Source organism: Cupressus sempervirens, chromosome 11 (assembly GCF_028749045.1).
Source record: "Cupressus sempervirens isolate cs-2001-9-10 chromosome 11, ASM2874904v1, whole genome shotgun sequence".
Taxonomy (NCBI): Eukaryota; Viridiplantae; Streptophyta; class Pinopsida; order Cupressales; family Cupressaceae; genus Cupressus; species Cupressus sempervirens.
The window spans coordinates 584,266,331-584,338,419 of NC_143128.1; the positions used below are offsets into that span (position 1 = coordinate 584,266,331).

The 72,089-nt window shown below is 37.2% G+C and overlaps 1 protein-coding gene across 1 annotated transcript; it reads left to right on the forward strand.

The window, feature by feature from the left end:
* Positions 1-9,469: 9,469 nt before the first annotated feature.
* On the forward strand, positions 9,470-47,046 carry LOC149531002 (uncharacterized). Its single transcript, XM_089808887.1, has 2 exons — positions 9,470-9,902; positions 46,632-47,046. The coding sequence occupies exons 1-2, from the start codon at positions 9,726-9,728 to the stop codon at positions 46,776-46,778; spliced, it is 324 nt and encodes a 107-aa protein (XP_089665013.1). The 5' UTR covers positions 9,470-9,725; the 3' UTR covers positions 46,779-47,046.
* The last annotated feature ends 25,043 nt before the right edge of the window (positions 47,047-72,089 follow it).

Genomic DNA, 72,089 nt, shown 5'->3' on the forward strand with positions numbered 1-72,089 from the left:
CTAACAGTTTCTACACTTGACAACCTATTTCAATCCGATGGGATGGTTTCCAATCAGTCTCCATAGAACAAGAAGACACTGCCACACTTCTATATTCATTAGGGCCAACAAGGAAGAACAAATGAGTGGTTTCTAGTCAAAGAAACCACATTTGAATGGTGCAGAGTTTATGCAGAGGAGTGATCCAGAAAAGGATGTTACTTTGTGCATTGTACCACTATTTCATATCTTTGGATTTTTCTACACGATTCGTGTGGTTGCCAAGTGCACGACTCTAATTATTTTTCATCGCTATATTTATCTTGCATCCCTACGAAATCATAATAAGGAAATTAAAGTGTGAAATATAGTGAGTTAAATTAAGATAAAGTCAAAATTCCACAACCTATACCAACATCCTCCTCCATGTGCCTCATTATGAGGGATAAACCAATAGATTTTATTGTGAAAAATAATATGGTGCTTCCCAATATTAACGAAATGTGTGATGAAAGTAATACTTGAGCATGGTATGTAAGAATTGTATAAATATATGATGATATATACATAAAATATAACTTGTGTGTAATCCATTCAATGCAACATACCTTTTGTCAATTGTTATGAATTGTATATATGTTTACATCAAAGATGATGATAAGTTTATGTTTGCATCTACAAGAATTATTAAATAATGATGTAGTTATTACAATTTTTGGGGAAAAAATTAGAGCATGGTATAAATGCATGAGGTAATATATGACTAAGATAGATAGGAAAACTGTTAACTTTTGTATATGAAAGCATATGTTTGTTCCATCCAATGTAACACATCTTTCATCTAAATTTTTGATACATATATTTTTGTTCACAATGTTTATGATAATATGTGTGAATTTTCATCTTGTAGCATATGTTGAAAAAATTGTAAATAGGTGAACATATTCATTATAGTTTATAGAATTTTAAACATTCTTCTCTTAACATTACAAATTTCCAAACTCTTAAGAACTATTTGTCTTGCACATGTTCATTATTCCTTAAAAGCTTCCCAAATGACGATTTCCAAGGGCACTATGAGGGATACGAAAATGAGCGGGAGAGATAGAGGGAGAGATATAAAGATAGAGAGAGAGGGGGGAGGGAGATGTATAAAATATAAATAAAGAGATCGATATATATATATATATATATATATATATATATATATATATATATATATATATATATATATATATATATATATATATATATATATATATATAGAGAGAGAGAGAGAGAGAGAGAGAGAGAGAGAGAGAGAGAGAGAGAGAAGGGGATATTAATGAAAACAAAGAAATATAGAGGGACACATAATTTAGAGAATTAGGTTGATCGAGCAAGAGATAAAGGAGAGAGAGAAAGAGAAAGTGAGAATATAGATATAGGGAGAAGTAGATATTGGCAAGAGAGAGATTTATATTTAGTTATTTAGTTTTGTCGAGAATCATAGATAACATGTGTCCATGTGAAACAATGACCAATCCAATACATCATTTGCATAAGGACTCAACCATTAACCTTTAAGACCTCTTAATTGTACCTATCACATATAATATTGACATTTTTTATATGATGAAATTCATCCACTCAATAAGAAAAGCAAGTAGGCATTGAAAAATTATGTAGATGCATGATTTTCATATGATAATGAGGATCTAGAATATGGGATTAACAACGCTCAAATATAACCTACCATTTACCACATATTCTTTTAAATTTGCAAAAATTGATAGTATTGAAATGTAAACCATAACATATGGTAATTGATTGATTGTTGGCCTAAATAGAAGGTTCAAGAACATCAACAAGTTCTCCCTAAAGATCATGCATGCTAGCACTAACACCTTATGCACTCTGTAGGGAAAGATTCCTAGTGTTGATGCTACCTAGGAAAAAGAGGCCAAGGAGCTCTTCTTGTTCCTAAATGAAGAATGGGCAAATATTATGATGTCCAAGAGGCTTGGGGTAGCTAGGTTTCTATGCTGGTCCTTTTTTTCTATTATAACCCTTGGGGATTCATTACTTTTATCTTTATGAAGATGTTTAAAAACTCTAGCCCTTTGTAGCTTGACAATTTAGTTTACTTTGCTATGATGAACTCGTGTATTCTTTTTTGTTGTTTAGACGTTAATGGTGCTACTTTGTTTCTTAAATCCTTTCTTAAGTTTGTTTTTTATAGAGGCAAGTTATGTGGGGCTCCTTTTGTCTCTGCTCTCTGGAAGCTATTAATCCTTTGTTAATGTGCTTCCCTAGCGCTGCTTGTACCATGGGTTAGAACCCTCTTCCTATTGCTTTCATAAAAAACATATGGCAATTGACTTCACATGCCTAAAATTTACAATTGTGAGTTGTAGTTGGATCCAATGAATCAAAGGCATATTCTAGCTTACTTGATATATGTAAAGGTTCTTAACATGGCACATGGTTGATTATAACCCATCATCAATATTGTACAATTTTTTTCAAATTGTTGAGAGAGAGAGAGACACAGATTGAGAAGAAGTATATATATATCCCCTTTGTTATCCCTTCTTTTGGAAAAAGACTGGTCAATAACTATCAACAAACTACTTTGGAAGAGGAATGAGCTCTGACTACTAAGAGAGGCATGGGAAGGGGTGTGAGCAATAGAGAGACCATTCCACAGAGGTTTTCTTTTGTGAATTTGGAGACAATGGGAAGGAAATATTGTTGCCTAGATGCAATCACAGTTTTCTTATCGAACACATTTCTATGTAGTTTGGATCAAATTCCTCTTGCCTTTTTTGTCACTTGAATGCCAGGCCTGACCCGTTGATCGAATCCCAGGAAGAATTTACCATTTTTACTAGGGAGACAACCTTCATCAATGCCAAATCTGACATGCAACTCTCATACTCAACAAGTCTACAACATCGCTCAGGGATTCGATTATTTTTCCCAACATCATCTACATAACCACTACTAAGGCCGAGGTTGAGATTCAAGAGTAGGTCATGGATTCAAAGCCCATCCTCGCATACAAAACCCTAGAATTTTCTCACAAAGATCGTACGACGCAATTGTCTATCATTTTCACACAAAAAAGAGCCTGGTCACAAATGACTAGATATGTTTCTACACTTGATGACCTATTTTAGTTCAATGTGGATGGTTTCCAGTCAGTCTCCATAGAATAGGAAGACACTACCACGCTTCTCTATTCACCAAGAACAATAGGGAAGAAAAAATGAGTGGTTTCTAGTCATAGAAACCACATTTCTATTGTGCAGAGTTTATGTACAAGAGTGATCCAGAAAAGGGTGTTACTTTGTACACTGTGCCACTGTTTCATATCTTTGGATTTTTCTATACAGTTCATGTGGTTGCCAAGTGTAGGACTCTGATTATTTTTCATGGCTATATTTATCTTGCATCCTTTCCAAATCATCATAAAGAAAATTAAAATGTGAAATATCATGAGATAAATTCAGATAAAGCCAAAATTCCATAAACTATACCAACATCCTCCTCCATGTGCCTCATTACAAGGGATATACCAATAGACTTTATTGTGAAAAGTAATATCATGCTTCCTAAGATTAAGGAAATGTATGATGAAAGTAATACTTGAGCATGTTATGTAAGAATTGTATAAATATACGATGATAAGCATATGCTTGCATCTACAAGCATTAATAAATAATGATGTAGTTATTACAAAATTTTGTCAAAAAATCATAGCATAGCACATATGCATGAGGTAGTATATGACTAAGATAGACAAGAAAACTACAAACTTTTGCATATGAAAGCATATGTCTATTCCATTCAATGTAACACATCTTTCATCTAAAGTTTTGATACATATATTTTTTGTTCACAATGTTTATGATAATATGTTTGAGTTTTCATCTTTAGCATATATTGAAAATTTGTAAACAAGTAAATGTATTCATTATAGTTTATAGAATTTTAAACATTCTTCTCTTAACATTACAAATTCTAAACGCTTAAGAACAAAGAGGGACAAACAAGGGGATATTAATAAAAACAAAGAAATATACAGGGACACAAAATTTAGATAATTAGGTTGATCGAGCAAGAGAGAAAGGAGAGAGAGAAAGAGATAGTGAGAATATAGATATAGGGAGAAGTAGAAATTGACAAGAGAGCGATTTTTATTTAATGATTTTTTTTTTTCAATAATCATATATAACATGTGTCCATGAGAAACAATGACCAATCCAATACATCATTTGCATAAGGACTCAACCATTAACCTTTGATACCTCTTAGTTGTACCCATCATAGATAATATTGACATTTTTTTTATATGATGAAATTTATCCACTCAATAAGAAAAGTAAGTTGACATTGACAAATCATGTAGATGCATAATTTTTATATAATAATGAGGATCTAGAATATGGGATTGACAATGCTCAAATATAACCTACCTTTGACTACATATTTTTTAAATTTGCAAAAACTGATAGTAATGAAATGTAAACCACAACATATGGCAATTGATTGATTGTTGGCCTGAATAGAAGGTTCAAGGACATCAATAAGTTCTCCTTGAAGATTGTGCATGCTAGTGCTAACACTTGTGAGATTGTGCAGGGAAAGATTCTTGGTGTTGGCGCTACCTAGGAAAAAGAGGCCAAGGAGCTCTTCTAGTTCCTGAATGAAAAATGGGCAAATATTATGCTGTGCAAGAGGCTTGGGGGTAGCTAGGTTTCTATGTTGGTCCTTTTTTGCTATTATAACCCTTGGGGCTTCATTACTTTTATCTTTATGAAGATGTTTAAAAACTCTAGCCCTTTGTGGCTTAATAATTTAGTTTACTTTACTATGATGAACTCTTGTACTATGTTTTATTTTTTAGACGTTAATGGTGCTACTCTATTGCTTAAATCCTTTCTTGAGTTTGTTTTTGATAGAGGCAAGTTTTGTGGGGATCTTTTGTCTCTACTCTCTAGAAGCTATCAATCCTTTGTTAATGTGCTTCCCTAGTGCTGCTTGTACCATGGGTCAAAATCCTCTTCCTGTTGCTTTTATCAAAAACATATGGCAATTGACTTCACATGCCTAAAATTTATTATTGTGAATTGTAGTTAGATTCAATGAATCAAAGACATATTCCAACTTACTTGACATATGGAAAGGTTCTTAACATGGCACATGGTTAATTATAACCCATCATCAATATTGTACATTTTTTTTTCAAACTAGTGAAAGAGAGAGATGGAGATTGAGAATAAGAGGCATATATATATATATATATATATATATATATATATATATAGAGAGAGAGAGAGAGAGAGAGAGAGAGAGAGAGAGAGAGAGAGAGATTCTTAGTTGACCTTTCATATCTATTCAGTGTACCTATTGCATACTAAGGTGCCATTGCTAGTATATGAAATGATAGGACTAATCTTTGAAATCAATAATGGAGAACTTTAAAAGGAAGTACAAGATAATCAAATTGATCTGGACAATTAGATTTTCCTAGTATTTCATTGGTTGAGTGTTGAAGTTTCTACCACTCGTAATTACATTGTCTAATTAGGCAAAAGATTCCAGTCAAAGAATTCATCATGCTATGGGATCATCTCCTATAATTAGACAATGATAGTGTTTTCCATTACTGTCTTTGTATCCTTGCACAAGGATTTGAAAGGCCTTGCAAAGTCATTTAACCACTGCCTCTATTGCACTCTTGCGTGTAATCTCCCCACTCACACCATATGTTGGAGTAATTAGCAACTAATTTTTGTGATCTTCCATTGGATTTTATTTAATTTGTATGGAATAATATTAGACTATTTTTGTAGTCAAGTGCTCTCGAAGGCCTTGATTAGCTACGAAAATCCTCATCATTGATGATTTTGTTGAAGATTGCATCATCCATGATAAACCCTTCCGCCATCAAATCATCTGTAACTATGTTTCTTATGTACTAACACATATATTTATAACATCAACAGAGTGATAAAATAAAACAAATGACTCCTAAACTGTGAATGTCAACCATATCCCCAACCAAGCATAGAACAAGATTTCCAAAGTTTCTTCCCTACTACTTTTTACTTAAATGCTTCAAGGAATAATTATCAAGTATAGGGATAAAGTACAAGAAGATTACTAAAAATAGAAATACAAAAGAATCAATGAAATCAGTTGCATCTCAAAGAGGCTCACACACATGGGAGTGACATTGCCTAGGACATGACTATCCTCCCTACAAATTGCACCATTGACTAAATTTCAAAAAAATGAAAACACAATGATTTTTTTGAATTTTTCTGCATTTGATCTTCATGATATATATATATTTTGTGATCGAAACAACAAAATTTTGCTATGTTTTTGTGAATCTGAAAAAGAATCATGTTTGATTTTTTTTTTGTCTTCGGTGCATTTTGTTTGGAGATTAGCCAATGCCCATTGCCTGAGCATCCTATAAACTCACATCTACTCCCTAACCTACTCTTTTTCCATTCAAATTTCGTAGGGCATAGATGAACGTGGTTCACAAGTATTAGAGGAATTTAAACTAATCCTCATATAAACTAAAGTCTAATTAAGTGATTATTTGCACATAATATATATAACATATTAAATATGGTCTAAAATGAAAGAGGACCCCCTTGTAGTCTACTAGTAGATACCAAAATTTATTGTTAACCTATGGAATGACCTCACCAAATAGAGCTTTTAAAAATCTACTTCAACTAAAATGCAAGCAAATGAAGTATGATGAAAGACATTAGTAATGTAATACACCTTATGGAATCCACCAAAGGTATTACTAAAGCCTCGTAGGCCTCATTAAACTAGAAATGAAGGGGAAGATAAGGAAACTTGATCTTCACACTAGAAATGAAGAGGAGGACCCACCATTAAAAAACCTTCAGTACAAGGGTAAAGCTTCATCTTATCCCCAACTAAAGAGTACCAAACCCTTGAGAGTAATGATACCAATTAGGAAGAGAAGGCTAGAACCAAAAATAATCTATGAATTATGCCTTACTTTTGAAAATAATCTTCACATTCTAGCAGTAGTTTCCCCAAAGGAATCACAATGAACAATAAAATCATAGGGCATTGTTGCCTTGACCAAAAATAGGTAGAGAAAAACCACCACTAGGAGAAGAAAGATCCACTATTAGATCCAACAAAGCAAGACTCACATTAGCAGTAGAGGACTAAGCCACAAGAGTGCGCCAAAATGCAAAATTTGAAAATAGCAATGAATGAGAGTGAGAAAGGGACATCTTTGTAGAACCATCTTAAGAGTTACCTTAATTTTTCAAGCTTTTGTTTCGCACTATGAATAGGTTTTATAACATCAAGAACTCTTCTTAAGGGACTTTCTAAATATCTCTCTCTCTCTCTCTCTCACTCACTCACTCTCACTATATCTAGACACATCTCCCTCTCTATCCATTACTCTCTCTCTTTCTCCTCTTCCTCCCCATTTCTTTACATATCCCTCTTCTTCACCATGATTCAAAGGTTCTATTTTAATTCTTTTTTAATTTATATTTGTAGATTCATAATTCTTTTGAAGCTACAACACTTACAAAATGATCTTTCAAATGACATCATGCATTATACAAATGTTTACAAAAAATAGACAATTACTTTTCTAAATTAAATTTTCATATAGCGTCAGATACCTATTGGACACCAAGGTGCAATTACTAATAAAACAAGAGCTCCTGTGGAGTTGGAGTTCCTGCCTTTTGTTAAAAAAGGAAGATATTTTTATTTAAAGGTCAAAGTGTGATAAATGTTGTTCTTGCAAATTTATAGTGTCTATTTGCAATTCTTTGTGTTATGAAATGTTTTAATCAATTTTTGTGGTTTGGGCATATTTTGGTTTTAGTTGCATAGTTTTTTGGTAAATTTTTGTGGTTTGGGCATATTTTGATTTAGTTGCATAGATTTTTTTAAAACCCTTTTTCCATTGAGTTAAAATATTTTATGAAGTTGACATCGAAGTTTAAGATATTTATATAATGTGTATCACTAAAATTTTTGATTCATAAAACATAAAAGGATAAAATTTAACTAAATTTATATGTACAAATCTTTGAACTAAATTTATATAAATAATTATTTCAACTAAATTTAAATAAATAGTTATAAGTTTAAAAAAAATTGTATTTTATTTTAAATAAAATCATATTAGCTATTATATGTTTTAGATAAAAGACTTTGTAGAATGAATGAATAACATGAATGAAATGACTTATAAACAAGTGTCACATAGTGACTTGTATTTGCCGTCAAGTTATTATTGTTTTAATAGATAATAGATTAATTGGATAGAATAGATTAAACCTAATAATTAATAATTATAAGAATACCAAATTGATAATGACAATGTATAATATAATTTAATTATAATTTAATATTTTCATAATATTTGAGATGTTAAAAATTCTTATATTCAATTTATAATTTTTTAAATTAATCATTCTATTTTTATAAATTGTTAGCATTTCAAGTATTAATATTTTGAAAATGTATTAAAATATGTTTGATCTATTTCATATTTTCATATATTCTTACCGAAAATATCACCTCATAATATGGGCATGCTTCCTGGAAATCCGTCGTATAACACCCTAAAGGTATGAGCCAATAAAATTGAAGTAAAATAATTTTACATATTTTAAAAATTAAAAATCTCTCACATATACATTAGAAAAATAAAAAAAAGAACTTCAAAATAAAAATACTAAAATGTAATTGGACGAAATAAATAAAATTAATCACAACTTAAGTAGAACTGATTGCAATAGTATATTGCCTACGGCAAATAAATAAAGAGTATAAAATTATTTCATGAGAACTCCAATAACTAACTGCCAAATCCCATGAAATTTTGTTGACATCCATCTTTAGAAACAAATTGGATTTTGAGCAATTTTTTAAGCTTGAGATAAACTTGTCATGGGTAATTATTATTGATATTAATTTAGTGTTCCTCAAACAAAACGCTATGCTCTCTAGTAATGTACGAAAATACTCATGCAATCGATTCTTAATTTTCATTGCAGTGGGGCTGTATCAATGAAGCAATTTTTATAATTTATACGCTATATTAATGAAGATTATTGGTATAAGCATAATTTGATATGATTTCAAACATGTGGTCACATGTCAAATCCTTTCATATTTCAATCCGACATAAAGTCATTATAATATGAATAGATTAATTAATTTTTATTTGCTATCGAAATTTGGTTAATTTCAGATTTTTCCACTCACGAAAATAAGAATATAGCCCAGAAATTCCAATCTGACCAATTAAAAAATAGGGATTAGCATAGAATAATTGATTTTTTAAATTGAACGTTACAAAGTTTATAATATAACATCAATTTTATTGGGCATAAAATAATTGAAAGGCGCTAAGAGAACATTAGTTCCCTTATATAAGGCAGGGACTAATAATAAAAAAACTAAAAAGAAACATATATGGGAAAAAATGTGACGACAATTTATTATATTGTATTAAACGGAACAGTATTCCAAGCAATTTGCATTTACAGCAACCACATATGTTGGTACTCTTACCTCTACCTAAATCTCTGCCCATAATTTGGACGTTTGCTTTCTTCAATCTGCCCTTTCTCGTTAACAGATATTCAACTTGAACTACTAAAACGCTATTCAGTTTGATGAATGGTAAGTTTTCATTGGGTGGTTTGGGAATGGAATAGAAGATGTTTGCAACAGCCATCAGATGTCTTTCAAGAAGAGCAAGGCCGAGAAGAAGACCAACTGCGTCTGTGGATCCAAACATTCCTTTACAAGACCGCCGAATTGTATGTCGAGTAATATATGATATAGTGAGAGAGCATGGCCCTCTTCCTGTGGCACAAGTCTGGGATCACGTCGAGGTCAGTCTCTTACTTTCTACATTTTCTTAAACCCTTGTTTAGCTTTCTCCCTTCGACCGGATTAATTTTGGGCGTCAATTAGAAGTTTAGGGTAAGCTTGGACGACATCGTTCTACGAGGTAAGGTTGAACCACAGTTTTTAAGTGTAAAGAGTTAAGCTTGGGACAAGTTTCTTAGGATTCAATGAAAAAGAATCGGTGATGTTGCTCATGTGTTAAAGATCATCGATATATTAGGATTTACGTTACGTCCTGTTCATGTCCGAGTGTACTTCACTGAGCTGCGGTCATTCTTAAGTCTACTCTATGTCTCTTGTGCCACGATCTTGCCACAGACCAACGGAGGTTATGGGCTAGTTTCACTGTTACGAGGTAATTTTAAGTATGGCCCTTGCATGTGTGTTTGCTACAGCCCCTGAGACTATACCATAGGGTTTTTTATTCTGTGTCAGAAATGAAAAATTATGAGGATAGACGATCGTGGGGAGGGTTGGATTTTAGAAATGTTCTTAAACCTAGATACATAAATGGCACATATTTGAGGCTTCAATGACCTGCAAAAATTGGATTTTTCAAAGAAGCTGCTCTCAATTGCTTTAAATTGTCGGCAACCACAGTTGAATGTAGCCGTTGGAACAAGTAAAAAAACATGCGGGGCAGCAGAAAGCCAGCGTTTTGCATTGTAGCGCAGTTGCAGGTTGTTATACATTTTCAGTGAGGACACTTCTTCTGTATCAGTGTTGTGTCTTAATCATCCTGAACGGTCTAGGGATTTGGAGCAGATGGCTGCTCTCCTGCCTCCTCTCATTCCTCCTTTTTTTTGGCTGTTCTTACGAGGGCTTCTTAGCATTCCCTAGCCATCCCCTAATAGTTCTGACATCACACAGCTGTACCCAAATCTGTAGGGCGTTTTTAACATCAAACGCGTAATAACAGCCTTTAAAAAATAAATCTAAATGAATAAAAACCCAAGTCGGGAGGATGCCCACCACCCCAAAAGTAGAGTGCATTTGCATTACTGTCTTACTCTCACCAAATGAGAAGAAGAGTAAGAGAGGCAGAGGATCAGTTTCTGAGATACCAATCCAGTGATTTAAAAAAACCCTACTGTAATTTCACCGAGATCATGTATTTCTTGTCATACACATTTTGTCAAACACTTTGCATACTTCTGAGAAGGGTTCTATTGCAAGTTTTTTTATTCAATTTTGCAGTGAGTTTGTTGGATATGAAACATGGCATATTGAATACAGAGGTATAATGTTTCTTTCGATTGATGGCAAACTATTCATAACAAAATAGTTATACATAAGAATAATTTGAAACAACTTTTTTTTTGATTGGTAAAAAGCCTAAGCTATATTACATTAATTAAAAAACAATGTCTCTGTTCAAGCGGTAATTGGTAGGAAAGAGCAGAGAAGAATACCTCCAGTCTAGCCTGGGACACTTTGTCCTATACAAATATTACACAATTACAAGGGGTATACTCCAAATTTTCAGATTCAAATTAACTCTTTGCATATCTTTTCCAGTTATCTCTAAGTAGCTGTCTTTGTCTCTGTTTGAGACTATGTGATCATTCCATCCTTTTCCTTTACTTGCCTATAGTTCACTCATATAGGAATTAGTCTTGACTTTATCCAGTATTGATGACGCTTTATGAGATATTTCCTGTTATTTTCCTCCTTCCTTTTGCTTTCTGCGTGCTATCAGTCATTCAAAACTCAAAAAAAGTTGTTAGGCAAAGATTAGTATAATAATAACCAAAAAAAATCTCCAGTGTATGCCCTTGTGGAAATTTGAAATTGATCAATTAGGGTCCGTTTGGTTCGTGGAATTTAAGAAACCCGGATTTCTACAAACCTTGGTTTAGCCAAATCAAGGTTTTGTATATCTTCATTCCGATTTTTGAGATTTTACTGAAACCGTTTGTTTCACTCGGAAGATGCGTGTGAAGACACATTTTTATGCGTAAGCTTGGAGTTGAAGGTAAATTTCAAAAAGTAGTCCAATCTATTGTTTTTACACTCCTTCAAAAACAAAACCAGGTTTTGATTTTCAATTCCTACTTTTTTTAAGAAGTTGCAAAACCTGGTTTTGAGGCAAAATTGGAAGTTGCGTATGCTAATTCCATTTTGCAAATTTTGAAACAAACGCACAAATTTTCAAATCCGGGTTTTGAAAAAGCCAATTCCTGTCATCTTCCAGGAACCAAACGGACCCTTAGAGCTCAAGGATAGAGTAATAAGAGGATCCCGTGGGATAAATAGATGTTAATTATATCAATACATTAATTAAATTTTTTCAAGTAATTTTTTTATATCTTTCTCTGTCATAAGCAATATTGAATAATTCTAACAGAGCTTCCCTATACATCATTAGAGGAACTATAGTCTAGAAGGGAAGATTTATATAGTAATGCCCCGCTTGGAGATCCTTGGAACAAGGATGAAATACAAGCCAAGATTATTTTTTGAACAAGTATGAGTGCACAAGACAACATCATACATGGATTACAAGGATCGTAATGAAAGACTTAACTACCATCCCAACAACCAATGAATCTCTAGATGCCACTACTTGAATTGACACACCCACAATAGAAAACGAAAACCCAAAATGACAACAACGCAAAGAATCTAAGATCTGTCAAAGCATGGGAAATTAAGTAAACCCAAAAGGTACTAGAATCACCAAAAATCGATCCCTGAAAATCAGTGGAGATGCCCCTTGTTTTTTGTGCGAGGACCAACAACAGACAGAAATCTCGCACGAGGATGTGCACGAAACGACGTGAGAATGTTCTTGACCAAACAACCAAGTCGCGCAAGAAGACTAACACACCACGTGAGAACTCGCATTCTCACGCGAGAAACTATGAAGTCACGTGAGAGTCCCAAACAACAAACCAAAAAACATTAAGGGAAGAAAGCTAGAAAATGTATTCTTCCACACCGGGGAGTACCGAATCCACAAATCGAGGAAAAGACACTTGAACGAATAGCTACAAGATTGGAAACTGCATCTAACCATCTAACAAAGCAGTGAAGGTAAAGTACAGAAGGAAACATCATAGTGTACTAAAACAACATCGCAATAAATTGAAGTAACATTGCAATGAATAGAACAGCCAAACTAAGTACGTGATTCCTCCCAACCATAATAGCATCATAAGACCATCGTGGGCCCTAGCCATACTTTGCGCGAAACATCCCAAACTACGGACCAGATCGTTGGTGCTATCTTATGAGAACATCACTACTAAAACGTGGTACAACATAAGCACAAGGAAATCTAACATGCTAGAAGTAAAGCATAAGATAATCCTACAAATCAACTCATCATCTACATATGCTAAACATCATATAAGGAAATGTGTCAATACTAACATCATCTAAACATGATATACAAGCATGCCAATGAAAGCATAAATCACAAGATAACGTACTTCGGAACCGGAAGTACCAAGTGAAAACATCCAACAACGGTTGCACTGGGATAATAGATCATTTTTGTACACCGGTCCCCAGTAGTGGTATAGGTAGCTATGCCTCCCAACCACGTGGAACCCGTAGGTCCACTCTCGCCATGCTGATGGAGATAATGATCCAACCATAAACACACCAAAGTAAACAACCATGGCTATCACTCATGCCAAACAGTAATGATGACAAAATCCAAGACCATGCAACAATGCAAGTACAATAGGTACTAGTTTGACAACCTATGGGTAACTATGTAGGGACTCTGGTGGAGAATTGGTAACTCAGAATCAGCCAAGCTGTAGCACACAAACAACCGTTCCCCTCGTACACCCTCGGGAGGTTAACGTGCTGAAATAAATAACCATTCCCCTCGGCACCACCCTCGGGACACTAACCATAATTTCTTATCTTATTTAATTATCTATCAATTAATTAAGTTATCACTTATTAGACACTTCTACACGTACACCACATCGGGGACACCGCATGGGTTACGAGAGAAGCCCCTCTACTACCTTACCCTACATACCCATGCTCATCACACAATGAGTGCCCGTAGGCATGCATACTCCTAACCCAACCCCACATGAACATAACTCTACCGAAATGCAATGAGAGGTCGGGCTTCACAAGTCACTCGACAAATGTACGCGCACATGCTTGTGTGTGGCGCACCACCATCACGAAGATCAAACACAAGGGCTGGATGAGAACACAAGTATAAATGACACTCAATCAAATAACAACTCGGAAGGATGGATGCGACACACATCCCAATGCAGCAAAAAAGTGCAATAGTGGTTTGACTGACATCCAAATGAATCGTCCAGGTCCACAACCAACATCATGCCAAGAAAACCTGAGAAAATAGGGTGACACAAAATGAAGTAAAAACCCCAAAAACTGGAAAACTTCGAAATTAAAACCAATTTGGTCTTGGGGCACAAAACCCTCGAAAATCCAATAATATTTGGGTTTGGACACTGTATGCAAAAATGACCAGCATAACGGTGCGAAACCCCAAATCCCCATCCCAAAAATAGGGAAAATATTCATACTCGACCAATTGAGCAGAACTAGCAAACAAAAATGGAGGGGAACACCAGTTCTCAGCCTCCTAACAAACTGCTATTAGAAACAGAAGCTGAAACGAAGTAGAAACAAGAAAACGAGAAAGCCCTACCTGATAGCAAAAGGGGCAGAAATTGAAATTACTTGATAACATAAATAACCCGCCGGTACTACTGAAAGTGATGGCAAAGCAAGGTCTTCCCAAGCCAGATCCTACGAGACTGACCTCGCCAAAATCCCATATTCGTAGCTCTCACAACGAGCAAAAAACTAATCCTTCAGAAAAAGCTCTCCAATTATTAAATTGCAAAATTGAAAAGTGAGAAAACAAATCCCTTTTTCAATACTTATTCACTTTTTGAGTGAATAATCGATTAGGGCAAATAGCCAGTTAGACTAGCTAGACTTGGATTCGACCCAAACGAAAATAGGTTATTTCTCGTAATAGGAATTCACCTAAGGCAAAGCTGCCAGAAATTAAATCCAATAAAAATTAAAGCCCGAAAATCCAAAATCACAAAAATCTCCTTAACACTTACACGACAATGCAAACCTCTAAATGCACAGACACGCTCACTGGTCTAATCACATAATGCAGATGAGTCTGGATTTAATAATTACTGAAAGGTTTAATTTATACAATTAAAATAAGGATACGTCGACCATACAGGGATGACATTGGTAAACTATGAATAGCTGGATCACTAACTCCATGTGCCACTGTTAGGGATATAAATCCTGCACGCTAAAACACACGATCAAGTGCAATTACATATAATAACATAGCCGAAGCAATAAATGCATTAAATAACTAGTTTAACCATTTATTCAATTATACCTAAATAATCCATTTACATCACTCACGTTCGCGTAAAGCATTAAGCTGCAAGAATGAAGTAAATAACCATAGCATAAAATCTCTCACATAACATAATTAGAAATATATCCAAATACCAGATAATTAGATATCATCATAGACCTATTGTCATCTCAAAATGGCATCAACATGCAAATATGATAAATTAAACAACATAGCAGTAAATCATCTATGGTACTGAAATCAAAGTATAACATCTAACCCTCAGGTTATCTCAAAGTACAAATACCAAGAGCATCAATTTTCTCTCGAATCAAAATAACCAAGGTATAGGCTGCAAACATGAGAGGCACTACATCCTCCCCCACTAGTATAGGCTTACTCCTGGAAGCCGACAAATAGATAGGGATACAATCCCCTCAGTCGTGTAGCATCTTCCCAAGTTGCCGAAGTCTCATCGCTCGAGTCCCATTGGACCCTTGCTTGATGTCTCGACCTCGCAAGGTCAGCCTTCGGTGCTGTAGGATACAAATGGGCTCCAAAGTAAGTTGCCCGTCCGCTACCTGCAAAGCATTCCAATCAAGAACATGGGTCACATCCAGAATATACTGCCTCAAAACAAAAACATGAAAAAATCATGGATGCACAATAGGCTAGGTGGCAATGCTAGTCGATAAGCAATAGGACCAATCCTCACAAGGATCTCAAATGGTCTGACAAATCGTGGCGCTAGCTTAGAGCCTTTCCCATAATGGATGGGGCTCTTCCTCGATCGCACTCTCAAAAACACCCTATCACCAATAGAAAAGTGACGATCCAACCTATGGGCATCTGCATACTTCTATAGCTTGTCTTGAGCAGTAAACAAATGCTCCCTAATACGAACAACCTGCTGCTCCATATCCTGAAGTATCCCTGGACCCAAAAGAACTCGATCCTTTAAACGATGACAACTCAAAGGGCTACGACATGGTCTACCGTACAAGGCTTGAAAAGGTGACATGCCAAGAGAACTATGATACCCGTTGTTGTATGCAAACTCAACAAGGTACAAATAGTCCTCACACTTCACCTGCTTGTCCATAACATATATGCGAAGCATATCCTCCAAAATTTGATTCACTCTTAGTTTGACTAGGTCTCTGGGTGATAAGCCGAACTAAAATTGAGTTGCGCGCCCAAAGCATGCTGGAGAGACGTCCATAGTGCATAAGTAGACACTGGATCTCTATCCGAAATAATCTGACGAGGGATCCCATACAAACAAACAATATTCTCCAAGAAAACATGCGCTATAGAAGAAACTGTGTAGGATGCTCTCATGGGTGAAAAATGTGCTACCTTGGACAACTTGTCCACTGTCACCATAATACAATCATGTCTCCGTGATGACTTAGGCAACCCTGTGATAAAATCAATAGATATCGTATCCCACTTCCACTTTGGAATGGTATGCGGTTGCAATAGACTTGTTGGATGCTGATGCTCTGCGTTCACTCTCTGGCACTCGAGACATCGAGCAACAAAATCAGCAACATTGCGTCTCATCCTTGCCCAGAGGTACAACTATTTAAGATCAGCATGCATCTTCTTGACACCGAGATGTGTGGAATACGGTGCATGATGCGCTTTCGACAAACCCAAGGCACGAAGATCACCCGAAACGGGTACATAGATACGCCCCAAGTGTCGTAGTAGCTCATCAAACTCAAGCATATAACCTGAAAATCTCCCCTCAAGGGTACGTCTAGACTTGATCTCTGTCCTCACCTCCTGATACTGAGTGTCATTGGGCAAAGCCTCCAAGATACGGCCTCGCAAATCCACTCTCAATGACAACACTGATACCCCATGTTGCCTCCTACTTAAGTCATTGACGACGATATTCTCCTTCCCTTTAATGTAATGAACATCAAAGTCATACTCACACAAGAACGACAGGTTTGGCTGAGTAAAGATATATTGCAAGCTCCTATGATCACTATGCAACTCAAACTTGTGTCCCAAAAGAAAATGCCTCCAATGGACAAGGGCATGCACTACGGCCGTGAGTTTCAAATCATGAGTGGAGTAGTTAAGCTCATGGTCCTTGAGTTACCTAGACTCATATGTAATAACTTGACCATTATGCATCAACACTGCACCCACACCTTCTAACGAAGCATCTATGCAAACCATGAGATAACCTATAGGATTAGGCACTACAAGGATTGACGCACTGGTCAAACACTCCTTAAGAGCATTAAAAGTTGCCTCACACTGATCTGACCAAACAAACTTCTTCCCTTTCCGTTGAAGAGAAGTGGTGGGATGCGCTACTTGTGAGAAATCCTTCACGAAGCGACTGTAGTAACTCGCCAATCCTATGAAACTACGAACTTCTGAGACATTAGTGAGAATCGACCAATCCATGATAGGTCAGATTATCTTCGGATCCACCACAATTCCATCACCAGTGATGATATGCCCCGGGTACTTTACCTTTGAGTGGAAGAACCCACATTTACTCAAGTTGTCATACAACTGATGGTCTCTCAAGCACTGCAACACCTGACGTAAATGAACTTCATGCTCCTCCACAATCTTTGAATAAATCAGTATGTCATCCAAGAATACAATGACACACTGATCGAGGTAAGTGCAAAATACACCATTCATCAAACTCATAAACACTAATGGTGCATTGGTTAACCCAAAGGGTACAACAGTGAACTCATAATGCCCATATCGTGGTTCAATGAATGTTAGCCTCCTGAATATGAAGCTGATGGTATCCCGACTTTAGATCAATCTTTGAGAACACTTGTGCTAGCTTCATCTGATTGAACAAGTCATCTATCCTCAGAAAAGGATACCGGTTCTTCACCGTCACCTTTTTCAATTGCTGGTAGTCAATGCACAAACACAAAGAACCATCCTTCTTCACGAAGATGACTGGTGCACTCCATGGGGATACACTAGGACGAATATGGCCCTTAGCCAACAATTCCTCTAACTGCAATTTGAGCTCACTCAACTCCTGAGTAGTCATGCGGTAAGGAGCTCGTGAAACTGGCTCCGCCCCTGATACAAGACCAATCCAAAAATCAATGTCACGCTATGGTGGCATCCTGGAATCTCATTAGGAAACACATCTGCATACTCACGAAGGAGTGGGTGATCATCAAGTGTCACCGCACGACTCTTGGCTTCCTTGAGATCACTCACAGAAACAAGAAACAATTGACAACCCTTTTGCACACTCCGCTTCAGCTAATTAGCTGAGATCATCTGAAGTGAAACTAGTCTCTGGACTCCCAAAAGTTTCACCTACCCACCCGTGTCATCAACAGACTGTACCGTCTTACGATGGCAATTGATATTGGCTTAATGGGCAGCTAACCAATCCATGCCCGACATAGTGTCATACGATCCCAGAGGTAGGATATGAAGATCCACTATAGTGGTGAAGGTACCCAAATTTAGAATACAACCATCAGAATACAACCACTGACTAACAAGTCTTCAAACACTTTGGAACCCGTGGCTAACTCAGCCTGCCACCTATCGACTTGATGCACTGCCACTAGCCCACATCGCTAAATAAGAGATGGTGATATGAAAGAATCAGAAGCACCAAAATCAAACAAAATTGAAGTTGAAATACCATGCAACGTACTTGTAGCCTCGACTACTGTACCTTGATGGTCAACTTGACGGTTGTTAACCGCTGCAAAGACTCAATGATTTCTACCAACATCTCCTTCTGTAGGCTCCGATTTGGCTGCACCCTTACCAGGGCTTGTAGATGGTTTAATGGAGCACTCAAAAGATTTATGGTCAGGCTGACCACAAGAATAATAGTTTCCCCCAAAGTTGGAACTTGTCCATGACCACCCTGAGTAGCACTAGGGTAAGGTGCACTACCCTTGCTAGAGTTTTGTTGACTGCTCTGAGGAGGGCGGTCTTTCTGAAATTTCTGCCCACGACTCTAGTTTCGTCCCTTCCCTCCTGTGGTAACTGAACTCTACCCATCCTTTTGAAGGAAGTGCTGACGTCTCTGCTCACTACGTTTACTACCACCTTGAGACGGTGCTTATTGGGCTTGGCCCTTCCCAAAATACTGAGTAAATTGAGCATGCAGTCTTGAGGTCTGTGCATTTTGGTTTTGAGAACTAGATTTGTCACTGTATCCCCTAGCCACATTGCTCTCTAAGATCCTTGCCTTCTCAACAACAAGCGCAAGTGTCCTTGGTTGGTGAGCTCGGACATCCCCAGTGATAGAGTCCCTAAGGCCCCTAACAAAGTGTTGAGTGATGAGTGGCTCATCATGCCTATAGCTCTGTACTGCTTCAAACCAAGGAACTTCTTATACTGATCTACTGTCATAAAGCCTTGTCTAAGCTCATGAAATTCATCAATGCGAGCCTCACAGTACTGTGGCAATAGGAATTTCTCTTTGAACCTCGCCTTGAAGATCTCCCAGGTGAGATCTGCGACACTGATCTGGAGCCTATCACACTCTAAATCCCACCAAAGGTAACCATGTTCCCTCAGCTGTGATCGCGCAACAAGCCTTCACGTTGCTCCCATAAGGTAGTAAGGAGAAACAACACCCCATGTCAAGCAACCAGGTCTCAGCCTTGAGTCCTGTCCCCTGGCCATGAAACAGTGATAGTTTGGACCTCTAAAGTTCCTGCATCATTTCAACCTAAGTGAAATCCTCATCATCTCGACCACGACCCCTCCATTGGTGCCTTCTTCCATCGGGTGGTGTATGAGAACGTTCTTGTTCATGCTCCTCCTCTCTATGCTTTGATTGATGGGATTCTCCATGATGAGACGCCTCTTCCTGATTATGGTCCTGTTGGTGCTCCTCAACACGAGGGCCCAACCGAGCAAGAATCTCTTGTAGCATTGGCATCAATGCCCCCATAACATTCTGATTATTGTTACCTTGTTCTCCCCCTCCGTCTTGCCTTTCCTCTTCCTGATATTCTTCTTGAACAATTCATCGACTACCACCCTGACTACCAGGTCTTCGTGTAGGAGGCATCACTATGGGACAACAAGATAAGGTCAGACATAAGGATCATAAGCATAAGAGTCGAAAACATGAAGCAACGAGATATCAAATAATCAAACATAATATAACAATACATATCTGAAAACAAAACCACAGTGGAAGCATAACACAGAGATACCGATGTTTCAACATGGGCTCTGATACTAGATGTAATGCCCTGCCCGGAGATCCTTGGAACAAGGATAAAATACAAGCTGAGATAATTTTTTTTGAACAAGTATGAGTGCACAAGACAACATCATACACGGATCACAAGGATCACAATGGAAGACTTAACCACCATCCCAACAACCAACGAATCTCCAAACGCCACTACTCGAACTGACACACACAACAGAAAACGAAAACCCAAAATGACAATAACACAAAGAATCTAATATCTGTCCACGCATGGGAAATTAAGTAAACCCAAAGGGTGCTAGAATCATCAAAAATCAATCCTCGAAAGCCAGTGGAGATGCCCCCTGATCCTTGTGTGAGATTTTTGTTTGATGTTGGTCCTAGTGCAAAAAACAGGGGGCGTCTCCACTACTTTTCGGGGATCGATTTTTGGTGATTCTAGTACCCTTTGGGTTTACTTAATTTACCATGCTTTGACAGATCTTAGATTCTTTGTGCTGTTGTGATTTTGGGTTTTTCGTTTTCTGTTGTGTATGTGTCAGTGCGGGTAGTGGCGTTTGGAGATTTGTTGGTTGTTGGGATGGTGGTTAAGTCTTCCGTTGTGATCCTTGTGATCCGTGTATGATGTTGTCTTGTGCACTCATTCTTATTCAAATTTTTTTTATCTCGGCTTGTATGTCATCCTTGTTCCAAGGATCTCCGGGTGGGGCATTACATATAGAAGGGCAAAGGAAGAGATATAGGGTTCTAAGAAGATCAAAATGAGCTATAGAAGATCAACAGTCTAGGCACCTAAGATATTCCCTAGAGAGTTAGAACAGCCATGTGACCTTACACCTTCCCTCCTCCCAGGAAGACGACCCTTGTTATGAAAGAGGATTATTTAAAGCAGTCCTAATTCAGCTTGAAGTCAGGGCTAACAGTGTTCATAAAGGAGACTTGCTAAAGCTTGGTTAGTTAGCTATTATCAAGAAACTGCATCTCCTTGCTGCAAGACTACTAACATGAATACTGTGATAAAATTGAATGGATTAGTTCCCCAAAGGGCCTTTGATGACCCCATTGCTGGCCAACATCTCTCGGCTGTTCTTTTGAATACCCATTTCCTAATCCTGAGAGTTGTGTACTGGATTTTGGGTAAGGAATTCATTAATAATTATGAATGGTATAGAGTTCCTAGTGATATTCCTTCGATGTTCATAGCCATGAGTTTCCTAGCCGAGTCCAATAAAACCAGCCTCAACACTGTCTGCAAGCGGATGTTTAAGGTAAAGTTTCTGGGAGATATAGATAAAGTATTTGCATATTTTCGGAATGGTATGTATATATGTTGATCTTGTCATTGTGACTCACCCTTTGATAGTCGACAACTCAGTGCACTCTATCATCTAGTATCTATGTTTGATAATGCTTGACTGCTAAAGTGGCTCCCAATAGTAAGGAGGAATGTTGCTTTCTTGCTGGTCTTCTTTCATGGCTGACCCGTGACAAGGCTAAATTGGATGGACAAATACATTAAGGAGACCATTTGGATGCTTGGGAGACAACTCAAATCTTGACCCTTGATTTACTAGAGCTTCCTAATTTGGAATCTGAAGAGACTACAGAAGATGGAGAGCCTCGATCTCCTCTCTTGATGCCTGAAGATGAAGAGGCTCTGTAACTTTCTGATGTTCAAGGAGGACTACGATTTTAATACAAGCCTGCAATAAATAATAGCATGTAGTGATTGATGTAAATGAGTGTGTCTACTAATTCTTGCTGGTTTGCTTTTAAATTTTAAAACTGTGATTGTTGATGCCATTTCATCTTGTTCTAGGGATGTGATCAGAACCTTGAAATGTCTGGAATTTGAACATCTCTTTATAGTTTCCTGTGCTGTAAATGACCAATAATTACTATCCAAAGTTAAATTTTAAACATAATGGTTTCATTCTGGGTTTGATACAATTGATGAGTGTTTGTTAATAGTTGCTAGTTTCTATGCTCCTTTGATTGCAGCTTTGACTATAGGCCTTCCATTTATATGAAAACTATTATTATGATTTGCCATTTATGAAAAATGAAATTGTTTACCCTTCATTTTGATTGCTTAGGGGAGCTAAGATAAAGATTAAGATAAGCAGTGACACGGAAAATAGAAATTTAAAGAGTAGAGAGTATAAAGTTTCGATGTTGAAGGCAAATCCAGTAAAGAGAGGGCAAAATTAAATTCTACTGGATACAACCCGTTCTTATGGCATTAAAGTTACATACTAACAAAGTTTTGTGGGGAATCTGAAAATAAGAATTAAGTTAGAATGAGCTTGCAGATGTTGTTTGATAATTAGTTTGCAAAGATTTTCTTCATCTTTACATAGATTTTCTAATAGATAATTTTACATATCTTCAACTTTTGTCCTTATGATAATGGATTATAACTAGGAGAGCTGTTTATTGTATAGGGTAAAAGGATACTTATCGCATGTAGTATAATAAGATATAACACAAAACAAATACTTATTCATATACGCAATGTGCACTCCAATGCTTACAATATGATTATGATGATGATCCAAAGTCTCTCCGGATGGTGTACATATACTTTCCCGAAGGGGTGACTCAACAGTCACTCGCCCTTTCGGATACACTTCTACCCGTCGGCTACAATATAGAATTTACCGACAACATCATCCCCCCCAAAAAGTCAAGTCGTTTCTGGACGACAAAATAAAGACAACAAAACTCAAATTTCACTAAAACAATTAATTACATCCATGTTTAGATACTAAGAAGAGGGATGCGTCCGTGGTGTAGCAGCTGTTTGTGCCCTAGGCTCGTTCAGCTCAGCTCATAGCTTATACACTTGTTCCTTCCTTCCAATTCTGCTTGAGCCTCCATCTGAAGCTCCAAAGCTGATTGCATCATTTTAGCAATCTCTCTCAGCTCTCTCTCTTTCTCCTCTGCCACCCGCTGCTCCTTTGCTGCTAACTGTTCCTTCTCTGCTACCACCTTCTATAGCTGACTTTGTCTGACTAACAATGCTACCCTCTCGGATTCCCAAGCTAACCTCTCCGTGGCTAGCCTAGTAGTTGACTCCTCCTGAGCCCTTTTTGCTGCTACCTGATCTGCCTGGCTCCTCTGAAGGGTGTAATATGCATCCCTGTGTATCTCGACTATCTCTTGAGTAAAAACCTCTACTTAGCTCTCCATACTTGGATCTCTCGTAGTGGCCCAATCCTGGTGCATCTCTGTAGTCTTCACACTCGACCATCCCCGTTCCTCAAAACAAACTGTAAAGGTCATTGGGCATCCTAATTTCATGAACGATACCACTCTCTCTAGCTCCTTTACTACCGAGTCCAAAGCTTGTATCTCTGCAGAGGCCACTACTTGGTGAGCTCGAGTCGCTAGAGTTGCTATATCAATGAAGAATGCCTCTCTCATCCCTGTTTTTGGCACTACTGGAGGCTGCTACTGAGCACCCATAGCCCTCTCTAATGCTTTCACCATCCGCTCAACAAAACTATGTGGTAGTCCATCAGTTTGTATCGGTTGACACTCCTCCACCCGTGCCTGTAGAGGATCTTCCTTTGGAGCTACTTCTCACATAGGTGTGTGAAGGTATGTTGTTCTTGGTGCTGGTGTACGGTGCAACCTCGTACTCAGGTACGTGCTCAACTTCTGAGTTTTGCTCTCTGTCTAGCTCCTCAGGCGATGCTAACAATGCTGTATCCATTGTAATTACTGCATTTGAATCCACTACGTCTAAATGAACACCTGACGTCCTCAACCCCTCATCTATTGGTATCTCCATCACTCCTTCCTGAGTGTCCATCTTTGGATCAGGTACGAGTACTTCAGCCCCAACCTTTGGCAAAACCTTGCAAGCAGGCTCCATCGTTACCTTTAGAACGACTCTCCGTTGGTGACGGATGTGCCTCTGGAATAGCTAGTGTCTCTGCAGTAGGTTGAATCGCAACTAAAATTTGAGTCATCACCATTGGCTGCTTGAATTGACCAAACCCCGAAATGCCATGTATACCTACGGGAACCAAGTGTGTCATCGCTAAGAGTGCAAGTTGTGGGAATCTCAATGGTGTAGCTGTAATTACTTCTACCTCCTTGTCCTCTTCCTCCTCCCATCAGTCCCATTCTCAGAAGGAGTCTCCTTGTGACTATTGTTAGTATTGCCGCTTTCTGGTCTCGGTTATTTCTGTCCGACTGTGGTCTTGCTGCCCAATGTATCGAGATGCCTCCACTGCATGTCGAGGGTTCGCCTGGCACAAGTGGTCCTGGTTTGGCCTCCAGTGCATTGTTGGGGATCATCCGCATCGTTGCCTCCAAGAATAGCTCGATGGCATAGTGTGGCATGCAGAACGTCTTGTGCTATAGTGTTATAAATTCATACATCCGTTCTTCCAACAATGTAGCCCAGTCATATTCTCTTCCATTCAAAATCCTGTTCATCATTGACACTTGTGGGGAATGAAATGTTTGACGTGCGGCTAGATCCTGAGAGGCGACTTTTTACTACGTCTATAAGACAACGCCAGTGGCCTTTCTGCAAGTTGGATTTCTTCAATCCTCTACCCCTCAACGCATTCGTGAGAGCTTCTTGCTTTGTTTGTGTCAGATCCCTACATACCAGCTATATCAATTATGTCTTTACCTCTCGGCTCAACTTTTTTGGTTTGCTATCTATTTTCCTTCCCCCTTGTGCATGACTAGGTATCTCGAATACCTGTGTGAAGTCTACGGGTCTAAATGATATTACCAAGTTGCAACCAAGGTAGGCAAACATACTAGTTCGAGAGAACCTATCATACGTTTCTATCATGAGGCGCAAAAACCCGTCATAATCTCTGATACAGAATACAAACATTTGTATTAACCACTCAACCTGTGCCTTTCAAATGCTGGCCTTCACCGGATTGTTATCAGGTGTCTCCTGCCACCACTTCTTGCATTCTGCTTCATTCAACCCTTCAAATGAAACATTCTACACAGTGGGATTATCAGTTGCAACCAACTGTGTTGGTTGCTTCCCTTTCTTTTTGCTTGGTCCTGTACTTGTTCCTCCTGCTACATGGACTTTAGATGACAAAGTCTTTACATTCCTGTTCATGGCTGTAGTTGTTTCTGAATCTTCTTCCAATTTCCTTTTACCAGTTGAATGCATAACTGTCACCAATTTGTTGTTTTGCTTGAAAAGGACAAAAAACCATTAGGTTGGTTGCCTCCGTACACACTTATTTCTAAAGTTTTCCTTTACTACCTTTGGTGTTCGTACGGATCCACAACACTCCTGCCTCTTATCAATGGCCGTACGTTGATGCCCTTGGTTTTTAAAAAAATCCTTCCATGTCACTGTACGACGCTCTTCTCTGTAACCCCCAAGCCATATAGTATCAACACTTCTTTGCAATCTCTATGCCTTTACCGTATGATGTATGACACTCCATACTCTTGATGGCATACGGTGTTTTGAATGCTTTCTCCTTGAGCCATACGGTTGTGCAAAAGACCCTCCTTTCTATCTGTACAGTAGACCCTTCTCTTGTGTTGTAATGGCCGTACGTCCGTATGGTCTTGTTTTTGCTCTTGTGTTCTGTATGTTAGTACGGTCTTGCTTCACACCTTTTGTGTTGTAATTGCCGTACATTCAATTATGCTTGTTTTGAATTGCTACTCGTACACTGTACGGTGCTTTCTTCTTCATAGACAGTGCTCTTTTATGTGTGGTCCGTACAGTGGTCGAGCTTGCCTTTACTTTTCCATTTTCTTTGTTCATCTAATTTCCTCGTTGACATGTTATTTACACATTTATTATAATTACTTATCTTACATATATACATTCTTTATCTATTACTATTATTATTTTTTAATATTTTCTCCAAGTTGTTCAGATGCGGAAGCGTGTTATTTCTTTCATGGTAGATTTTCAACTTCGATTCGTTCACTACATCAGGCACTTCCTTTCCATCCAATGTCCATAATTTGATTGCTCCATTATCGCCAACTTCGCGTATTTTGTATGGCCCTACCCACGTCACTTTGAACTTTCCTAGTTTGATCTCGTTCCGCTCATTATACTTCAAAACTAACTGCCTTGGTTGAAATTTATTCAATTTTAAATGTTTGTCATGCCATACCTTACGCCTGTTTTGTGCAACTTCTGTGGCCCATTGTGCCTGCAGTTGTCGCTCATCTAGTTTATTTAAATTGTACAATCTCTCTATCGGACTTTCTAGATCTCCCAATTTGTTCTCAATCACGATCCTTAAACTCGGTACCATGAATTCTGTCGTTACCACGACCTCTTGCCCATACATCAACTAAAACAGAGTGTGTCCTATAGTTACTTATACAAAGTGCGGTACGACCATAATGCTGATGGTAGTTTTGCTTCCCAATCTTCTCCCTCAATTGCACAAGATTTATAAATCACACCGACTAGAATTTTGTTCGTAACTTCTGCTTGTCCATTGGCTCTTGGGTATAACGGGCTCGACAGTGAATGATAAATTTTAAACTCCGTAGTGAGTAGTCGGATGACATGATTGACAAAGTGTCCCTTACGGTCGCTTGTCAATTGTAGTGGAATCCCTTACCATTTGATTATTTGCTCATAGATAAACTTAGCTGTGCTTACCGCAGAGTTGTTCGGTAGTGCTCGTGCCTCCACCCACTTGGGTTAGATATTCTGTCGCCTGCATCTTATAGTTTGACTTACCTTGAGAGGTCCGATAGAGTCCAACATCCATCTTTCAAATATCTCCTGTCCGTGTGAAGGAATCAAGGGTATGAAGTCTCTCTTCGATGGTTTTCCAGCTCTTTGACATGTATTCTAGGCAACGACCTACTCCCTAGCATCGTTGTGCATGGTTGGCCACCATAACCCTACCAACAATATCTTCCACGCAGTTGTATCCGATCCCATTTGTCCTCCTATTGGTCCTTCATGCACTTTTTCAACACCTTCGGTATTTCTTCCTCCAAAATGCATCTCCTTAAAATCTGGTTGGGTCCCATTTTGTACAGTAACTCGTTAATCAACTGAAATGTTCGACTCTTTAGCACTAGTTTCCTCCTTTCGTTCGGCAGCATTTTGCTAGGAAACTGTCTTGTCGATAGATACTCTCCGATACGCATGTACCAGGATGGTAGTACAACAATCTAAAATAGCTGCGTGTTCGGAAAATCATTGTTGACTCCCTTCGGTAGTTCTTTTGATTTTATCCTCGATAAATGATTCGCACTTACATGACTCTTTCCTAGCTGTACCACAATTTTGAAGGTAAATTCCTACAATAGTAATAACCACCTGCTTATTCTTCCCTGGATTATTGGCTTGTTTACAAGGTATAACAATGCTTGACGATCCACATAAAATATGAACGATGTCGCCAGTAATTAATGCCTGAATTTTTGTACTGTGTATACCATTATGAGTGGTTCTTGTTCTGTCATACTGTAATTTTTCTCCACTTTAGATAACAATCTACTCGTAAAATATACTGGATGATCCAGTTCGTGGTCACCTGTCTGTACTCGTGTTGCTCCAATCGTGTAGTTCGATGCATCAACATGAACATGAAACTCCTTATCCCAATTCGGATAAGCTATAATCGATGTTGTGTCCAACCTCGTTTTTAGTCCATCAAAAGCTTCATTCTACTCTGCTTCCCATTTATAAGGTTCACCCTTGTAGGTAAGTTTGTCTAGCGGGTAGGATATTTTTGTAAAGTTACTTGATGAACTTGCGGTAGTATTTAATATGTTTGAGGAATGATTTTAGTTTTGATACATTTGTCGACGGTGGCATATCCAAAAGCACGTGGATTTTGTTAGGCTCCGTCTTCAATCCCGCTTTGCAGACTATGTGTCCTAGTAGCTTCCTCTGTGGCACCATGAAACTGCACTTCTTCGGATTTAGTGCCAGTCTCACCCCTCTGCATCTCTCCATGCATTCTCTGAGTGCTGTTATATGTTTATCCCCTACGCTAAAAATTGACCAATCGTCCAAGAATGCTTTGAAGTTCTCGACAGACATTTTATCAAATGTGTAAAATAATTCTCTGGAACGTTGCTGGAGCATTACATAGTGCGAACGACATCTTGTTATCGGCATATACTCCATCTTCCACTATGAATGTTGTTTTCAGCCTATCTTCTTCTACAATGGATATTTGGTTGTATCCAGAGAACCCATCTATGAATGAATAAATTTCATGCCCCGCAACTTTTTCGAGAATGCTATGGGTGAATGGTATTGGAAATGGATCTTTAATCGTTATTGCATTTATGCATCGAAAATCTATGCATATTCTTATTTGTGTGGTGTCCTTTTCAAAGATATCACAATTGGTGATACCCACTCACTTGTCTGCACCCTAAAAATAATTCTTGCTTCCAACATCTTGTCAATCTGATTAGTGACGAGTGCGGCATAATTTTTGTTCATTCGGTACGACTGCTTCTGTACGGGTACTGCACCTTCTATCAATGGTATCCAGTGGACACATAGCTCTAGTGGTAATCCTTTCAAATTGTTATACGTCTATGCAAAGATGTCCTTATACTCCATAAATATTTTGAACGCTGTTGCCTTCAGGATTGGATTCCAATCATCTCCTAAGTTCATCATTTTTACAGTAGGCTCTTTATACTTTATAGGTTTGTCATCACTAAACGTATGCGCCGGTGTTTCATCTACATGTGCTTCTCCCTCCTTCACTTCACTATACTTATTTGGAAACTCGTTTGCTTCGTTTCCCTCTTCGTCTCCCAACATGTTACAGCTTAGAAAGAGCTCGTAATCCTTCATCTGCCAATGGAGTAAGTTGTTCACCAATCATCTCCTAAGTTCATCATTTTTACAGTAGGCTCTTTATACTTTATAGGTTTGTCATCACTAAACGTATGCGCCGGTGTTTCATCTACATGTGCTTCTCCCTCCTTCACTTCACTATACTTATTTGGAAACTCGTTTGCTTCGTTTCCCTCTTCGTCTCCCAACATGTTACAGCTTAGAAAGAGCTCGTAATCCTTCATCTGCCAATGGAGTAAGTTGTTCACCGAGTCTAGGTCGGTGTCATTCGACCTTCCTAATCTCAATACTCCTTCGTCAGGTTTTATTCTCTTTTTTCCCTCGTTGTCACCTTCGCATTTGCCTTTGGAATCTAATGACGCTGCTTCCTCACCTACCATCTGTGTGTGTAGGTTGATTATAAATCTCCAGCCTCTGCCTTCCATGGACAGGGTATTCCGTTTCCAATCATGTTTCACCTTTGCTTGCACTAGCCAGCCCCGTCCGAGGATGACGTCATATCCTTTTCTTTTTAATGGAATAACCACAAAATCTAGTAAAAATGGTTGTTTGCCGATAGTTACCCTAAGGGCTTAATCCTGTTCTGATCTGTAGTGAGTAATTGAAATGTAGGTGGCCACAACGTAGGTTGTCCCAACTTTTTCCATACGTCCTTCGTTAGTATGTTTACGATTGATGATTGTGTCCACAAGTACGGTTCCCAAGATACCCATTTCTACTACTGTTGGATGTCTTCCCATAGTGAGTGCCAGTAGCATTGGGTCTGTTGCAGTTGCTCTGCTGCAATCCTTTCTTGTCTCCTCTGTTGCTTTCGAGAGTGGTGTCATGTTCAATATTGCCATCTACAACTGAGGCATTGTAAGGTCATTTAATTTTATAGGAACTTCCATTTGCATTAATTGCCTTATGTTTTGCTCTTCTAGGTTTCTGTTCGAGGTGCCAATAATGTCTTGTTTGTAATTTCTCCGTTTCCATTTGTTTTTCCAACTCTGTTCGGGCTTGCTGTAATCTCTTATTTTCTTCCTCTACATCTAGGTATATTGCCTTCTTTGCTTGTTCGCGAGTGATGGCTAGTATCTTCTCATCACATGTTTCGATGCTTAACAGGTTCAACCCTTGCTTTGGGCATTTCGAATCCTCGTGGTCTCCCGAACCACACCATCTACATAACAGCTGTGGCATTTCCTTTGTAGTAAAGTCTTTGGCGAAGTGCCCCCAAAGGTTGCACACATGACATTGTATCATTGGCCGTCCACTGGAGTTGTACTGTATATGACTTCGGCCTCCATTATTATTATTACCACCTTGTTTGCGTCGGTTATTGTTACGGTATCCTCCAGAGGTTGCGTCATTGTTCGTGTTTGTTGCTCCTACAGTAGATACTTCTTGCGTCAGTAACACTTGTTGGTGCCCCTTTGTCTTCATATTGAATAGACATTCCTTTGTGGAATGTCTCGTAATCTAGCAGATATCGCAAAATTGTTTTTTTGGGTAGGAGTCCTTTGTGTGGCCCTCCTCCTTACAGTCCGTACATAACAATTCCCCTTTCACCGAGTCAGGATTCTTTTTCAGATTTTTAAATTCTTTCATCTTTTGTAACATATCTTTTTGCAATGCTTGAACTTTCTTACTTGATTCTTTGTCACTGTTGCTACTTTTGAAAGATGAATCGTCTGAGTCTGACGATTTGTACTTCTTCTTTTTGCTTTTTTTTGCTCACTCTCTAGGTCCATCGCCTGATTATATGCATCTATGTACGATGCTGGACGTACAATCTTCATTTTCTTCTTTAGTGCCGACCATAGCCCTTCAACAAACCATCGTTTCTTTAATTCGTCCGTTGGTTGGCTCTCCATCTTTCCCACCAACTCTTTCAGCCTTTTCGCATGCACACAGATTGTTTCATTTTTTCCTTGCTTCGTACTGTATATTTCTGCCACAATTTCATTATTGTCCCTTAGTAGTCAAAACTTTGCTATGAATTCCTTCCTGACTTTTGTCCATGTAGTTAATTTCTGTGGATCGGCTTCTAAAAGCCAATCAATTGCAACACCTTGTAGGGTAGCCAGGAACTGTCGGACCTAGTCATCCTCGTCCGTTGCACCATTCACCGTCCATATTGTTTCGCATGTTTTGCTGTGTTTGATCGGATCTACTGTCCCATCACCCTTGAACTTCGGCAATTTTTCCTTTGGTCCTGCCATTGCTACTCTCTTTTGTTTTTGTGGTACTTGCTGTGTACCTGCACTTTTTTGAGCACCCGTGTTGTTCTGAGTACCCACGTTGTTCTAAGCACCTACGCTGTTCTGCACAACCGCGTTGCTTCGGACAACCGCCCTACTTCCAACAACCGCATTACCTGGTGAGAAAAGATCTTCCTCAAGCAAAGTTGTTCGATTTGCTACCTATATCCGTTCATCGGGTGTATCGGGAGCAAAGAGTTCACTCTACACTTGTGCTCCTTCGACACTTTGAGCTGTGCGAATTACTTCCCTTCTGTTCTGATTCTTTACCCTCGGCATATAGAAGTTAAGGAACTCCTTGTCTCTTCCACCAAATTCATTCACTGTCAAGTTTCTTCTAGCAATGCCTCGATACTTCTCGATTTGCTAGGTGAATGCACTCCCTCCGTTTGTGCTCTTTCACACCCTCGGTGTCCGTCAGTAATTTGTTGAAGCTTCTCTCTACACTCTGTTTGTTGTGCTAAAATTAATACTTCCTATGCTGTGTGTATCTCATCCTTATCTTTTATCTTATTCCGATATTTATTAAGCAGATTAGGCATTAATCTTCATAATACTTCCTTTGTTCCAGGTTCGACTAGCAACGGTGCCAAATGTTTACCGTACAGGGTAAAATGATACTTATCGCATGTAGTACAGTAAGATATAACACAGAACAAATACTTTATTCATATACGCAATATGCACTCTAATGCTTACAATATGATTATGAGGATGATCCAAAGTCCATTCTGGATAGTGTACATATACTTTCCCAAAGGGGTGACTCAACCGTGACACGTCCTTTCAGATACACTTCTACCCGTCGGCTACAATATAGAATTTACTGACAACAAGAGTTTAGTCCTTACGTTTTATAAGTCTTTTGGACTATGATTCAAATTCTACCATGAAAGTTAGAAGGTGATGGGGACACAACCCAAGAACAGAATGAACACAATAGAGAAGGGAAATTGTATTAACTGAAAAATAAGCTAGTACATTCAATACAGAGAAAATAAACTTCAAAACATGCCCTAAGGGCTTACAATAGCATAAATCTGGAGATAATTTCTCCTTTCAGTACCTCTTCTCAAACTCCACTCCGAACTGCCTTCTACAATGCCAGGAATCTCCTTAAATAGACCCCGGAGGGTTAAGGACTAGGAATAAATTCTAGAAAGTGCTAGTAGGCATCCACCGACCAAATAGAAGGTTCTAGAAGTTGCGTTAGAAGTCGGCGCAAATCTAGAAGAATCCAGAAACGATAACTGAACTTTCGGGAGGCATAACTTTTGAACCGTAGCTCCGATTGACGAATCGTTTACATTTTCGGAAAGCTCTCGAAGCGCTCTATAGCCCTATGGACCAGCTTCGCTCGTACCCCATTTTTCGGCCCTTTTCGAGGTCATTTAATGCCCCTAACCTGACTTTAAGCATTCTTAGGAGGTCTCCAAAACTCGAAAAACTGCAATAACTTTCAAACCGTGGGGCTTTTTGACCTGATTCTTTTTCTGGAATGCTCTAAATTACAATTACATTCATCTAACCAATTTACACCTCCTAGTTCACCAAAATGATGGCTCAATTACATACTCCTATTTTTTCGGGATTTACACGAACACTGATAGTGGAACTGTGAGAGTTGGAACCTTTATTTGACCCAAATGGGTATCCAAAAATGAAAACACATGAAACAGAAACTAAGTCTAAGTACATTTTTTTTGGGTGACACAGGATTGCCCTTATACCTCTGGATGCTCCTGCATCAGACACCCAGGGTAGATTTAAAAGTGACTCTGTCACTTTATGAATGGTAGAGGAAATCCCAAATGGGAAACCTCAACTGCTGAAATCCAAGTTGAGTCCTCGATCGGTCGTCCTTTCCATTTGACCAAATACTCTTCATACAGTTTGTTTCTAGTACTCCTACCCACACGATGATCTAGAATGTCTTCTATCTCCTCCTTCTTAGAAGCAGGAATTGGACATGGCTCTAACACCAACTCCTCATCTGCACCATCATCATGATACTCTGTTAAATCTGCAATGTTGAAAATGGGAGAAATGTGAATACCATCTGGTAGCTCCACCTCATATGCATTTCCTGAGTCATGTTTCTTCCAAACTTTGCAAGGGCCAAATTTCTTCATTTTCAGCTTGTTGTAAGTACCAGCTGGAAATCTTTCTTTTCGTAAGTGCACCATGACTAGATCACCTACTTGGAATTCCTTATGTCTTCTCCTTTGATCAGCCCTAGCTCTATACTCTTGATTCATCTTGGTAATGTGTGCCTGAACCTCCTCATGTAGACGCTTGATATGTTCAGCAAATTCTTCCGCTTTAGCACTTGTACTCTCCCCTTGCTCTATCTTCCTCAATTCTGGTGCAGTCCTTGGGCTATTCCCAATACAATTTGGAATGGTGATTTTCCAGTACTCCTATTTATAGAGTTATTGTAAGCAAACTCTGCTTGTGGTAGAATCAAATCCCATCCCTTGGGCTTATCCCCAACTAAACATTGCAGCAAATTGCCTAGACTTCTATTTACCACTTTTGTTTGGCTGTCAGTTTGTGGGTGATGTGTGGAACTGAATTTCAAGTCTGTTCTCAACTTTTTCCACAATGTCCTCCAGAAATACCCCACAAATTTAATATCTCTGTCAGAAACTATACTCCTTGGAAGTCCATGTAGTCGTGCCACCTCTTTGAAAAACAAGTCTGCAATATGGACAGCATCATAAGTTTCGTGGCATGGAATGAAATGTGCCATTTTGGAGAATCTATCAACCACCATGAATACTGAGTCATTACCCCTTTGTGTCCTTGGCAATCCAAGAACAAAATCCATACTTATGTCCTCCCATGGCCTTGATGGAACAGGCAATGGCTGATATAGGCCAGTATTGTGACTAAACCCCTTGGCAACTTGACAAACTTGGCAACTCTGTACAAACTTCTTCACATCCTGTGAAATTTGAGGCCAAAAATAATGTTCTCTAAGAATGGCAATGGTCTTATCTCAACCAAAATGTCCTGCCATCCCTCCACTGTGTTTCTCCTTAATCAGATTTTCCCTCATGGAACTCCTTGGAATGCACAATTGACTACCTTTGAACAACATGCCATCCTGAATCAAATAGTCTAACCACTTGGTTCTATCTACAGCAATGGGCTCTTTACAAGCTTTCCATGCTTCAGCAAAATCAGGATCCTCGGGGTACAAATTCTTGAGTTCATCAAACCCAACTACTTCAACTTGCATTACTGTAAGCAACAACTGTCTCCTACTTAGTGCATCTGCAACCCTGTTAGATTTTTCACTTCTATGCTTCAACACAAATGTATAACTCTGCAAGAACTCTACCCACTTCATATGCCTCTGATTCAATTTACCTTGGCTATTTAGGTACTGTAATGCCTGATGATCAATATACAAAACAAATTCCTTTGGCAATAAATAATGCCTCCATTTCTTTAAGGCCTGAACTATTGCATAGAACTCTTGATCATAAACAGAATACTTCTTCTTTGCATCATTCAATTTTTCACTAAAATATGCAATAGGCTCACCTTCTTGGCTTAATACAGCCCCAATAGCGCTGCCACTAGCATCACAATCCACCTGGAACACTTTTCTAAAATCTGGAAGTGCCAACACAGGTTGTTCTGTTACCTTCTTTTTCAACAATTCAAAACTTCTTGCAGCTGCTGCAGTCCATTTGAACTCTTTTCTATCCCCTCTTATTGTATCAGTTAGGGGTGCACATATGCCACTGAAATTCTTAATAAACTTCCTGTAAAAACTAACCAGACCATGAAATGATCTTACCTCAGTAGCAGACCTTGGAGTAGGCCATTCCAAGATGGCTTTTACCTTCTCTGGATCCATTTTGAGACCTTCAGGTGATATAACAAACCCCAAATAGACTAACTCCCTTTTTGCAAAGATACACTTCTTCAGATTAAGTAACAGTTTCTCTTCCCTCAGCCTTTCAAGGACACTACGAATATGCAATAAATGTTCTTCCAAAGTGTTGCTGAAAATTAAAATATCATCCAAATAAACAATAACAAATTTTCCCAAGAACTTCTTAAGTACCTCATTGATGAGCTGCATGAAGGTGCTTGGGGCGTTCGTCAATCCAAAGGGCATGACTAACCACTCATAAAGACCCTCCTTGGTCTTGAAGGCTGTTTTCCATTCATCTCCTTCTCGAATCCGTATCTGGTGATAACCACTCTTGAGATCTATCTTTGTGAAGTACTGAGCTCCACCCAAGCAGTCCATAAGATCATCCATCCTTGGCAAAGGAAACCGGTACTTGATGGTTATCCTATTTATAGCTCGAGAATCTGTACACATCCTCCACTCTCCATCCTTCTTTGGTGCGAGTACTGCAGGTATTGCACATGGACTCAGGCTCTCTCGAATCAAGCCCTTCCTCAACAGCTCCTGAACCTGTCTATTTAGCTCCTCTGTTTCAGCAGGAGTCATCCTTTGAGTAGCCTTGTTAGGCAAACTAGCTCCTGGAATCAGATCTATTTGATGACTGATTTGCCTTACTGGTGGCAATCCATCTGGAACATTATCAGAGATAATATCTCCAAATTCCCCTAGTAAATCTGAAACTTCAAGTGGTATTTCACTACTACCTTCTTTATCTTTCCTAGGAATCAAAGCATAGCACATATGCTGATGTTTCATGCCATCTAAAAACTTCCTTTCATCAACAAGACAAATCCTAGCACTGCTACATACCTTTTCACCTTCCTTTTTCATGGGCTTCAATTTGTGGCGAACTCCATCCTTTGTCAGAGAGTATGTGTTTGCATGTCCATCATGTACTGCATGTCTATCAAACTGCCATGGTCTACCCAACAATAGATGGCAAACATCTATCGAAATAACATTACAGAGAACTTCATCATGGTAACTCCCAATTTTGAATTTCACTAAACATTGTTCACTCACCAAGACCTTATGATCATCTTTTACCCAAGCAATCCGATAGGGCTGGGGATGTTTCTCCCTCTTGAGCTTCAGCTTAGAGACCATCTCTTCTGATACCAAGTTATCAGTGCTACCACCATCAATGATCACGTCACAACATTTATCCTCACACTTGCATCTGGTACGGAACAAACTCCTCCGTTGTCCTGGTTCAATCTCACCACTTAGTAGGACTCTTTCATTTACCAAGGTCTCTCCTCTTTCTGCATCCTCTGAATGTGATGATTGTGCATCCTCATCCACATGAGCAACCCTAGCTTGGCCCTCAGCTCTCCTATCTGTCCTTCTTTGTCGTTGAGGGCATTCAAAGGCACGATGACCTTCTTCATTGCAATGGAAACAGGTACCACGGAAGCCGCCTCTTCCTTGTCCACGTCCTCTACTTCTTCCTTTCTGATTTCCAAAGTCTTGATCATGGGAGCGGTTGAAACCCTCATTCCTGTGGTTCCTGCTAGTACCCACATCTTCATTTTTCTTTTGGGTTTCATTGCGGCCTCCAGATGATCTACCGCTTCCCCTTCCTCCTTGACCACGCCCTCTGTCTTCCTTCAAACCTTTTATTCAACTTCTTTTCAACTCGTAGGGCAAACTGGTATGCCTCTTCAACGTTGGTCATTCTTACCTGACTTAATTCCTCCTGGATGCTAGGTCGCAACCCACTGATATAACGAGCAACCTTCTCCTTATTTGCTTCTGCATGCCCTACTCTAATCAAGAGTTGGTAAAACTCCTCTGTATATTCTTGGACTGATCTTCCTGTTTGCTTTAACCCATGCGTCTTCTTAAACAAATCAAGCTCGTAGTCCATAGGAATGAACTGCTTCTTCAATTTGTCCACCATGCGATCCCACCTTGTAATCTTCTCCTTTCCTCTTCTGTTTCTTTCCAATTGGACCTCTTGCCACCAGATTTTCGCATGGCCTTTCAGTTTGGCCTTTGCAAACTTAACCCTATTTGGGTCCCTGATATCCTCATACTCAAAGTATTCTTCCAGTTCATTGATCCAATCGATCAACTCATCTGGTTTCAAATTTCCTGAAATTACACCCACTTCAATTGTAGGTCTTTTCCCAAAACTTAGTAATGGCCCTAAAAAGCCTTTCCTCTGCATGATTTAGAACTTCCCCGTCAAATTCCCCTTCTGGTCCAATTTCGTCTTCTTCGTTGTCATCTTCACTTTCATCACCTGCGGCCACAATTGTTCCTCTACGGAGCTCCTCCTGCAATGCTTGTACCTGCCTTTGGAGGGCTCTAACCTCCTCAGGATTAATAGCTCTGGCCCTTCCGCCATGCTCTCTTTGTGGAGGCATCTTCTTAACTCAAACCCACAACCACATAGTCCTGGTGCAAACTGCGTCACAGTCGGCGCTCTGTCTACACACTCAGGAAAACCAGCTCTGATACCACTTGATGGGGACACAACCCAAGAACAAAATGGACACAACAGAAAAGGGAAATTGTATTAACTGAAAAATAAGCTAGTACATTCAGTACAGAGAAAATAAACTTCAAAACATGCCCTAAGGGCTTACAATAGCATAAATCTGGAAATAATTTCTCCTTTCAGTACCTCCTCTCAAACTCCACTCCGAACTGCCTTCTACAATGCCAGGAATCTCCTTAAATAGACCTTGGAGGGTTAAGGACTAGGAATACATTCTAGAAAGTGCTAGTAGGCATCCACCGACCAAATAGAAGGTTCTAGAAGTTGCGTTAGAAGTCGGCGCAAATCTAGAAGAATCCAGAAACGGTAACCGAACTTCTGGGAGGCATAACTTTTGAACCGTAGCTCCGATTGACGAACCGTTTACATTTTCGAAAAGCGCTCAAAGCACTCTATAGCCCTATGGACCAGCTTCACTCATCCCCCATTTTTCGGCCCTTTTCGAGGTCATTTAATGCCCCTAACCTGACTTTGAAACATTCTTAGGAGGTCTCCAAAACCTGAAAAACTGCAATAACTTTCAAACCGTGGGGCCTTTTGACCTGATTCTTTTTCTGGAATGCTCTAAATTACAATTACATTCATCTAACCAATTTACACCTCCTAGTTCACCAAAATGATGGCTCAATTACATACTCCTATTTTTTTCGGGATTTACACGAACACTGATAGTGGAACTGTGAGAGTTGGAACCTTTATTTGACCCAAATGGGTATCCAAAAATGAAAACACATGAAACAGAAACTAAGTCTAAGTACATTTTTTTTGGGTGACACAGGATTGCCCTTATACCTCTGGATGCTCCTGCATCAGAAGGATGGTCGTCAAAGTTTCCATAGAAGTCCAAATTAAGATTATAATGTTAACTATTTCAAAGATCAATCCAGCAACTAAAACTATAGAGACTAATGTTATTAATGTTTTTCATTTGAATTTTGAATTGCCATTTATGTTAATCTGGAAGAAAGATAACTATTAGGTATCAATAGCATCTCATGTCATTGTTCTTCATTTTTAAAGTTAGAAAAATCTAAGTCTCAATAACCACTTTAGAAAATCCAAAATTAACATTGCTACATATGAATATTGCTATATTAGAGAGTTGCTGCATTCCCATATTTGATCTAGACTCCAAATTCGTACAATATGCAATTTCATTTATATTTGAATAATATCAGTGTACAAAAGCAACTGATTGGCCAAATCACCATAATAAGAAGGACGAACCTATAGAATACCCAAGACGAAAGGGAAGGCCGAGCCATAAGCCAACGGGAATCACAACAAGAAGATAAAACAAAGACTAATACCATGCAGGACAAAATTGGCATATCCTGAGAACTGCCGAAGACATAGCCAAAAGGAAGACTAGTATAAATTGAGAACAAGATAAAAGAAACTAAAGCCCTAACCTAAAAAGTCATAACCCCCGAAAAGCCTAACCAGCATATACAATCCAAAAAGGCCTAAACCTCAGCTACTAAACAAAAATTAATAAGGAGCCAGTAAATCCAAGACTGGTCTGTACTCTCCACAATACCATGATAAGATCTTCCACTTCCTCCAGATTGCTTTTCATCAAGTTTGGCGACAGGACAAAAGCAAATTTCTCCTCGCTTGATTTGTTAAAATCAGGTAGGCAAAAGTCCAGTTTGCTTAAGTCAGAAAAGTCCACCCCTGGTTCGATGTATGCATCAAAGACTGAGAGATAATTAAGTAGCCATTCTTGATTATGGTCTTCAACAATGCCCGTCCATCCAAGTAGAAAATTAAGCCTTGCCTTCATTTTCGGCCACTCCTCATTGAACAAATATTTATCTCTGATTTGTAAAATGGGATGTCTAAGGACATTTGCTTGGAGCAAACTCCCTGGAGGATGGGACATACACTCTACTGCATATGGGATTTCCGGATTCCTGTTTATGCTAAGGGCTGCGTGCTCCTGCTCATCCAACCATGTTGGGTCAAATATATTATAACAGAAACAGATGGTATACAAATGGCCAACCTGAGCCCTAGCCAAGCATGCTATGAAGGAACATATAATTGAGCTATTGGTACGTCAGGTACAGTCATAGTTAAAAACCTTTTCCTCTAAGGCCTTGCTAATCACCACACTTGACATATCATCTATAGGATTGAGGATTGTATTCCAGCACTTGGGTTTAACAGAACCCCTAAAAGCCATGGTTCTTACTTCAAAAGCATGAAACAAATTAATCGCAGATTCCATGCTAGGGCCACAAAGCACGACTATCAGATAACACTTGGCGAAAATGCAGGACAGGGGTAACAAATGTGGTTAAAATGATGTAATTTATAGGCCCCACTCTATCCCTTAATTGCTTCCATCTATGTGAACCCACTGGAAAGATCTAGAATACTTTCTGATGGAGATCATAATACTTACCTAGTGATGAATGGCCTTCACAAGAAGCAACCCAAATGTTGATATTAAATGAGAGACAATCTCATCTCATGATTGAGAGTTATATTTTCAGAAGCTAGTAAATTAAAATGAGAAGTTGATGAATATGCCAACCCATGGGCTGCTGTGGATCCGTTTGACCTGGTGAGGGGTAGAACATTGGTAATGTTTATATTAAGCCTAACAAGTCTAACTGAAATTCTAATCGAACATAATCCTAAGTCAAGTAATACTTGATCCATGGTGAGACAAGCTTATTAAAATTCACTATCCCCGCCTAGATGTTTATTAATTATGGGTCAGGGAGAACTATTAATTTTAAGGATTAATTCCCCCGTTGTCGGATCTCTCCCTCGATCGAACTTGGATGAGACTAACACTACTAAGTTTAAATGAATAGGGTCCATCATGGCATAGTTTACCTATATTAGACTAATGCAAATTAAATTTCTAATTTTATAAATCCTACTAAGAGGGCAAAAGGGTAATAGAACACACTGAAGTAAAAGGATAGGAAAAAGACAAAGGGAAGAGAGTAAGAAATGAAAGTTTTAAGGCAAAGATATTGAGATAATCTTGAAGAATAGTTTAAAGGGAACCATGAAAAGATAATAGTAAGAGATTCAAAGGGAGAAAAGGGGTCTACATGACAGAGTCTGATCTAAGATGCTTGTAATATGATATCCTCGCCATTCATTCCCCTATTTGCGAGCTGATCAGCTTCTTTGTTCCCCTCTCAATATATATGTTGGATTCTAATTTCCTCGAACTTGTCCATCAGAATCAGCACGGTCCCGAGCTTGGAATTAATGATCCAATTTGGAGTCCTCCGTTTTCTTAATGCATTCAGAATAATATGAGAATCCCCTTCAATAATTAATTTCTTTATGCCCAACTCTAGACATTGTTTGAGCCCCTCCCTTGGAGCTTCCAATTCTGCTATATTATTCGTAGTAATGCTTAATGGCTTAGCTCGCTTAACAATCCAGTCTCCATTTTCCGAACATATGATACATTGTATTCCAGCCTTGCCCGGGTTACCTCTGGATGCTCCATCGAAGTTTAATTTAGTCCACTCTATCGGGGGCGGTTCTCATCTGCATTCCTTCCGTGCTTGTTGGTTTTTCTTAGGCTATATCAGTGGTGGGTTTATGAGTTTGATCCAGTTTCTTCGCATATCTGCATCCCACTCTGAGAATAACCCTTCTTTAACTGTTCTCCTTAGATTAGAAACAAACAACTTTTTATTTACTTAACAGCTGACTGTACTATTAATTCACAGAGCTAAAAACAGAAAATTCTGCAATTAATTGGCTGACTAACGAGCAGTGAACTGTCAAATTCTGCATGCTTGATGGAGACAATACCTTATATGTTGAATGGCCTTTAGGTTTCACACTTAATGCACAAAACCAACATATGATTCAGATCTGATTTCGCCAGTTATTGAAGGACCACGAATTGGTATCGAAATTCAAAACATCAGAGATCACACTCCTAGCGGGCCACAATGAATATGCTTCTATATCTTTCATTGTCCAATTTTTATCTGATAGTTTGAATTTGGAATGACATAATTCCTCAAGAATGTTAACAACCATCAGTCAGAGTTTTAGGTGCAGGTTTATGGCAAAAAAGCCAAACAAAATGTGTCCAAGTTTGTGCCATCTGCTGGAATCACCATGCAAACACTGTAGAAATGCCCCATCCAACCTGGAATTGCCCAGGTATGCTCTGCGCTGTTTCCACGTGATTCTACCTGAGAACTGCAAAACCCTACTTGATTCCACAACCAATTTGGATTTGAACCCAAACCTGGTGACTGTACCCAGAATAGTTGTTATTCCAGATGATTTGGTAACATAGGTATCTGACTATCACTCATCTTCAATCGCTACTTACATGCATCCAATGAGATGGGACAGTGAACAATTGCTGCATGAATATAATAACCTTTCTTGTTTTGAAAACCAGCCACCAATGACAAAAAACTGTCATTCCCTGATTTGATGGATTTGATAAAATTGAGCTATGGACATGTATTCATTGATATTATCATAGTTGGAAACTAACCAAAGTCAAAAACTTGCCAAGGTCTGAAAAATAAATTCGGGGAAAACTTGGCTATTTTTCAGCAAAAACTTGGCAACGTAAAAAATTTCTTTAATTTAATTAGAAATGCATTTTTTTATAGCAAAATTCAATGAGAAGATACATCCAATGAGTCAATTAATAAGAACACAAAACAAACAAGCTTAGTCTACATATATTTAAACACAAAATGGGTACAAAATCACATTCTCCTGAGGAAGACTTAGGGCTGGAAGTAAAATAGTAAATAATATATGTAGAACTAAAAGTAAATACATCATTCCAATTACATCTTCCTCTTCCTAGTTTTAATAAAACTTAAGGGAGAGTTAGAACTAGAGGGTCTAATCTTAGAAGTCTTCACTGGCCATGATTGCCTTCTTGCTCGGTATGTCTAACTCAATTGTGGCTTGTCCTCAATCCTAGATATAACACTACCTCTAGCTTCTCCTGGCACTAGCAGTGACTACTTAATTCAATGCCATTCAGCGTGAAAACAAATCCACGCCTTCCTCCATAGCCTGCCTCTTCAAATTATTGATGTCATCCTCTTCAAAAACTCCACTGCAAACCCGCTACAAATGTGCTTCAAACCCGCCTCAAGTCTGCTTCAAACCCGCCTCAAGTCTGCTTCAAATCTACCGAAATCAGTTTGCAAGTGTTTGGAAGACTTTTACCCTCTAAGCAAAATACAAGCGAAGAAATGAGAAATGAAACTGATCTGGGCCGTTTTTTGACTTTAACTGCTGTTATAAAACTACGACCGAGTCTTTAACAAAAACTCAGCAATTACTTGACAAGTTTTTGCCAAAAGTTCTGCAAGTTTTTGGCACCACTAAAAGTCATAAAAACTCACCAAGCCAGGAAACTCGGCCAGATTTTGCAACTCAGAGAGTACTCTGCCAATAGTTCATCTATTGATATCATTGCCAAAAAGTCATTAGCAATAATCATCACACAAAGTCAAGAAATCTTTGGCAAAAAATAAAGAATCACAATGATCACCATCTTTTCAACAACTATTGTTCAGGGTCATAATGATCACCTTCTCACATCCACAGAGACAGTCTGCCAACACTAGGCTGGTGGGAAAGTCTCCTTGTGACATGCAAAAGTTGGTAAGAACTTCCCATCTGGGGGAGATAATGACAGGAATTGTGTTTCTAATTATTACCTCCCTAGCAAGTACCTTTATATAGTAAAGTATGTACATTTGATCCAGTTCAGAAACCTCTCTGAATGTGTAATAGTTATGCTAGAATATGTGAATTTCAGTTCCTTGGAACCTCATTGATAGTAAGAAACTGGAATTTGTATGCTCACTTTTCAGAAACCTTGCTTGTGATTGGCCTTGTGCAGCCAGCATATATTCTTACCCTTGTAAATCTGTTCAACCTATGGTAATGTAGAGTTACAACATCATCTCAAAAAATTTGGTTTAAATCTGGCTGGATCTATATTTTTTCAGAATGTCTATAATTGGCCAAATCACCCGATGAATTTGTAAGTTCCAGATTCCTGAGTTTTCTGACCCCCTGATTGTATTGTAATTTTTGAATCTAGTAAATCTATGATTTTAACCTAAGTTACCAGATTCTCTCCAACAACCCTCAAAGTCTGGTTCAATCTGTACAAAATCTGGTCCTTGTCAAATTCTGTTCCAAATTCTCTTGCAGAGCTACAAGTTTGCTGCAGATTCTTTGAGAGGAACCCGGGCAGAATTTGCAGCAAATTTCAAATAAGTTGCTGCCCAGTGGCCAAACCTGGGCTGGATTTGATCTCAAAACATTTTTTTGGACTTTTTTGAAGTGTTTTTTTGTCTGTCTAATTTGGTCTATTTGATCTTCCTGACCCTAAAGTGACCACTAAAAAAACCAAAAATGATGGTTTCAATGGTAGTTATGCATTTGTTAATGAAAATGAAAACTTGCTTATAGAGGAAATTCAAATTGATAAGAGGTGACATCCAAATTGACGATTAGAGGAATGTCTTTAAAAAATATATGATATCTTTGGGTCCAGGGGTTAAAATTTGAATCTCAACTTTTGATCTAGCCTGGTTAGAAATCCTGATCTAGCCTGGTTAGAAATCCTCTAACCAATACAAAATAAAAATTCAGATAACTGCACTTATCTTTTGAGTATTACTTTCATTCTCACCTGTCCACTTGATATGGAAATATGTTCCATGCATGTGACCAAGCAAGTGTATCATGTTGTATGTGTGGTTAAATGCTGCAATTAATATCCTGTTGAATTGAAACATAGATATGGTGGTGTACTTTGCAATGTTGCTTTACTATATGCACACACATATTTTAAAAAAACATTTTTTTTGTACGGATGAACCCAAAACAAATCCAAACCCAACCACCCAAAAAAAATTAGGACAAATTTCCAACTAGAATCTTGAACCCGCATCCATATTGGCAACTTAGATTTTAACAGTCACCTCCGTCTCATGGTCCTATTTGTCTTTGTGTCTTTTAGTTGTATGCCATTGGCAAGTTATATCGTAATCTTCGCAATCTTTGAAGAGTAATGTGCGACTTCCATCTTTGTGATCCCAAAATAAAATGTATCATTCACATTGAGTATGATGTTCATACTTTGGGTTTTTGGAGTAGTTTTAATGCAACATGATAGGTCAATCACCTTTTGGAGCTATAAGCTCAGTGAAAAATAAGATTTCACCTATTGATGATAAGGACATGCTAGTAGCAATGCATGGACCAAGTTCAAGAACTATATGGTATATTTCAGATTAAAATACTTTGTATCAGAGTGACAACGTGAGAGACAATTTTTGAGTACACGACTCCAATGTCAATTTTGCAAAGGTGACAAAAAGGTAGTAGTTGGTTGCTGGTGTCTTATTTATAAGTCCAAATCAGTTTTATACAGAAAAGCTATCCCAGGTTGAAAACTTTTTATTGAGGCAACGTATACTAAAATGATGGGAGATGAATTGTCAGAGGAACAGTGGGAATCTTTGGCCGTGAGCAACAAGCACTCCTTCCACAATGCACTCATTCGTCACCAGCTACAGTAGTTATGTATCCCATAGTCAAAGTTTCAGATATATGTAGGTTTTTTAAACTTTCTTCTTCATTGGTTGGAAACTTTGCGTGTTTCAAAACTTTTTCTCAAATAAAATAGTGAATCAATGAAATGGTTTGAAGGTTAACCTCCACAATTTCATAGTGGATTGTGAGCACTATCAAATAAACAAAGACAAAACAGTTTGGAAAACATCTTAAGTACTTGGCACTCCTAATGTAATCTGGGAAATATCAGCAGTAATTTCAATATGGATCTTCCTAAAGCGAGTTATAATATTGCACTGTTGTGGTTGCTGACAAATTAACCAAGTTTGTTTGCATTACTCCTAAATGTTGCATTGTTGTGGTTGCTGATCAATTAAACAAGTATATTAACTATACTGCTATTCAGGTCAATTCAAATCATTATCCCTGTTCTCCTCTTTTTTCATCATTGCTGCATGACACATGCTGATGCTTCCTTTCAAGTTTTATCTTCTTTTCTTTCTTTCCTTCCCTTCTCTTTCACAATTTCTCTAAATGAAATTGCTAGGTCCCTTATTTTCTTTTCTGGTAGTTTTCTGTTTTTGCATATTTATAAAGAAAAATTAGATTGGGAAAGGTCAGAGAGGATGTCTGGCCATCCCTGGGACATTTCTCCCCAAGCCTATCTTTGTATCTAAAATGTTCCCCTCTGTTCAAAAAAGTTAGGGATGGGCCTCAAAATGCTTCCTGGTCATTCACTGATACCTGAAACGTGCCCAGGACAGGACAGGGAGGCCTAGGAACCCTGTCTTATGATAGACAATTGATTGAAAGACAGCAAGAATTTATGTTTATCCATTTCTCTGATGTGTCTGTGCAAAATTGTTAATTTCCTAAAGCTTTTAAGAAACCAACTTGTCCAGATAGTAAACTACTTTATGGGCACAATTAGTATTATTTATCCTGTGCCTCAATTGAAACCATGTTTATAGCTTTCCATGGACTCTGCTATATGCAAGAAAAGTTGGAAACAATTTATCATATGCATTGTGATGCTTTCTACATCGTTCTGCTAGGTTTTTTGCTTATTAACTTGTTCTGTACTGCTTTTCCAATTGCTTAATTCATTCAGGTAGCTGGGTTAAGAGCTCTAACCAGTAAAATGCAAATGAAGTCGATGCTAAAATGGATGCGGGAGAAAAAAATGTTGAAGATAATATCCAATCCAGGAGGATCCTGTTTGCCTTGTTTATATTCCCTCGGGTATAACAAGCCTTAAAATGTTCTTGGTGAATTGGAAATTGAATGTCAAATATTGTCACAAATGAGTTTTTTCATTGGAGACTGCACAGATCACACTTCCTGTTGAAGGCTCTGTTGAAACAGGCTTCATTCAAGTTAGTACAGTATCATCTGTAAAGAATATGTTATCTTTCTTTTATGTTTTGTCATAGCAGAATTTAGTAAGCATTCTCAGGAAATTCCATTTTTTACTCTGCTATTCACATTGAATTTGCAATTAATTATCGTCAAGTTCGTTGAGTGTATAGTTATCCAGTTTTTAATCGAGGTCAAGGCCAAACAGAGCTAACAGCTTCAAAATCATTAAGTTTTTGCGACAATAATTTAACTTTCTAGCTTTATATACCAGAATCACCTTTCACTGTATCAAAGTGGAAAAGGGTCATTAACCCCATACAATTACTTTGTACTGAAATAATGAGTAGGAAAGAAATCTCTACGAAGGATAGAAAATGAAAAAATGTATAAATTAATGTATTCTACGTGTCTTAATTTCACCAAGCTCTATTGGGTAGAAGTAAAATACTTCTGAAAAGAAAATAATCTATTATAAGCTTTGAAAAAATAATGTGCCAAACTGTCCACTGTACACCTACTGAAGAGTATTATGGATCAGTCATATAAGATATTCTGGAATTCCTGTTGCACAATAAAGTTGTTTCATATATCTCCTTCTCTAAAAGAGTAAATCTGTAGTAAATCTGTACACGTAAGATCCAGCAACGGAGAACACAAGATGCACACACAATTTTACATGACCCTTCCAGGAGAAAATCACACAAAATATTGCTTTATATATGAATTTTATTATAAACTTCATAGGCACCAAACCATAGGTAACTCAAATCCCCTCCTTATAGTTCAGAGGCACCAAGCTGCGGGAGACACTAATGCCAACAACTGAGCACCGACTCAACTTGTGAATGCATTTTAACGAGAGGCACCAACCTCACAATCTCTTAGAATATTAGAAGGCTCCTAGGAACCTTTGAAGTATTATGAAGTAATTGAAAAATATTTGCTTGTTATTAAAAGTAATCAAGAAATCAATTTATACATGAGATTGAACAATTTTTCCTTAAGAAACAATTGTAAAGAATGAGAACTTTCTATTTTAGCCAAGAGAAAACTAAGACTTATCTACAACCAACTAAAGAATAGAAACATTCTGTTCTAGAAATAGAAAACGAACTTTTAGAAACATTGTTTCTAATATTTACAGAAGATTATAATAGAGAACCATTAGATACTAAACAAAGATAATTGAAATTATCTATTATCGTAACACCCCCCTCTTAATGGTTAATCTATCTAGAGCACGAAGTTGTAATAAGTGTAATAGACAGATTATGTCTGCTCAAGGTGTTCTGCACTGTTTGCTGTGGGCTGTGAACCAGATTGCTTAGATAGGGCAGCTAAGTGCTTACAAAATTAAACTTTCATGTGCCCAAACTTGTGGCAATAGTTGTATTGAATGTTTTTCTTTCGGGAGCCCTCTAAATCTGGAGCAGAGGATATTTGCTAAGAAGACTGTTGATGGTACTTTGGATAATTTTGCAAAACATTGTAGAGGAGCATAAAGTCTTCCAAATCTGGAGTAGAGCATGCTTGTTGAGAAGACTGTTGATGGAACTTTGGATAATGCTCCAAAATTTTGCAGATGAGCATAAAGCTCTGAAACAAACCACAAAAAAGCTATGATTTTTGAGTTGAAAAATCAATCAAAATCCAACATGATTTTTGTGGTGGAAAATCAATCAAAATCCAACATAATTTTTGAGGTGAAAAAATAATCAAAATCCAACATAATTTTTGAGGTGAAAAAATAATCAAAACCCAACATGATTTTTGAGGTGAAAAATCAATAATAAACCCAACATGATTTTTGTGGTGAAAAATTTATCAAAATTCAGCATTACGATTTTTTTTTTTGTTAAAATTATAGGAAAAACAGTAAAACACAATAGATAATTTAACTCGCAAAGGAGTCCCACACAACTTTGTGAATTACAAAATTAGAAAATTTCAAAGGAAAATTTATAGAAATCCATAAAAAAATTTTAGGGAAAAAAATGAAAACCTATCAGATGTTTGTTTTTTGGTGAGGAAAAATATTATGAAAACCCACTAGAATTTTTAAGGGAGACAAAACACGAGACTTTGCATGGTAAAGAAGCACATGTAAACAACATGCAAGTTCATGCAACAAACATGCAAGTACATGCAGGGAAAACATGAGACTTTGCATGGTAAAGAAACACATGCAAACAACATGCAAGTTCATGCAACAAACATGCAAGTACATGCAACCCTACAAAAAGTAGAGACCCAGAAAATTTGAAAGGTGACTTAGAAGAGAATTTATAAAATCCAAAAAGAATATGTTGTTGGTTTCTAAATTTGTTGGCTAAAAAATGAGGCACCCAGAAAAATCTGACAATTGAATTGAGCTCTCAAAAAACTCACCAAGAATCTAGAATAAAAAAAAAAAATCCGAACCCAAAAATTAGGGTTTCGAACAAAAATGACCTTGCTTTGAAAAGAAACACAAAAAATGGTAGAAATGTGCAAAAAAAAAAAGACGGATTTGGACGGAAATGGGTTGCAGAACCGAACTAGAAGTCGGCGGATTCAGATTCTCAAAATGGAAATCTTAGTCGGAATGTAGAGACAGTTGGAAGCAATTATGCATGTAAATAATTTCGAAAATAAAAGGTAGATAATTTCAATGAAAAAATTATAATTATTTTCAAAGAAGATTAGAGTATTGGCTTTGATACCATATTACAAACTAATTGGAAAATATTTGCCTCTTGTCAACAGGGATCAAGAGATCAATTCATACAAGAGACTAAATGATGTTTTCTCAAGAAACAATTGTAAAGAATATAAACTTTCTATTCTAGCTAAGAGAAAACCAACGGTAATCTACAACTAACTGAAGAATAGGAACATTCTATTCTAGAAACATAAAACTAAATATTAGAAACATTATAATATTTATAGAGTACAACAGATAACCATTAGATACTAAACAAAGATAATAGAAACTATCTATTATCGTAGTATGAAATGCAGTTTGATAAATGTATGCAAAATTCTTGTTCAAATTTTCTCCACAAATATGCTCATACCACTATTCAAGTTTTTGGAATACTCTTTCCACAAAACATGCATGAGTTCATTCCAACGTCTTCACAAAATGAGATCAAAAGAATGTCATAGATCTGCTTGTGTATTTGATATATATTTGCTACGACCTCTTCTTAATCCTACCCTTCGAGCATTGTAAAGACCTCAAGGTCTCTATGATGTAAATCTCTATTTTTCTTAAACTATAAAATTAAAAACAACAAATTGATTGCACAATATAGATTTAGGAGAAATAAGATTTCACTGCAAGAATCTCCAAATTGCTTTTAGATCATTCAAAATTTCAAGAGCTCTTACAACTCTAACCCAAATTTAGAGCATTAATAAACTAATTTGCAATAGTAGTTGCAAATTCAGGAATCGATATGTATATAGAACTGACATATTCTTTTAACAAATCACATGGGGGGTCTTGCCCCAAGATTTAATTGCTCAAAGGGAAATAAAAACAATGTTTTGCACGATCAAAAAGCATGGTAGAGTCCTTTGTATATACCTACTTTGGGCAATTAATTAATTTGCTATACAAGACAAGTAAACAATATGATTTGACCCCTTTCTAGAAGATAATAAGAGATATAAAGCAAAACAAGACAACAATAATTTGATTATTTGCAATTAAACAAAATTATATAGTTGGGAGGGAAATGAAGTATCCTTCTAGGAGGTAGTTGTCACTTTAAGACAAAATTGGGCTTCTTCAAGAAGTTGGTTGTCTTTACTAGAAGATTCAAGGCTAAAAATTGGATCTTTAAGCTCGATATCTATTTTGCATACATCTTCTATTGACCTTGGGCTTGTTGCAAGTTCTCTTTGAGGGCTTGTAAAATATCCTTTCTTTGTCAAATCAAATCCATAGTAGTAGGTACTCTATTAATTAGATTCATAAAGGAAGTTGCATCATAGCCATATAATGCTTTAAAGGGGTACATCCCAATTGACATATGATAAGTTGTATTATAGCAATACTCCCCAAGATATAACCATCTAACCCAAGATGTTCCTAACCTGCTATGTAGTTATGTAGAACTTTTAATCTACTTGTTCAGTATATCTATTTGTCCATTTGTTTGCAGATGATAACTAGTATTGGGTGTCAACTTCACCCTTGTCAAGCGAAATAACTCTTGCCAAAACAGGTTGAGAAATTTGTTGTCCCTATTACCCACAATTGTTTTTGGTAACTCATGTAGCCTAAATACCTCCCTAGAGAAAATATCAGCTACTTGAGGTGCCTTAAAGTCTATTGATATAGCATAGAAATGTGCATAATTAGCGAGTCTAGCCACCACCACATACAAACAATCTTTGCCTTGGGCCTTTGGTATACTAGTAATAAAATCCACAGATATACTTTCCTATTTTTTTTATTGGAAATAGGTAGAGGTTGTAGTAACCCTATTGGAAAGACATGATTTACTTTGTTATGTTGACATCCTTACCATCCCTTATATGCTACATTACATCCTTCTTTAATCCTTTCCATGACAAATGCTACTGTATCTATTTATACGTTTTGTAGAATGCTGACCAATAATGTGTCATGGCATGCCTTCAAGTTTTTTCCCTTGATTTTAGATCCAAGTGTGAGATATACTTGCCCCTTGTACAAACTCAACTCATTCATTGTTTTGAATTTATCACCCCATACCTTGTCCTTTAAAATTTCACAAGAAAATGATTTTTAACATATTTAGTTGATGAGGTTGATGAGATACATCTGGCACAATATTCTTGTTCTTTTTACATATTCAATATCAAAATCATAAGCTTGGATTTTACTGATGAAAGAAGTCTTTTAAGCTACTAGGATCAATTCTAACAACAAGCTTGTTGCAAACTATAAATTTGGTTGGGACATGTGTAATGGTTTGGTTAGGACATGTGTAATGGTTGACATTTCCTTATTAGAGATAGGGAATTTACATGCAATATCCTCAAGCTTACTCTCAAAAGCTTTAGGGTGTTTATTTTGCATCAAAACAACTCATATTCACTCTCTAGATGCATCACATTCTAAAACAAAAGGAACGAAAATCTGGAATTGCTTAGACAAGGTACAAATCACTACTTCCTTAAGTTGATAAAAAGCTTGTTGAGTTGATGTTTCCATATAGAGGCTCCTTTCTTACTTAGATTTACTAAGGGGTTGTGAACTGTGAAAATCCACTTACAAATCTTTGGTAGCAGTAATTTAAAAAAAAATCAATTCAACCTTTTAATCTTCAAACCCTCAAATCGATTAACTTGAAAATTTGAAATAATTGATTACCTAGTGCTAAAATATAAAGATGTAAAGTAATAAACATATACTATGCACAATGTACACACATAACTCATAACACCATATTTTGGTTTCATAGAAATCCCTTGGTTAGAGGGAAAAACTGCAGTGGGGATGATACACACAACTAATCATTGCAACAATTGTATTGTCTTAAATTAGAAGCAATTTAATCAAGGTTTATGACCTATTTAATGTAAGATAATCAATCTCCTTGCACCTTTTCTATCCTTTCTTTTAGGTGGAATTGAGGTAAAACCTAATAGATCCTCTTTAAGATCTCCTATTTCACGACATAAAGCTTGAGATAGGATCCATCCTCTTAGGTCCTCCCTTTCCTTCATTTAATCACTTAGAATTTGTTCTCCACACTGAAATGACTATATCTCAGACTTTGTGGCCAATTTTTGGGATTTGGGATCTATTTTGGGATCCTCAAGGTTCTGGGCCCTGATTGTCAGGGATGTTGTGCATAGTGTGTCTCTGATCAATCAGGGATGCAATGCGGCCTTGATGGGCCAATTAGGGACGTAGTGCACCCCTGATTGGGTCCTATTTTGGGTCCTTTGTTCAAGTCCTATGTTCAGATATCTTTTGAGTGTTAATTCCTAGGCAAGTCAACCTATTGGAGTTAGTCAATTCTAAGCCCTTCCATTTGCTTCATTTCTTCCATCACGATACCTCATCTTCAAGCACCCATGCACTAGCACTCAAGTATTCAAGTTTTCAAGCCTTCAAGTCTTCAAACATCCTTCAAACAATTCCTTTATTGAAGATCAAGGATTCAAGTGATTGAGGGAGTCATCTTCAAGATCCTCATTAATCCATTCAAGATCTTTTGTTGCATCTTCTACATCCATTCATCTTCATCTTCTTGATCCTGATCAATTGGTGAAGTAAACACATAACATCTAATTCAAGAGATCCTACTATTGTAAGGTGAATTCATACATTTCCTTTATATTCACACTATTACAATTATTTCAACTCAAGATTAATTCTTGAATTGGGTTTTGACCAAGGCAAACCCCCCCACTTCAACAACATTTTTGACTCTCTTCGAAAATGCGAAATCATAATCATCGTCACACATTCCTTTAGGGCTGACCAGATGGCCCCTGATGCTTCAACAATGAAGAGGTCACCCCTATTCATCTAGTTTGGCCTTGACATATTGCTAAACGATTTATGGGTTTTGTCCATTGCACAATTTTAGGCCTCAATTTGACGATTTCTATCCATTCTAATCACTACAATAAGCATAATAGTAGGTTTAAAGGTGTTCCCTCTACCTTCTTTGTCCTTTCAACATATTTACTTATATCTAGCTCCAACTTATCATCTTATCTATGGTTTTCAACGATTTGGTTATCTTTTCCCCTATTCTTTCCTAGACCTAGTTTGCATTGGTGTTTGTTTCTTATTTGGTTAGCACTAATCTCTCTAGCTCTAGTTCTCTGGATTGGAATTAAAAGGACTTATCTCCTTGACTTCCTCCTTTTGAGTTATGTAAGTGTGGTTATGTGATGAACTTAAGGTTTTATTATCCTTCATTCACATTTCCAACCTCAATATTTTGGTTAACCCGACTACGTCAACTCTTTCTTTTGTGGTGTTAGATTATTATTTTGCATTCTTTTATGTGTTTGCCTACTACATATTTGGTAAACCCAACCTTCAACATTTCCTCTTTTGATTTTGGAGTTAGATTATTGCATTTTGTTGTGTTTATCTTCATCTTTGGTGAACCCGATTGGGTCAACTCTTTCTTTTGTGGTGTTAGATTCTTCTTTGCATTTCATTGTATTAACTTGTGATCTATCTTTGCATGCTTTATATCTTCCTTAGACTATATTGTGTGTTTTGTGACTTAGTTCAAATCATAAATTGTGATCTCTTTTGTCTCTTCTTGCCTTGTTTGGTGTATGATCTTTACTACCTTTAGTCCTACTTATGGTATTCATATTAGGAGAAGTTGTAGACTCATGACTCTCTTTGATCCAGATTCCTCCTCTCCTTGCCTTAGGAATCTTATTGACCCTATGGTTTCTAATGACTTGTTTGGTGTATGATCTTTACTAGATTTAGTCCTACTTATAGTATTCGTGTTAGGAGAAGTTGTAGAATCATGGCTCTCTTTGATCTGGATTCCTCCTCTACTCGCCTTAGGAATCTTATTGACCCTATGGTTTCTCATGACCCTAATCCTTCTATGGAGCATGATTCTTCTCAATCATCTCATGATGAGGACGAGGTTTTAAGGGTTCCTCTCGAACAAGTTGATAAACTTGCTACCGGGATTGATAAAATGCATGATAGTCTTCTTCAAGAGAATCACAATATTGATACTATTGCTGCTTTTGATGTTCTTAAGAAAGTGATATGAACTAATGAACGTGGTGTTAATCTTTTGCGTGGTCTTACTGACCTTGTCGATACACATGTTAAGCCTTTGGTTCCGGCCATATCTGAAATAAGAATGACTCTACCTGTTGTTACTCTTGAACCCGCGTTGCGTATTTTTGCACCTATCTCTAGCATTTGTACTTATGTTTCTCTAATTGTGACTACTTTTGTTCAACTGTCTAATCATCTTAGTACTCCTATTGCTTCTTCGCTTGTAAGTGTTCTGCTTGCTTCATTTCCCACTTCACAACCTTCATACAATAGTGTTCCTTTCACTTATCCTAATGCTCCTACCCATGGTTCCTAATGTTCCACCCATAGTTCCGTTTATTCTAGCTAATTCATACACTCTTTTAGTGTATTGAAATATGCATGTGCCACATATTTCCTCTAATGATTCTACTATCCTTAGCCTTCTCAAACTGTTTCTTCTTTACAACAACAATTTGCTTCCTTCACTCAATCTAAGTTCAATGTTCCTACATGTGATATGGGTAATCCTTTGTCTTTTGATATTATCCGTACTGCTGCTCTTGAATAAGTTGATGTGCCTCCCCTTGACACATACAATGGTAAATGTGATCACGTATCTCGTTGGAAAACTTTCCAAGCTCTATGTAGTGACTATGCTCACGACCATGATTTTAGCTAAGTTGTTTGCTCACACCTTTGTGGCAAGGCTTTGCAATGGTATTGCTCTTTGCCACCTTATTCTATTGAATCCTTTCATAAAATTGCTAATACTTTTATCCAACAATTTCGTAATAACATTGGTAAGTATGTACCTTTGACTGATTTGATGCATTGTAAACAATGTCTTAGGGAAAATATGACTGCTTTTTCGGGATAACTTTAAGAAACCCCCCTTAAGAAAAAAAGTATAAAATTTTGGCAAATTGAACATTAGTTTAGCGAAAAAAATTTAATTTCTATTGGCAAAATTTTATTTTTATGTAGGAAATTTTTAAATTTCATTGGCGATTATTTTTCAATTATGAAAATTGTATAAAATCTTGGCGAATCTTTCATTATTGATGAAAATCGTGAAAAAAAGTACACAAACCTAGAAATAATGATTTCATTATTGTTATTATATGGAGCCTAATTAATTATCAAACTTTAAGGTTAAATGTAGCTCACTTTTATCATTAAATTTTCTCTCCAAATTATTGAATGATGGTTTGGGAAGCACCACTATTATTTTTAACCATTGGATGATCCTAAATCAATGACCTAAATCCTATTTCAAGCCAAAATCTTAAAATGATAACAAGTTTTATATAAATTTTCCAATGTAAAGACGTGTCCCCAATCAAATCTATTTCGCAACAAAGTGAGAAAGGATAAAAGTTTCATTGAAAGTCTTTAGAATAGAGACACATGTCAAATCTACATACTTAATCTGTAGTGTAACTTAAAGTTTTACCAAATATTGGCGAATATGACCATCAATTAAGACAAGCCTTGAAAATTGTAGGCAAAAATATTTAATTTACTATGTAGAAAAATTAGATTCCATTGGCGAAGTCATCAATAAAATATAAATACTTCTCTATTATTATTGGTGATTAGCGTAACCATGGAACCCAATTTTGGTAAAGTGCAAGAGACATGGACACCCCAAAAGTGCCAAAAAATTAGCCAAATTAGGGGTCCTCGATGAGTGAGATTAGCCAATTGGTGAATATTAGCCACTAAAGTTATCTTTGCTACTTTTATTGGTAGATTTAAACAATTGCATGCTTAGATTTCTTATATTGTGCCTTCTATTGATATTCAACATATGTTATTGTGAATTTACAAAAAGACATTATAGATAAGATTCTGCTGATCGAGTTTACTTCATTTTCACAACTTTGTGTAGTGCTTCATCATTATCAATTGCAAGTGAGTCAGTTTGAGAGCAACACCAATGGCTTATGTACCTATCGATAAGTGTGACGCCACGCCTAATCATAAAAAATTTCAGAAACCTAACTATGTCAAGATTAACAAAGGCACAAATATAGGAGATGAACAAGTAGCTGTTGCATCTTGAGGTGCCACTGCTACTTCCTTTTTTTTTTTTTTTTTTGGATGAATCGTAAGTTGAATCCTCTTTTTGAGTCTTTAAATTCCATTATGGTTTGGTTGGTTAGTGCTAATATGATTACACTTCCTCCTATTAAACCACTTCTTCCCTCTACTACATCAAGTCTCCACTTTAATCCTGAAGCCTTTTGTCAATATCATTGTCAACTTGACCATGATATTGAGAGGCATGTTATTATTTGAAGCACAAGATTCAAGATTTGATTGATTCTAGTGCCATATCTATTGATAGTCATGATACTGGTAGTAAATCTGCACTGCCTCCTAATCGAGATTTTCAAATCATTGCCAATCCATTACCTCAACACACTACTAATACTATTGTTCAATATCCTTCTCCTTTTGTGAATGTGGCTTATGATACGTTACGACAAGAAAATTACAATATTGTTAATGCTATGGAGCGTGTAGTTCAACCTCCACCTCCACCTAAGAAAGACATTCCCTCTACTTCCAATGATTTACCTAAAACTAATTGTAAGTGTACTAGAGCCCATGCCATTTCATTTACTGATGCTAATATTTTCAAGGCTCCTAATGGTTTTAATATTATTATTTATTAATTAATGGTTATCTATTGCAATCTCTTGTAAATATGAGAATGTTTCTAATATTTAGTTTTCCGTATATAGAATAGAATGTTTCTTTTCTTTACGATTGTTTCTTAAGGAAACATCTTTCATTCTTTTGTATATAGTGATCTCTTGATCATTGTCAAACAAATATTTACCAATCACTTCTCTACCTCTTAAACCATATGCTACATCAAATACCATTGGTGTAACATTGGGATCTCCATTATGATGAGCTTTTTTAACCAGTGATGCAACACCATCTCATGTTAATGAGAGACCATTTTCTAGAGATTGTTGAATCTACATTGTCATCCAATCAAGATTGTTTGCAATATACAAATGTAGTGCATCCCACACACAACCAACTGTAAAGAAAACAAATAGACCACTTAGAAACAACTTATATTCAAGATTTATAAGAATTAATAAACTACAATAACACTTTAGAATTACCTCTCACTTTTCTCAATCTACCTTTCCCCATCAAGTACTCCCCTTTAAATTTGTTAATAGAGTTGAGATTCCAAATGCAATCTAAATGGCTATTTTTTACAAACTTAAGAGGATATTCACTAATGTACACCATGGTCTAGTATACCATATATCCCTCCACCATAGAACCTCAAGACATTCTCTTTGTTGAATCAATCCCTTCATAAATTTCAAGTGTCTCAACCATCCACATTGACTTAGTTTGCACAAGTCTAGACAATTCAATCTCTTGAACTTGATGTATGAGTTAGTTTTCTTGAGCATTTAAAAAAGTTGAAGCTAGACACTTTTGCATTTCACACATAAGGTGGAGAATTTTTTTCTTCCAATAATTTATATCTTTTTTATTAATTTCTTTAGATGATAACCACCTAAAAGAGATTTAACATGCCAAAACATGTAAACGAGATTTTAGAAAAAAAAATATAATAAATTACATAAAAAGTTAAGCAAGTTGTAAATATAATATCTATATAACAAATTTAAGAAATAACACTCTAACCTCATGTATTTTTCAAGATCATATATAACTTGTTTAATATTGTTGTCAAATTCGTGTGGGAGCTAGAGGTAGGGTGTACTACAATAATTTAAAAAATGATCTTTTCAATATATTATATAATAATACAATAAAATGTACTTGCAATTTTAAAAATATATTATACATAGAGGAGAACGTGACTTACCTTGACGAAGGTATGTCAATCATGTGTTTTCAACCATGACCAAAAATCATGTTTTTTTGATACGAGACTGCTTATATTTGCAACAAATTTTGTGAGAAATTATTTTTTTATGACTTTTTTTAATGCATCACTTTGATAACCAAGGAAGGACACTTGCATTTATGCGGTCTCCATTGTTATTTGATTCAATGGAATTTTTCAGTGCATGATTGGATTTATGAATGTCATAAGTTTTGACAATTTTTTCTTTGTCACATCTTTCATCAAATATTTTTCATATTGTCTATGTTACATTATTTTCAATATGAATAACATTAAAAAAAAATACGATTGAGAGATCCTTGTAGTACGACAACCTACTAAATTGACTAGGATAACTTTTTATTTCTCTAGAAAGTTGGTCATTTATGCCTTGACGACCTTCACAAGCTTCAATTACATCATTACTAAATAAAAAACAATATCAAAATATAAATTTCAAACAAAAATCAGCAGATGGAATGACATTCCCTTGGTGATTTACTTTATTGAATTCCAACTTCCATAGGTGAGGTGTCATTCTTCGTGGTCTTGATGTTGTTTCTTTTTTCCCATTAAAAAGATGTTTTTTAGTAGTTCAATACTTATGATTATTGTGGGAAAAGTGCCTAAACTTATCGAACAACTGCTTTCCTAAACTTCTTGAATGGTGAGATTTCATCTTCGGACCACAAACTAGACATGTAAATTTTTCTTTTGTATGAAGACCTAAAGATTGTGTAAAATTGGACTAAATATGTTAATTTTGATATTTACAATTATCATATATAATTTAAACATACAAAAATCATGTGTAAGCACTATAACATACCAAAAATATATGACCTTAACAATATAACATATCACAAAAATGAGTTAGCCCAGGGGCATCATGTATTGTCCATACAAGCATTGCATAGAATTAAAATTATCTTTGTCCTATTGGTCTAGAGATTTCATACATAGTGACTCCATTTCATAACTTCAACAACTCGTCAATAAGGGGCTCAATATACACATTCATATCTTTAACTTGGTACTTACCTAGTTTAATAAATGTAAATATTACATAATTATTATGACCCCTTTGATGTAGTGTTTATAAATTAATTTAGATAACTATTAAATGAAAAAGTATATAGTACAATCATTGTCAACATTATATTCTCCCTCTTTATGGACATCCAAGGAGGAATGTATTATTAATTAAAAAAATAGGTCACACAGAGTAAACAAATATCTTACCTCTAAATGGATTTGACACTGCTCATTGCCAAGCTTGAGATTACGATATTTTTTAAAGTGTGGACAAGATTTTTCTATGTCCTTAAATACAGAACCATCTGCAGAAATTCACATAATGTCATCTCAACTTCTATTGCATGCATCGTAATCCATAAATTGTTTCAAGCTAGTGCACCTAAATAATCGTTCAAGACATGGAATAATGAGAATGTATCAAAGAACATTGTGAGGCACCTTTTTTGTTATTTATCTTACCGCAATTTTCTAATGTGACAACCAAGGAATTCTAGTGTAAATTTTATTTATGATATAGAATGTGATCATTAGGACATCCGTTTATTGTTTGATATTTCATTCCAATTTAATTCATAATATTAGATAATTCTCGGTGCAAATGAGGTAGAATGTTTGATGGTGGTAACAAAAAATCAGCTATCAACCTAGAAAAAATATGATTTGTTAATATAATGAATAGTAGTGGTATGCTAACATTGAAGACGAAAAAAATGGTATACGTTAGCATAAAGTGACATTGCTACATTGGATAAAATATTCATAACCTTCAAGTTCACCAACAACACTATAGTGGAGAGAAGAGTTGTTTGGGAGCCTTGGTATAGGGGCTCGTATGTCTTCTCAAGTATAGGTATATCAAGACCATCTTCTTTATCATTATCAAATGTGCTAGTACCATCATCATGATCATCTTGATAAGTTGTGCCAATACCATCTTCTTTAATCATGTCCTCTGGCACATTATCAACTATGCCAATACCATCATCTTCAATTATGTTCTCTACTAGAGGATCATCTTCTTCCATGGGAGCATTATCCTTGATTTGAATATTCACACCCCCATGTTCCTCCAGTTGGAAATCCACATTCACCCATCAATGAAAACTATGCCTCCCTTCAATGTGACTATGTTGCCTATAATTACTGTAGGCTGTTGTGATTAGAATTCTTTGATTCTTTAAGCCCTTACACTTTTTGCAAGAAAAATTACATTTATCAAGTTTTCTTTGGAACTGAGACCACAATCCAATAATTGTCTCATTATTTTTCTCTGGGTTCATATTGTCAGGCGTGGTCTTTCTTCATAGAAAAATATTCGGGCTATAAATATACAAAGTGTAAACATACAAGTGTTAGTAGTATCTTGTATATAATCTAAAATAATAAAATATTACAAGATTATTCAAGATTCACAAATACACACAGAAATCATGCTCACAAGATTAGGCCAACCAATACACACATTCGTTCCCAAATCATCTTTCCAAGTGAATATAGTATTTACTTGGATAATTTAATCTTATAGTCTAATTTATCAAGAATGGTTATTGCAACTCTACATTTTTGTTTCATTGCCAAGGATGGTGTTGAATTGTCATTTATTTCATTGTTTTCTCTTCTTTTAAGTGTAGTCATATTTATTAGTAGAATAGATTTAGGATCAACATTAGAATATGTTCTTGTGAAACTCAAATTAGAGTTAGATCTTTAGGAGATAAAAGAAATTATTGGGAAAACAATGTCATGATTCAAACCAAAGAATAGGTAAACTAGAATTATGTCATATGTGATACTAAATCCGTTGAAGAGGAAACAATAAGGAACTCAATAAATTCATGAAGTTAGAACAAGAAGATGTAGTACAAATTGATGATGTCCAACTAGAGCATGAGAAAGAAAAAGAAGATGAAGAGAAAAAATTCACTAAGGTTACTCATGTTGATTTTGATTGTGTTGCCCCACTTTTCATCCCTTAACCATTTTGCAAAGTGGAAAATTTTGTGTCCTAGTAAAGTCCTAGGTATTTTCGAGTCTAAGTTCAAGCCCCTTTAGGTGGAAGGAGTCTTCATCAGATTTTTCATTTTCCTCTTCTCCACATTTCATAGCCGGGCAATTTTCCTTTTGTATTGTGAGCTTTTGCGGGTAGCTTAGTACCTAAGTCGATGGAGATTCCTGTAACATGCAACAATCATTCACAAGAGTTATATCCGTTGGCGGCTTATTATTTTCTCCATGAAAAAAAAAGCTTGTGAAATTTCGAACTTTGCCTTTTCAGTGGGTTTTCAACCCATGAAGCTAATTTCCCGCGAAGAGCACCAAATGATGCATATGAGACACAATAAGAAGATGATGAGGTACCATTGCCCCATTTCTAAAAAGAAAGGCAGTCCCCTACAATGAAATATGGGAATCAACGAGAATCATTCCCCCCTTTCTCAATGATAATGAGGTTGACCGCCTATTTCAAAGGTATCATCTGCGATATCAACAACACCCTAAACAGATTATTCCCTACTATTCTGTGGGCTCATGAGTAGGGAGAAGGAATCGCAATCAATTGACTACCTGAAGAAGCAGTTAGTCCTAATGCTTCTTCTTTGTTTCTCAAAATTCATCTCTCTACTCAATTGGTGCTAAATTGTTGGTTGGGCCCCACTCTTTTCTAGGAAATTCTATGGCTATTGGTTGGGAACTACCTCTACAATTCTATGGCTATGTCACTTGGTTGGGAACTCCCTCTACAATTCTATGGCTATTGGTTGGGAATTGCCTTACTATTCTTACTTGATTGATCCGCTCCTAGTACATGGTTGAATAGTACCCTATTCTGAACGCTGAATGCCTTACTATTCTAAAGGCGTGGAACGGAACAAGACTTATGATCACTTGGTGCTTTCTCTTTCCTCAAAACTTGGTGAATAATATAATAGTAAGGTAGCACAATATAGGTGGTTGCTTTCAATGAAGTGCGTTCGCGTAGACAGACAATGTTGGATAACGTCTGTTGATGCACAATGGTGGTGGGGCACTCTTTGTTGTAGGTGATTCTAGGATTCTTATCTAGCTCCTATGACTGCCCCCTTTAGATTATCGTGACTGATGTCGCATAGAATAGTAGGGGCCCGACATAAACCATCTTTCCATTTCAGATTTTTTTGGCTCCCCTACCATTCTAAAGCTGTGCCCTTACAATCAATTGGGGACCATTCTCGCATAGAATAGTAGGGGCCTGCCATAAACCATTGATTAATTTATCATTAGAGTCGTAGACATGATTGCCCCTCCATATTATCTAAGTGACCAACGTTGCATAGAATAGTAGGGGCTCTAAGAAACCCTCTGCATCTCCATTGATCAAAAGTCTTGCAGACATGACTACCCCTCCATATTATCTAAGTGACCGACGTCCCCTGCCAGTGCGCAAGCCATCTATTTATGTTTGCATGAAAGGAGGTCCACCGCAATAATTGCCTTAGAATAGTAGGAGAGGGGCTCCCCCTTCTCACTGTGATAACTTTATCGCTCCCCTTTGCACATCCAATATTACCACTGACCGCACGCACATTGCCATGTTTCCCCAATAGGGGACATGTGGCCGACCTTCTTGTGCCTAGGAATTGGGTAACTCCGTTAATGATGGTTCTCCGATAGGACTGACTATAAGGAAGGAAGGATGTAGCATAACTGGAGAACCATCATTAATGGGTACCTTCAATAATAGTCCTACCCCTCGAGCAGTTGGACCCTGCCGCCCTCTCTGGTGAAACAGTTGGACCCGCCCTTTCTGGTTTCGCTGCTGTTGCCCTATATCTTCTATTATTGCTGAAGCAACTACTGCCCTCCTTCTCATTGCCCGCGGGCGCCCTAAAGTAGATTATTCACATATATTGCTTAGAGGCCGAAGACTCCAGGATTGGGGTTCGCGGTCTATGGTCACCGTATTACGATTGACCCTATCATGTTGATGGAACAAACTCCTAACAATGAATTGATGCGTGAAGGTTAGGCTATCAACCCTATTCCGCATTCAGATGGTGATCTCTTTCTCTTGTATTTAATAAAGTGGGGCGAGAGAGCCTTTCAACAATAGCCGACTAGAGCAGATTGGCTCGAGTGAATTGATTGACTCTGTCGCGCCTGGCTTCGTCCGGCTCAGAAGCCGGTGAGAAACTTCGGATGCACTCACCATACCGCGGCCCCCCGCCTGTCTAACTAATGCATTCCCTATAGATAGTGATCAATTGTGATTACTAGGGACTTACCAACCTCTACATTCATAAAAGTGTAAATGCCTCTCCTCATAGTGTCAAACTTTAGGGGGTAAAACTGTCCTGCCCGGTCTGTAATTACGGCCACGCCAAGGCATAACCACACCTTGTTGGTGGCCCTATGCCACTCATCAGGCGGGAGGCGGGAGGGCACTGCCATATTTCCTTTATGATTATCTATCTTAGGAAATATTAAAGATTCATCACAACTCTTAAAATCGTCCTAGGCGGAAAATTAAAAATTGACTTCTCCTAGGCGAGTTTTCAAACCCATAAAGTTTGTTTTCCGCAAAAGGCAATTCTAAAGGAAATGAAATGAAAGGTGGGTCCCTAATGAAGCTTCTCACTCCTTATAGAATCTTTGAACCCAAAGGAAGGAATAAGTCAAAAAGAAAAGTTAAAAGGCAAGCCTGGGTAGAGAATTGAAAATCGTCTTCTCCTCGTCGAGTTTTCAACCCATGAAGACAATTTTTTGGATTTTAAAGAAAATCAATTATTTAGGCAGATGGAACCAACAAATGGTATGCAAAACATCTTGAGAAGATTATGGAAACAATCCAACCATTGCAGGAAAGATCTAAAAAGCATAATCTGATTTGGCAGATATTTCCTTACAGAGTACTCTGTTTATAATTTTCTGAAACTTAGTGGAAAACAAGAAAGTAAATGTGAAGGATAGAAAATTACCATTGGCGCAATGGAAAAATGAAAGGACATCAAGTTATCCGTTGAAAATACACATTTACTACTACAACTGACCTCTCCTTTAATTCATGTGTGTGGTGCGAACCTTAAAGATTAATGAATGAACTAAAACTTCTATATAGAGATATATATGAATAGTTGCAAAATTTACCGCTCTTACACAAACTATTATTCTGTTAATTTGCACAACTTATGTTTGAAAAGATAGCAATTGTGCATTTACCATTCCTTGCTTTCCTAGATTTTGAAATTCACCCACGAACATAATGGCAACTAGATTTGTGGGTTTTGATGGGCTGAATGAAATCAAGTCTGCGTTGTAGAATTTCACAAACACCTCTCTCTGTTTCTATGATATGCAAGACTTTTAGAAGAGAGTAAGATTGGAGCCAATTCATCCCATAACTGAGAAGATCTGAGGATGTGGGCTAGTTGAAGCAGCTAGTTTCCCAATAGCTGTCCAAGCCCCGAAATTGATCCACAAATGCATAAATCATTCAACCCAGACACCAGGTAGATTGTATTGCCGAATGTGATGGTATTGATTTCCATTGATAGACAAATAGTGGTGAATTGTCTAAGAATTCCAGAATGAGAGGAGATTTCAAATTTGACAATTGGTGGACATGTCTTTGAGTTTTTCGCAAAGAAAATGGTATGGAGAAAGGAGATTGTGCAGTCATGGTTTCAAAAGCCGTGGAGCACAAAAAGTAAGGTCCTTAAGACCCTATTTGCTACTAATCTCAAACCTAAGATTGTAGACATCCTGATTCTCCAACACATATTGAAAGGTGAGGTAGAAGCTTTAACTTTCGTTGAGCAATATTTCTTTTTGGTACAAGTCATCTGTTCAGATACCCAATACATTGACTGGGCTCACAAGGTAAGTGAGAATCTATCCAATGCTCTCAGTGCCGCGAAGTTCTACAACACCTTCTATATGTCCTCTTTTCTGATTTACATGTTAGCTTTTCTACAGTTATGGTCAGGCTTCCCAAGAGTCGAAAATTTCCTTGATGATGTGAAGTCCTATGAATTCTACCCATGTTTGCAGTTGGAAAATAGTTATGCAGAATATAAAAGAGTTAATGATGCATTTACAATGAGAATTTGTAGGGAGCTCCAAGGATGCCCAAAGAGGAGATTTAGTGTAGGAGCAATGGCAACTATCAGTCAATTTGGAAGCTTTTTCATCCAATTCTCATCTTTTTCATATTTGCGTCTCGCAGCTTTTGATGGGTTCCACTTGAAGCTACCAAGGTATCCAAGTGACATGATTGTGCTGATTGAGATCGTGAGGCAAGCAATCCAAGTGAATGTGCTGAGTGGGAGCCTGAAGAAGAAAGGTTACAAGTTTTCGATGAAGGTGGGAGCTCTCAGCTGCGAGTCTCGTTCTGATGCAAAGAACATGTTAAAAGTGTTCAAAATGAAGTATCAATTGGAGATGTATGAGGTCTTGAGACTTATGTTTGACCCAAACAGATATGCAAGAGATGTTCTCCAAATTGGTAGTGTAATCAAACATGTCACTACTGTTGAAGAGTACTGGGCCAATTGCAGAGATGAGTTCGAGAGTCGTGACCATGCTTTCACTAGGCTCATAGTAGATCAAGTAAAAATGTATAAAATCAACCTCGATGTTGAAGGAATTGAAGATGATGGGCATAATATGTATAGTAATACATATTTAACAAAGTTAAGAAATACCCCTATTAGTTCAAAGCCCTATCAAGATGCTGGAGATGATCTAGATGTTATGATGGCTTGAATTGTTAAAAGGACTAGGAAATGGGTTGAGTGGACTATAGCAAGTAGAAGCCAAAGTAAACGCACTCCCACTCAAGCTCCTTTAGCATCTTCCCTTGCTTCCTCACAAGCTGACACATTAGGTGTGACCTTGGTCATCACTCAAGGACCAACTCAACCAATAGGTGGAGGTGACCAGCCTATAGATAAGAACATTCCTTTGACTAAGACTTGTCAAGATGGCTCTTCTCTAGTGATTGGTGCCCAGTCAGAAGCTGAGAAGAAAGTAGAGGAGCCAAAAGATAGCATTGCTACCCCGGTTCCTTCAGCTACTAGTAGTCCAGTCCCATCTACAAGCCCTACACTTCTCCTTCCAAGCAGTCCTCATGTGCAAGTAGTGGACTTGGGTGATGGAGGAAGTGGTGATAGTGAATCCATTGAGTCAGATGAAGTAGCCAAAAAGATTACAGAGATAGAGAAAGGCCAAGAGTCCTCAAAGCTTGTCTCTCAAGCTCGAAAGAATCCTTTCTCCTTGACCGCAAAAACAATCACTCCAATCAAAAGGAAAATGTTTAGCATAGATTCTCTAGGGACGGTCTCAAAGGTAATAGGCATGAATTCATGGTTAGAAGACACTTTGGATAGGAAGAGAAAGAGGAAAGAAAAAGGTGCTCCCGCCAAGGATACCCTATCCCTTATTGTTCGTTTTCGATCTACATTGACTAAGGTGAAGAAACAGAAGACCTTGTCTATCCTCGGGCAGGATCCTGAAACAGGGCATTTAACAATGGAGATAGCCAAACCTAACAAATAAGGAAGAATTAAGGATATGACTATAGATGATTTCACCATGCATTCAGTAGATCTTGAGGAAGCCAGACACGATACCAAAGTTAGCTTATGGAAGTCGACGAACGAGGTGATCGAAGGACAACTAAAAAGTCTTAAGTTGTCAAAGGTTCAAATGAAAGCCAAGATATAAGAATTGAACAGATATATTAGACAATTTGTCACTCCGTTGGCGAGCATCTCAGGGATGCCCATGACTAGAAACCTAACTACTACAGACGTCTAGGCACTTATATCTCAACTTCAAGAAGATAGACATTTTGCTCAAATCGACAGAGAGTGGAGTGAGAAGATCAAGGTGGAAGGACTCTTTGTTATAGACCAGATTGGTAATGCTATTTTGAGATTGGAAATGGAGAAAGATAACATATCGTCAAATAGGGCTACCTTGGCTGCAGAAAAGGTCAAAAGTGATGATTGTGTCTCTTTATTGAAAATGATCATCCACATGAAAGTGAAGGAGACTGTTGAAGCGAATATTTTACCCAAAGCAGATGAGCCCCTAGTTGAGTGGTTCTAGAGAATGCAGTTCAAATCTGAAATGAGTATGGCGGTGGAAGGCCTTATAGAAACTGAAGCTAAAGTGAAGAAAGAGCAGGACAAAGACTATGAACTGCTTAAAGGATTGCATACTGATTCACAATCTAGTGGACAAGGGAAGGCAATAATTGGGGTAACTGCCATGCAGGAAAACTTCACGAACTTTATAGATGAGCTAATAGGAATAACTTCTAGTTGTCAAGACAAAATTTCTAAATTTTAGAAGCTTGGTGGATGTGTGCATGTGGCTATGGAAGAACTTCAAGATCGTTTGGGCACCGTCAGAGATCTAGCTCGAGAGCATTCTAAGTGGCTCTTGAGGTACACAAATGTGCATGTCCATAAGCATGAAGAGCTGATTCTGATCATTGTTGTTGCCAAAGCCTATAGGGAAAAGGTAGAGAAAGGGAAGAAGGCGAAGTGATTCATATTTCGCCCTTTCCATTTTTGTTATGTAATCATTGTAATAGAAAAACTAGCTCTTTGCCATTTGTTAGTTTTGAGAAGATGAAATGGTTCAACTTCCATTGTAACGGTCATCTCAGAATCCCATATGTATGATAATGAAAGATTAATGAAAGGTTGGAAAATTTTTGGTGTGAAGTACTTGATGTTGAAGAGTCATTTGAATGGTATTTCTGTATCAATCAATTTCTGTTCCATTTGTAATAATTTTTATTTGCTTGTTGTTTCTCTCTATCCTAATTTGAAATAAAGAATAAACAAAGTTTTATTACCCTTTTTTTATATATAGCGAGCTGAATATGATATGAATTGTCACTTTAAGCTCAAAGAGATCCTTTAGATGTTTTCATTCAATATTACCTTTCTCTGCAATTTAGTTCCTAGATAGATCAATCAATCTTAGTACATATTAACTATGAATTCATAAGATGTGTGAGTTCATTAGACTTAACTAATCTTTGAAATGTTACTTCTTGCCTAAGTTGAATCCCTTATAGGTTTAACTTAGTTTACCTCTCCTGTTCTTTGGTTAAGAACACACCCTATGTAGATTTAGGAATAAACAAAATTTGTTGCAAATTTCACAATAGGGAGCTGTACCTTACAATTCAGAGGAAAATAAATCTTCAAGAACCCACTTTCCAAACTGTTGTAATTAGAATTTGTTCACAAATTAGGGCACTTGTAAGTTAGAACTAGAAAGAACAAATCTATTTACCAACAGATTGGGATGTTTGAGGTATACATGTTACTGTTGATGAGAAGGACACCCAACATTTTTTTCTCCATCTTTTTCCTCCTCCAATCATTTTGATTTCTTCTCTTTTTCCCATACAAATGGAATTTGACTTTTGCATCTTTTGCCTCTTACCCTATCTATCTCTTATGTGGCTCTTATGTGGATGCCATGCCATTCCTTCTTGAAGCTTCCAAAACCCTACCTAACCTGTTCTTTTTTCCTCTTTAAATTTATATAAAAGGGAGGCTTCACTCCCCATTTGAGCACTTAGCATTCATGTTGTTGGAGCAATATTAACACTTTGAGCTCTTTAGCATCATTAGCATTTTCATTTCCTAGTTATCGCATTTTCATTCATAACTTAGATTTAATTTCTTATATGGTAGCTTAGATTTGATTTCATAGCTTAGTTTGAATCTTGCATTTCCACTAATTTTACTTTCATTTGAATCTAGTTTGGATTACTCTTGCATTTTCATTCTTTAGAATAGATCTTGCACTAGCATTTTGTCAAGATTTGGGGCAAGTTATTCATTCTTGTTTCTTAAATACATTCACTTATACATCTTAGCTTATATTTTATATTTTATTTTTAAATGCATTAGCAAGAAATCATAGTGGGATTGTTTTATTGTGTTGGGAGAACACACCCAAAAAAGTTTCCAAGAAAAAAAAAAAAAATTGATTTGGTGCCCTTATTTTAGCTCATCAGAGGTTGTGATGAAGAATTTCTTGTGTGTTGCATGTTTGTTTATGAAAATGTCTAGTTTAGGTTGAATCTTGGTTTTGCCTAATCTTGCATATTTTTGGCTTGCAACATATAGGTCATGTTTTTAGCATATACAATTGTCTAGAGTATGGATAATAAATTAAGAGAGAGATAAGAGTATTCTCTATGGGGTTATTTTTAAATAGAAATACAAGGAAAGGGTTATTACCACTACATGTTACCTAATTGACAAAATTCCTACATCAAAACTTATTGAAAAAACCTCTATAAAGATTTGGATGGGAAAACATATCTTACATTGGTATCTTCAAGATTTTGGTTTTAAGGTACACACTCATCTACCAAAGGATAAATCAAAGTATAAGATAGTGAATTGTGTCTTGAATTGTTGGAGTAATGGATATCAAGATTACATTATCTTGGATCTAGTGGTCTAAAAGGAATTGCATAATCATAATGCAATTTTTATAGAGAGCACACCTTCTCTTCTAGTTGAGAAATAGAAATAACCATTTAGATTGAAAAAATCATAATTTAATTTGAATAAACATCTAGTATTATAAGATTAACGACAACATTGGAGGCTTATGGCTTTCCATTCACATTGATTGAAGAATTGAGGCACAACTTGTCTTCTAATCAGTTTCAAATTGTCTCCTAGCATGTATTGAAACCCTGGCTGCATGAATGGAAAAGAATAATGAAGAAAGAGAGGAACATATAAACAATAATGTTTTCCAAAAATGAGCTATCAAATACCAAGTTGAGCTATGAAAGACAAAAATACAGAGGTGATATATGGAGCACATACCTATTTAGGGGCAAAATGCAAAGGAAGAATGTGTCAAAATGTCAATGGAAGAACGTGAAGGCAAATGATTCAAGGCTAATGTTAAGGTAAAAGGTAAATGTGCAAAAAATGTGGCATTAACATCTTCAAAAATACACTCACTTCAACTAGCTCTGACATGTGCAAACCTTCAAACCTCCCGCCCGCAATACCCAAATAGTGAATTGATCTTGTACCTTTTTCTTTTTCTTTTTTGATTATGAGCCTAATTTGGTCTTAATTTCAACCAAATCATGTTCATAAACATAAAAAGACTAATTTGATCAAAATTTTGACCAAATTAGGCTCATAAACAAAAGAATATTGAATTTAACAAGCCAAAAAAGGCCTTGGTCAAAATTAAAGGTGAAAAATTGACCTCAAATTGTATTAGTGCTTCTACGGGTCATTCTTTCTACTTCACAAAACACTCCTCATACTTTTTGTTTCTAGTATTCCTAATTCCCACAAAACTATCCAAGATGTCTTCAATCTCCTTCCACACAAAGGTAGGAATTGGACATTGCTCAAGTATCAGTTCCCCTCTATACCATCTTCATGATACTCTGTTAAATATGCAACATTGAAAACATAAGAAATGTGGATCCCATCTGGAAACTCCACCTCATATGGATTCCTTGAATCATGCTTCTTCAAAATATTGTAGTGGCTAAATTGTCTTTAGCTTGTTGTAGGTTCCCACTAGAAATCTTTCTTCTTTAAAGTACAACATAACCTGATCTCAAACTTGGAACTCCTTGTGCCTCCTATTTTGATCTGTCCTAACATTATACTACATATTCATCCTAGTGATATACTCACAACTTCTTCATCTAGGTTCTTGACATGTTCAACAAAGTCCTCTACCTCAACACTAGTCCTGCCTCCTTGCTCCATCTTCCTCAATTCTAGTTCAATCCTTGGACTACTTCCATACACAATTTGAATTGATGACCTACCAATACTTATATTAATAGATTTATTGTGAGAAAAGTATTCCTATGGTAGAATCAAATCCCATCTCTTGGGATTATCACCTACTTATCACCTACTTCAGTATGCACATCAGTTTATGGGTGATGTGCATAACTGAACTTCAATTATGTCTTCAAATTCTTCCACAAGGTTCTCCAAAAATACCCAACAAACTTTATATCTCAGTCTAAAACTATACTCTTTGGAGGACCATGTAACCTCACCACCTCTCTAAATAAAAAGCCTTCAATGTGAACGACCACATAATGGGTCTTGTGGCAAGGAATGAAATGAGTCTTCTTTGAAAACCTTTCAACCAACACAAATGCTAAATCATTACCCTTTTGTGTCTTTGGAAACCCAAGAACAAAATCCACACTTATGTCTTCTCAGGGCCTTAATAGAGCATGCAATGGCTAATAGAGTCCTATATTCTGATTGACTCTTTAGCCGTCTAACACAATTGACAACTCTAGGCAAACTTCTTCACATCCTATGACAACTAAGACCAAGAATAATGCTCACTGACAATAGAAATGGTCTTATCTTCACCAAAGTTTCCTACCATTCATCCACTATGTTTCTCTTTGATCAAATTCTCCCTCATGGAACTTCTTGGAATTCACAATTGACTCCCTTTATAAAAGATATCATCTTTGATCATGTAGTCTATCCATCTTGTCCTATCTAGAGTAA

Excerpts from the sequence above, each read along its gene's own strand:
- LOC149531002 (XM_089808887.1), top strand. The coding sequence starts at position 9,726 with ATGTTTGCAACAGCCATCAGATGTCTTTCAAGAAGAGCAAGGCCGAGA. Across the intron at positions 9,903-46,631 it reads AAGTCTGGGATCACGTCGAG|GTAGCTGGGTTAAGAGCTCT; the intron begins GTCAGTCTCTTA and ends TAATTCATTCAG.